The sequence below is a fragment of the Salmo salar genome, chromosome ssa11 (assembly GCF_905237065.1).
Source record: "Salmo salar chromosome ssa11, Ssal_v3.1, whole genome shotgun sequence".
Classification (NCBI taxonomy): domain Eukaryota; kingdom Metazoa; phylum Chordata; class Actinopteri; order Salmoniformes; family Salmonidae; genus Salmo; species Salmo salar.
The window spans coordinates 6,955,474-7,027,562 of record NC_059452.1 but is presented as its reverse complement, the minus strand read 5'-3'; the positions used below and the strand labels follow the sequence as shown (position 1 = coordinate 7,027,562).

General features: G+C 43.1%; 1 protein-coding gene across 2 annotated transcripts; it reads left to right on the top strand.

Moving 5' to 3' along the window:
* The first annotated feature begins 33,773 nt into the window (after positions 1 to 33,773).
* Positions 33,774 to 71,762, top strand: LOC106561910 (USP6 N-terminal-like protein). 2 transcript variants are annotated; one of them, XM_014126253.2, is made up of 15 exons: positions 33,811 to 34,039; positions 39,037 to 39,110; positions 39,708 to 39,795; positions 53,727 to 53,812; positions 53,901 to 53,940; positions 56,184 to 56,264; positions 56,445 to 56,552; positions 61,614 to 61,723; positions 67,564 to 67,612; positions 67,834 to 67,954; positions 68,223 to 68,317; positions 69,077 to 69,142; positions 69,947 to 70,046; positions 70,237 to 70,389; positions 70,651 to 71,762. In XM_014126253.2, exons 2-15 carry the CDS (start codon positions 39,103 to 39,105, stop codon positions 71,241 to 71,243), a joined length of 1,698 nt encoding a protein of 565 aa, XP_013981728.1. In that variant the 5' UTR covers positions 33,811 to 34,039; positions 39,037 to 39,102; the 3' UTR covers positions 71,244 to 71,762. The 2 variants fall into 2 exon arrangements, with proteins under 2 accessions (XP_013981729.1, XP_013981728.1); XM_014126254.2 differs by lacking the exon at positions 39,708 to 39,795 and having other exon boundaries at positions 33,774 to 34,039.
* The last annotated feature ends 327 nt before the right edge of the window (positions 71,763 to 72,089 follow it).

Sequence of the window (72,089 nt, the reverse complement as noted above, 5' to 3'; positions counted from 1 at the left end):
CAGTTTGTTCGGAATAACTTCCCTGGGGACACACAGGTTAAATAGATTTCTTCTGACAGCACTGAATCCTCTGAATTGAAAATGCTATGCATCTCCTATGCACGTTTCATTCACAAGACAACACACACACACACACACACACACACACACACACACACACACACACACACACACACACACACACACACACACACACACACACACACACACACACACACACACACACACACACACACACACACACACACACACACCACCCATATCAGCACAGGCCGACCTCCATGGCTCAGACATTACTTTTCAAATTACAGGGCATCAAAAACATGGCAGAATCAAGTTATTTCCCCCGAATGAACAAATGTCATACACCACTCTGGTTAAATAAACACACATACAGACACACACACACACACACACACACACACAGGGAGGGAAGGAAGGATGGTTGGAGAGGGATGGCAGGGCGGGATGGAGCACGCAAGAAAGGGATGGAATACAGGAGTGAAGGTGAGAAAGAGAAAACGAGTTAGAGTACGAGAGAGAATGAGAAAGAGAGAAACACAGAGATACAGAGGGAGAGAAAGAAAGAGAGAGAGAGAGAGAGAGAGAGAGAGAGAGAGAGAGAGAATGTGAGGGGAGTTAAACACAGCATTCTGAAAATGTACTTGAAATTGTCTCCCTGAGTCTTTGGGCTAGATGTGAATAAAGTAGTGTGATTTGGGCTTTGCCAGAAGAGATGACTATTTGAACATCCTGGCAGACATGCATTATAATGGAGCAGTTAGACCTCAGATCTGTCACAGACAGCAACACACCCTGTATGTCCTGATAAACACACATCAAAATGCATTTTCAACACACACTATGCATCTGCAACAAAACCTGTGATGGCTCAGTGGGTTGAATATTGCACTTATGGGTTTTATTCCCGCAAGGGCCACAAACTGAATGCTTTGTATAAAAGTGTTGGAATAAATTGCCTGCTGGATGAGCATATGAATGTGCAATACAACTAAATATCTAGAAAAAAAATATCTGAAGGTCAAAATCTACATATAGCCATAGAGATGATTTAACTAATGCACAACTTAATATCCAACTAGCATGGTATTTCACCTATTCAATCTCTCTACAGCACAAGCGGCCGGTGGCACCTTAATTGGGGAGGACGGGCTCATATTAATGGTTGGAATGGAATTAATGGAATGGTATCAAACACATGGTTTAAATGTGAATGATACCATTCCATTCACTCCCTTCCAACCATTAATATGATCAGTCCTCCCCACCCACTGGGGAGCCAGACCCAGCCAGGCCCACCCAATCAGATTGAGCAACATGGGCTAGCCCAGCACAAGCTAGCCCACACCAAGCCAACAACAGCCCAACATGGGCTAGACTACACCAGCCCGAACACAGGCTAACCCCCCCCAGCATGGGCATCATTCGTTTAGCAAAGGTGCTTCTGCACAATATTTTTGCCCACATTGAGCCCAAATCGTGTCATTGTGGGCATATTTGCTGGGAAAAGATGGGCTTATTCCAGGCAATGTGAGGGCTGCCCGCTCCAGATATACTCTACCCACAATGGGGCACACTGGGCAAATGCCTTTGGGGTCAACGTGGAGACGAATAGCAAAAGCGCATTGGCCTAATGTTGGCAGCCTAGATAGGGCCAATATTTTTGCCCGCATTGGGCCCACATCGTGCCAATGTGGGCATGTTTAATGGGTATAGAGCTATGTATGTTTGGTGCCTCATAGACCAGATGGTAGGAGCACGGTACTGGCAACACCATGGTGTAGTAGTACCTTGGTGTAGGACCATATGGAGCTATGGAGTGTTTAGTGCATCATAGATAAGTGCCCATATGGTTCAGTGGTTGGATTCCACTGGCATAACCATGGCAATGGGGAGAAGATATACCCAGCAGAGCAGAATAAGCCCTTGGCCAGGGATGGCGAAGGCAAGAATGGATAAACTGAAACATGTAAAGCTGGTACAGCTGATTAAACCTACATGGAGCTATGGTCTCTACCTGTGAAAGAGACATGGACAAGAGATTTTGTGAGAGACAGGAGCAAAACACTTCACTCAAAATGGCCGCCGGCCATTCACCTGCTAGAGCCGGGGTGGGGTGAGACACAAACACACTACACATAATCTGGATGGAACATTCAACACAGTGCTCACAACACTACACGGTAGTATACACCATCTGGATTGAAAATGTGTCTTAATATGAAAAACCTGGGCAACTGCACATCATCTGGATTTACCAATGATCATATGATTGTATAAAGGACACAAAGCAAGAAAGAACTATCAAATTCGCTAAATACTTTGGACAACTAACAAACAACCAGCTTCTGGATAAACCCCTCACACCGACAGCATAGCTCAGATTAATCTCAGAAACGCAAAACAAAAAATTGCTTAATTGTGTCAGATGCTCGATTAGGTTCTGGGGGGAGATGTATGACACAATATACTAACGAGACCACTCACCTAAACATAAACTCTCAGCCTAAGCATGTGCCAATTTTCCCCTCTCCTTCCGAAATTCTAAAGATGCGAACACCTGCAAAACAGTGATTTGTTCAAATAATAAGAATATTTTGAAGATAAATACACAATGTAGAGGATGAGAGGACTAAAACTAGAGTACTAATGGTCAATAGGGAATTGTAAATAGGAGTTGGGTTTCAGTTCAACAGCTGTTTAGAATCTGTGGAATGTCAGTCCTGAACTCAGAGCTACGTGTACTACGGTCTGTACATTGAGTCTGGAGCAGGATACTTGTTATTTGGCTATTGGCCATTTGTACTGCAAGGACTTCTGATTGATCAACACCAGGCTAGGGTGGGGGGTTATAAATGGCATCTTGTTCCTTTGTTCGGTGGAGAAAACCTCCCAGCATAACATCTTGATTTGTCCTTCTCAAATAAATCTATTTTTCTACCCATGTTTTGCTTTGGAGTTTGTGTTATTGAAGAATAACATGAACTGCTAACAAAATGATCAGTGAAGAAACAAATTGCGATGCATCCCACTGTCTGTTGACAGACGCTACGATGCCATCCTGTTCACGAGAGGTGAATCTCTGAATGATTCACTCCTCCCGATTTATAATTCCCCCATACAGTTTTTATGATTCAAGAACAGCAGAGGAAGGGTAGATCAGCCAATTACAGCAGGCTCATGATGCCTCACACCAGGTCAATCTCAGACCTGTATTTTCACACACACACACACACACACACACACACACACACACACACACACACACACACACACACACACACACACACACACGCACCGGTAAACCACCAAGAGTTGGCTGGCAAAGTCACATTGGCATGGTTAGGTTGGCATAGCCAAGTCTTCATTTTAACACTGGCAGGAGTAGGTTGGCATGGTTGGCTGGCAGCTTGACACCTTTCAGTGTGCTGAGGAGTGAGTGTGTGTGAAGGTAGCAGTGTGGGCTCCTCACAGTGACCATTCATCTGTCACACGGTCACAATAACAGTCTGAGAAACACACACACACACAGACACACACACACAGACACATAGCTTGTGTGCTGGTAGCAGGAAGGGAGTCCTGTTGTTGCTCCAGGTGGCTAGTGGAAAAAGCACAGATGCCCGGCTGACGCCATGCTAACACACAACAGACGTGGTTCATTGCCGTGCTACTGGTCATTTTTAGGTTGGTTAACATTTAGCACATAATGTCTGACTGAATCTGCAAAAGATAAGAGTCCATTTACAGAGCCATGTAGAGCACACATGCACAGACTCATGCACGCGTACACACACACACACGCCCTTATATCATATTGATATTCTTGCTGGAGGGTGGTCAAATTCATCAAATAGCTAAAATAAATATTTTTCATTCTCCTATGTTCAAGTATTATTTATTTGGTCAACATTAGTGGCCTGGCTATTTGGACGGGACAATTATTCAGCAGGCTGTCAGATAAACGCAGCACAGCGAGCATAACCTTTAACGCTGCTGTTGATTAAAAAGCTGTTCCACTGATGGACTGCAGGAGGCCAGGGGGAGACTTTGTTTAGAATGTTTACTCCTTTGTTTACTCCTCATACCTTAGTACTGAAATGTTTGATTATTTCTAATATTTACTACTTCAACATCAAACCTGAAACACTGTTCACTTTAAACTGCTCCAGGAGACTTCTTGGCTGCTCCTCTGAGAGTTGTGTATCGTTAATCTCGGACTATTTCTCTATGAATTTCAGAATTACATTTTAGTTCCTCAAGCGATTGAAATAAATTAAAAAATGTAATTGATCCCAACCCTGAAATATGGTCAGGACACTGCAGCCATGACCTACTAGTTTGTCCCGTCCTACCATTTGGAAAACCCTTTTGGACGCCACTCGCATTACAATAACACAGGGTGTCCACCAGAGTTTGGTGCTGGTCCCTTTACTGTTCATATATTATCGATTACAATGTACAGCACTGATCCTGTGTACATGTCACAGGTCGCTAGATCCTAACAGTGATGTGTGTTTCTCTGTTGCTATGGCTGTCATAGGAAGGAGCGGACCAAAGTGCAGCGTGATTATCGTTCCACATTTTTATTGAACTGTGAAACTATGCAATACATATAAATAAACTGAATAACAAAACAACAAACCGTGACGCAGAGGTGAAACATACACTAACTCAAAGACAATCTCCCACAAACCCAGGTGGAAAAAACGACTTAAGTATGATCTCCAATTAGAGACAACGATGACCAGCTGCCACTAATTGGAGATCATCCCAAAAAAAAAACATAGAAATACAAAAAATAGAACATAACATAGAAAATCTAAACTAGAAAAAAACCTGTCACGCCCTGACGTACACTACCATAGAAAATAACAGCTTTCTATGGTCAGGACGTGACAGTAGCCCCCCCCCCCCAAAGGTACGGACTTCGAAAGCAACCATAAACAAAACAAAAAAACAGAAAAAAGGAAGGGAGGGTTAGTGTGGGTGGCGGCTCTGGTGCAGGACGAAGAACCTTCTCATCCCGCGGATCCTCCAGCAGAGGAGGTGGCTCCAGTTCAGGGCGTAGCCCCCGCTCCGCCTGCTGATCCCTCTGCTTTTGTGTCACCGGACCATGGATCGTCGCCGAAGGACCCGGACCAGGGATCATCACCGGAGGTTCTGGACTGCAGACCGCCGCTGGAGATTCCCGGACTGGAGGATGTCGCTGGAGGCTCCGGACTGGAGGAAGTCGCTGGAGGCTCCGGACTGAAGGAAGTCGCTGGAGGCTCCGGACTGGAGGAAGTCGCTGGAGGCTCCGGACTGTGGGCCCTCTCTGGAGGCCCTGGACTGTGGGCCCTCTCTGGAGACTTCGGACTGTGGGCCGTCTCAGGAGGCTCCGGACTGTGGGCCGTCTCAGCAGGCTCCGGACAGTGGGCCGTCTCAGGAGGCTCCGGACTGTGGGCCGTCTCAGGAGGTGCCGGACTGGGAACTGTTGCCGGAAGCTCCGGACTGGGAACTGTCGCCGGAAGCTCTGGACTGGGAACTGTCGCCGGAAGCTCTGGACTGGGAATGCGCACTGGAGGCCTGATGCGTGGGGCTGGCAAAGGTGGCGCCAGACTGATAACACGCACCTCAGGGCGAGTGCGTGGAGCAGGAACAGGACACACCGGACTGGGCAGGTGCACTGGAGGTCTGATGCGTGGGGCTGGCACAAGTGGCGCCAGACTGGTAACATGCACCTCAGGGCGAGTGCGGGGAGCAGGAATAGGACACACCGGACTGGTGAGACTCACTGAAGGCCTAGTGCGTGGAGCCGGGACAGGTGGCCCCAGACTGATGACACGTACTTCAGGGTGAGTGCGAGGAGCAGGAACAGGGCGTACTGGGCTGTGGAGGCACACTGGAGGTCTGGAGCGTAGGGCTGGCACAATCCGTCCTGGCTGGATGCTCACTTTAGCCGGGCAAGTGCGAGGCGCTGGCACAGGACGCACTGGGCTGTGAATGCGCACTGGAGACACCATGCGTATCAGCGCAAAACATGGTGCCTGACAGGTCACATGCTCCTCACGGTGAGTGCGGAGAGTTGGCATAGGGCGTACTGGGCTGTGAATGCGCACTGAAGACCTGGTGCGTGTAGCCGGCCTCATTTGTACCGGAACTTTAACACACTTCTCGGGATGAGTACGGGGAGCTGACTCAGGTGGCATCTGACGGCTAACCCGCTCCTCAGGGAAAATGCCGTACATACTACGCCAAACCAACAGCTCTCTCTCATCACCCCCCTCCACTATCTCACAGTTCTCCTCGCTCAGTCTCTCCCAATATTCCTCTTCGCTCTCAGACTCACCCCACGGCTTCGCCGACCAACCCGTGAGAGAATTGAAGGAATGATGGATGGCGCTAAATACAGGGAAATTCTTGAGGGAAACCTCTTAAGGGAAAAATATTTTGAGGTTGCTTCTTGGGCTTGCGTTGTTGCCGTGCTAGTTCCTCATATCGTCGCCATTCCTCTCTCACTATCTCCGCCTGCTTCCATGGCAGGGTCTTGTCCCCTGCCATTACTTCCTCCCAGGTCCAGGATGTCCTCCACTCTCTTCTCTCCCGGGCCCAGGATCCCTGCTCCTCCTGGGCACGCTGCTTGGTCTTTTGGTGGTGGGAGATTCTGTCACGGCTGTCTGAAGAATGAGCGGAACAAAGTGCAGCGTGATTATCGTTCCACATTTTTATTGAACTGTGAAACTATGCAATACATATAAATAAACTGAATAACAAAACAACAAACTGTGACGCAGAGGTGAAACATACACTAACTCAAAGACAATCTCCCACAAACCCAGGTGGAAAAAACAACTACTTAACTATGATCTCCAATTAGAGACAACGATGACCAGCTGCCTCTAATTGGAAATCATGCCCCCCAAAAAAACTGAAATACAAAAACTAGAACATAACAACATAGAAAATCTAAACTAGAAAAAACTCCTGTCACGCCCTGACCTACTCTACCATAGAAAATAACAGCTTACTATGGTCAGGACGTGACAATGGCACTGTGTTCAGACTAATGGCACATCTATATGAACAGCAACGGAGGGCTTTCCACAGAATCAGAGAAATGCTAATGTTTTTCTGGGGATTCGGTGAGGGTATAAAGAGTTACATTATTTCTGAGAAAGCCTCTCCCTGTAGGAACAAGAGCGTTCCTGTTCTGCCGCTGGTTCTTAAAATATAAAGTATTCTTCCATAATATGTTTTTCATGCAGGGAGCCTCATTGACAATGCAGATTCTTGTTTCGTCTTCCCTTTTGTCTTCCCTCTGTTAGCAAAAGGCAAATTACTGGTGGACCTCAGAGCATGTGTCCTTACATGACTTTAGGATTTTAGAGGCACATCTGAAAACTTTTTTTTTTCTTAAACCTTTGGACCACCATATATAAAAAGACTGAAATCTTACTTTCCTATAAAGTTATTACCTCAGAGTTTCCTGTGCCTTAGAAACAAAGCATAGCATGTGAAACTAAAGGATCGGAGGATAATGTAATCAGAGAAGGTTAATTTGTCAAGCAGGCTGACAAGCACACCTTACTCAAACAAACTACCAATTTACCATGTTTTCAACAGGCTGCCAGTCAGCTTAATACACTACACTCGTCAAAGTCAGCACTTGGGTGGGGTTTCCAGCTCTATCTACTCAATTAGGAGACACACACATACACTCGACATGGGCATGATTTAAGGCAGGCACACACACACACCATGTTCACAATTTAAGGCGCACACACACAGACCCCAAATCAGGCCTGTCACACACACTCAGCTTCAGCACATCTATTTTGGTCCTAGACCAGGTGCGGAGAGAGGAGAGCAATTCTGTGGAATTGGTTTACGGAGATGCACTACAAACACACACTCTTATACAGAAACACACACTTATACAGAAACACACACGTTGCACAGACACAGAGGCAAACAGATGGGTACACACCCACTCACACAAACAGACAAATGCATGCATTCATACTAACACTATCACACACATACACACAGAAGGAATGAGTAGGAGTGTTGGCCCCAGGCCCTTCCGTATCTATATCCATTTCCATTCTCATTATACTGGACTTGAAAAGAGAACAAGGCGAGTGGAGGCCTCAACGCTGGTACCAGTGAGAATGTGGAGGAGAAACATCCCTCAAGGGAGCCAACCACAGCCATTGTGTAACACAAAGGGAGAGAGAGAGACAGCTTTATATCAGTGAATTTCACCACAGAAACACAACAGCCATGCCAAGCCTACAGCCAAGAGCCAAGATACAAAGAAAAAGCACACCAAGAAAAGACAAAAGATTTCTGTGACATTTCCCCTTTCTCTCAAAGACTGTCGCTTCAATGGCCATACAAACGTACAATTTATAAATAGACATCAAGCGAATGCTTGGCTCGCTCGGTTAATATTTTATCACTCCACTTAGATGAGCATCAATTATTCAGATAGAGGCGTTTACAATTAAAAGCTCTGCCAATCACCGCTGCCTCGTGGGATTCCGGCGTCGAGAGGAACCTCATTTTACACTACCACAGCTAGAGCTGGGACGATAAACCGAAAATGATCGACACGATCACTTATCGCAGGCATTCTGCTGATATCGTTCATTATGATAAGTAGCCTATAATAGAGAAATGTGAAATTTGAAATAAGTTTGCTAATATGGGTGATTCTTAATCAGGGGTCATTCCACAGCAACAGATTTTTCACTTTAAAATGTATGCCAAACAAAAAACATTGATTTCAAAGTTTAACAAACTCTATGCACAAGGACTACTTTGAAAAATGTACACAGATGCTAAATATGGTAACAGAAATACGGTCAGTTTTTTTTATGCGACCACGTTTTCCAAAAACTCTTAAACATCTCTCTGAATTAAGATTCAAAGATGTCTGCAATGGGGTGTCAGCTATGACATGACACATTGAATTAGACATTTTTTATTTTGGTTATTGAACTACAGTCGGTGAAGTGAATTTTCATCCGGTATCGGAATCATGGTCCCTGATCTGTACAGTACTATACAGAAATGCACAATTATGGATATGAATATCATTCTCTTCATGGTGATGTACCCTAAATAGGTACACAAAGGTAGAAATATGCAATATCCTTCTGTTGCATATTTGGCTATTATTCTACATATTGACCATTATTCTAATGATCTCTGCCCCCAAACAAGACCACATTTGGTCCTGACCAGACCAGACCAAATCTGAACCAATCATATGTCTATGTTTCACAAGTTTGGACATCACAGTAGAGCACAGTAGAGTAGAGTTCAGTACAGTACAGTAGATATGTTCAGTACAGTGGAGTGCAGTATTATACATTATGCTGTACTTTACTTTAGGGTGCTCTACTGTACTGAACTCTAGTGTACTGTTCTCTACTGTGCTGTGCTGTCCGAACTTGTGAAACATAGACATCTATGATTAGTTCAGATTCGGTCTGACCAAATTTCAACGTCCATGGACATCAGGTGTCGGTCGGTGGTCAGTGGGTGAGGATGCTTGTTACAGTAAATGGTAAGAGGGTAGGTGGTAGGTGTCATGGTAGATGTCAGTAACATTAACTGGAGAAAAGGAGGAGAGAGAGAGAGTGGCTGAGAGAAGGAGAGTGAGAGGGACGGGTATTCCAGACTGGTTTCACAGTCTTGCTTTGACCACCAGAGGGCAGAAAGAGAAAGAAAACAGTTATAAGCTGAACACTAGTGGAAGGGAGGACAGAAGCAGGCTCTTGACGTCGCTTGTCCACTAACCACTGGTCCTGGCAACCTTCATTGCGCACACCTGCGCCTCATTAGGCACACCTGGACTTCATCACCTCCCTGATTACTTCCCCTTTATATAGCACTCCATTGTTATCACCCACCAGGCAATATTGTTAGTGTTTCCATGTTTAGACGCATGTCTTGTTTTGTATCGTTCATGGTCTTCGTCATTAAACTCACTAATTGCACTTGCTTGCTGACTCCCTGTGTCTACATTACAGCGGATGACCCAACTGTAGTTTCTGACTACTACGAATTCCCATTGTAGCCAATTCAAGTGCAGTAATAACGTTATAGACTTTTGGGTAATTCCATTACCGATTTGGTAACAGAATTACACGTTTTAATCACTTAATAATTCATAAACAAACTTGATATCAGTAAACACAAGTAATGGTTACTGTAAGTCTTCCTTCACTTGTTACTTCTGTGAACTTTCATTATTCTCCCTTCTCATGAAGGAGAGAAATTAGAAAATATCTTAAAGATATGCTGGTTTTTGGTAATGGAATTACAAGGCAATGTTTCTTAAATTTACAGAAGGCAAATCATTTCTTCAACTAAATATGTTTTGATATTAGTTGGCAGGGATGTTCAACATTGTGTTTTGATGAATTTCTAATTCCTTATGCCTTTTTCTGTTTGATCAAAAATCAAAGCCTTTTGTAGGATGGAAAATGGTTAGAAATGTGTATATGCCTTAAAACAAATATAGACTCTTTACAGTAGCTTTCATTTGACACCCAATTTGACATGCTCCTAAGAACTTCCCGTTCGTGCTCATGGGTCCATTTAGATGGAAATGCCCTGGGACAATTGATGGCGACAACAATCAAACTATACACTTTGTACCTTTTTAACTTTCATTCATTATGTTTTATGTTAACTATTATGCTGTTTTCTTGGCCATGGTTCACTTGTAAATCTCAATGTTACTTCTCTGGTTCAAAAAAGTATAAAATCAAAATATAGTCGTTTAAGGGTAATAAAAATACTATGGTGCACATTAATGTTATAAACTTATCGTTCTATTTATCGTTATCGCATCAATTCAGGCAATTTATAGAGATATTGATTTTTGTCCATATCGCCCAACTCTAGCCACAGCAGAGGTCTGGAAAAAAGAGGGGATCTTGGATGAGTTCATTCCTCCATTCATTTAGCACAGGCCTGGGCAATTATTTGCCATGGAGGGCCACATTAGAATATATTTTTGCCATCGCGGGCCAGAGTCATATTATAGGTTTATACATGTGTATGACTGTGTTGACAGATATATCTACTAAATCATGTCCAGATATGCTACTTATTTGACTTTTTTAACATGCACAGAAATAAACCACATCCATGTTCTCCTTTTGGTAGGTATTTTCATTATTAAACATGCAATGAACTACACGGAGGGAAAAGTACACTGTGCATCCAGCACCACGGACAGAACACTTGTTAACGGGCATGCACAAAAACACAAGAAAGAGAGAGAGCTCAACATTACATTTAACCTACTCAATCAGTGTGAGGAGTGAAGTCTGTGATGGGCATTTACTCGAGCGGTGAAGTCAGGTATAGTGTCTGATGTCGCTATGCGCAGGATTGCTGAAAGGTGAGAGTCATTGTTTTGAATAGTTCTCCAATCACTGCATCAGACTGAAGATCGATAAGCTCAAGTTGCAGGTCAGTGGGAGCGTTATCCACATTGAAGGTGAAAGGAGAGGAAACCAACAGCATGTCATTTTCCAACACTTTGAAATCCTCAAAACGACGAGAAAACTCACTGTTCAAAGCATGCAGCAGCGATTTATACTTCTTACTTCTCCCGCTGGTCATCTGATAGGGTACAGACTAGTACTGTCGGAAGGTGGGTGAGATTGTTGGCTTCTACTTGGCGGGTCAGGAGGTGTAATTTTCCCTTGAAGTCTTTGACAAGACTGTACATCTGATGTGCAAAAAGGCCCTTCCCCTGTAGTTTGGAATTCATGAGGGCAATGATGTCTATGGTGAAGGTAAAATCAGTCAACCATTCTTTATCTTGAGGGTTAACCACATGTTCTCCTTTCATTTGCCAAACTCAGTCGCAGCTTTGCCACACACTTATTAACCTCCTCCAATAAATGTTTCCCTGTGGTTGTGCTCTTCATTGACTGCACTGAAGCAAGCACCTCTGTAAATTCAAAGTCCGGGGTTCTGCCTCGTAAGAATATCAACAACTGTGCGGTGTCACATGCGTCACTGCTCTCATCCAGGGCCATGGAGAAATAGGTGAAATCCTTTACTTGATGTTCCATATTCTCTGTGATGTCCTCAACACGCCGTGCCACTGTTCGTCCTGACAGGGAAACATTTTCAAACAGCTCTTTCTTGTCGGGCGAAGTTTTGCTGCGGAGTCAATTAAACATTCTTTAATGAATTCACCCTCAGCGAATGGCTTGCTATGTTTACCAATTTTGTGGGACAGTACATAGCTAGCTCTCGCAATTCCGTCGTTTGCTGAATGCAGTTTTGTGAAAAGTCCTTGCTGCTTTTGCAACTGAGAAAGCAACTCTTTCGATGCACTTAGCCTCTGCTCAGAAGACATATTCCTATATTTCTTTGCATCCCCCGTATGGAAGTGTTGGGACAAGTTGTAGTCTAGCTACTATTTATAACTGACGTGTGTGTCAGCCTGTCAGTCACTGTCTGTCCTCCTGCAGTTGTTATTTACAGTGGTTGCTCAACTAAACGTTTTGAAATGATGCTGCAGGACTTAGAGGTAATTTGTGCTTTAGTACGGTACCCTGAGTCACTGCTTCATTGCTCCAGACCAGCGCAAGGGGGAGTTAGAGCACTGATTATGCTTCTGGGTCCCAAGGCGCTCATGTGTCTCTAACTGACAATGAATGGGTGACATAAACCAAATAGAAACTGATAATTGTACACGACTTCAAAATTGAATTTGAATAAAGTGAATGATGAGGATGTAAAAGGTGATTGAATTTAGAACAATGGTGTAAGAATTGCTATTACTGTGTCCTGCACGCGCACACCCGGAAAAATACACTTATTTTTATGTTACTACTCGTCAGTATTACTTACGAAAACTGTTGTTACACTAAGGTTTTTATTATAAGAGAAATTAAAATGTTCAATTATATTCCATGATATTCTTATATTCTTAAATATAAGCAAGTGATGTCTGCTAAATAATCAAGTTGATGGCGCAGTCATATAGTCTCGGCACCTACATAAAGCTGAGTGACTCACTCATTCATGGCTTTGGATCAAAATAAACAAGTATCAACATTCTTTCTGATAGTCTTTAATAAAGAAATGTTTTGGTTATCCTGACCTGGACACCATGTATTATAGTCTCTAAAAGGAAAAATATTACCACCGTCTCTTCGCATGTCATTTTCCTGATGGATTCATAACGAATTACTATGGGAATAAATATCACTGAATTACAGAAATATTGGAACAAAGTAGGCTAATGAAGGTAAAAAAAAAAATTGTTGCTTACTGGAAAATACTCTTTCAAAACTAATAGAAGAGGCGAGTGGAAGGGGGAACAGACAGCATTCAGAGGTCAAGACAGCGCTGCTCTGAGACAAGCATGGGGACTGGTTTTGATAAATCGATGAGATTTTTATTTTCACTGAATCTTTGTGCGGGGGAGGGTCTTTTAAGCAGAGTCCGGCTAGGCCCCAGCCGAACTGAAGCATGCTGACGCCTTAAGTGTGCATTCGTGCATATAGAGTGGATTCAGAAAGTATTCAGTCCGTTTGACTTTTCCACATTTTGTTACATTACAGCCTTATTCTAAAATGTATTAATTTGTCTTTACCCCTCATCAATTTACACACAATACCCCATAATGACAAAGCTAATTTATTTAAAAATGAAATGGAAATATCACATTTACATAAGTATTCAGACCCTTTACTCAGTGCTTTGTTGAAGCACCTGTGGCAGCAATTACAGCCTCAAGTCTTCTTGGGTATGACGCTACAAGTTTGGTACACCTGTATTTGGGGAGTTCTTCTCTGCAGATCCTCTCAACCTCTGTCAGGTTGGATGGGGGAGCGTCGCTGCACAGCTATTTTCAGGGCTCGCCAGAGATGTTCGATCGGGTTCAAGTCTGGGCTCTGGCTGGGCTACTCAAGGACATTCAAAGACTTGTCTCGAAGACGCTCCTGTGTTTTCTTGGCTGTGTGCTTAGGGCCGTCTGAGGTCCTGAGCGCTCTGGAGCAGGTTTTACTGAACTTTACTCTGTTCATCTTTCCCTTGATCCTGACTAGTCTCCCAGTCCCTGCTGCTGAAAAACTTCCCCACAGCAGGTTTCCTCCAGAGGTGACACTTGGCATTCAGGCCAAAGAGTTCAATCATGGTCTCATCAGACCAGAGAATCTTGCTTCTCATGGTCTGAGTCCTTTAGGTGCCTTTTGGCAAAGTCCAAGCGGGCCGTCATATGCCAGAGTGACCATCGGGTTCTTGGTCACCTCCCTGACCAAGGCTCTTCTCCCTCGATTGCTCAGTTTGGCCAAGCGGCCAGTTCTAGGAAGAGTCTTGGTGGTTCCAAACTTCTTCCACTTAAGAATGATGGAGGCCACTGTGTTCTTGGGGACCTTCAATGCTGCAGACATTTTTTTGTACCCTTCCCCAGATCTGTGTCTCGTCGCAATCCTGCCTCTGAGCTCTACAGACAATTCCTTCGACATCATGGCTTGGTTTTTGCTCTGACATGCACTGTCAACTGTGGAACCTGATATAGACAGGTGTTGTAGAAACATCTCAAGGATGATCAATGGAAACCTGAGCTCAGTTTCAAGTCTCATAGCGAAGGGTCTGACTACTTATTTGAATAAGGTATTTCTGTTTTTTTTAAACCTGTTTTCGCTTGTCATTATGTTTTTTTTTGTGTAGATTGATGAGGAAATTCCCTTTTAGAATAAGGCTGTAACTTAACATTTTTTAAAAGTCAAGGGCTCTGAATACTTTCCGAATGCAGTGCATGTGCATGTATCCTTTGAGGCCCTGGTGGCTGTTCCAATGACAAATCTGTCCCTTTTAATTGTGTTGTAGTGTTGAGAGCTTCATTAAAAAGTGATAATCAATCCTAATGCACATCATACAAAATACATGACATGTCTTATGGGTACAATGTACAGTATATATGAAGGAACTTTCACAGAATTTTCTCTGTGGGCATTTATATTCTTCCTCGAGTTGAATAATACATTAGAATATGCTTGGATTTTATAGTCGGGTTGGCTTACAACGTCACGAAAATGATGTGCGCACATCGATGTGGCAGGAAGCCATGGGTTGTTATGATTCTGAATGGTCAGATAGCTAGCAACAATGACACAAAGCTGCCTTGTGGGGAATCGTAGGTGGCTCGTTTCAGCTCGTTACACTGTATCTTGTTATTGATACCATGTCTTGTTTTGAGGTGTTTTGACTGATGTCATCTCTATGCTAATATGGCAAGAATTCGCTAGCTAACTAACCAACAACTGTAACAATGTATTTGAGAGACAAGTGCTCATTATGCAAATGTATATACACTGCTCAAAAAAATAAAGGGAACCCTTAAACAACACAATGTAACTCCAAGTCAATCACACTTCTGTGGAATCAAACTGTCCACTTAGGAAGCAACACTGATTGACAATAAATTTCACATGCTGTTGTGCAAATGGAATAGACAACAGGTGGAAATTATAGGCAATTAGCAAGACACCCCCAATAAAGGAGTGGTTCTGCAGGTGGTGACCACAGACCACTTCTTAGTTCCTATGCTTCCTGGCTGATGTTTTGGTCACTTTTGAATGCTGGCGGTGCTTTCACTCTAGTGGTAGCATGGAGTCTACAACCCACACAAGTGGCTCAGGTAGTGCAGCTCATCCAGGATGGCACATCAATGCGAGCTGTGGCAAGAAGGTTTGCTGTGTCTGTCAGCGTAGTGTCCAGAGCATGGAGGCGCTACCAGGAGACAGGCCAGTACATCAGGAGACATGGAGGAGGCCGAAGGAGGGCAACAACCCAGCAGCAGGACCGCTACCTCTGCCTTTATGCAAGGAGGAGCAGGAGGAGCACTGCCAGAGCCCTGCAAAATGACCTCCAGCAGGCCACAAATGTGCATGTGTCTGCTCAAACGGTCAGAAACAGACTCCATGAGGGTGGTATGAGGGCCCGACGTCCACAGGTGGGGGTTGTGCTTACAGCCCAACACCGTGCAGGACGTTTGGCATTTGCCAGAGAACACCAAGATTGGCAAATTCGCCACTGGTACCCTGTGCTCTTCACAGATGAAAGCAGGTTCACACTGAGCACATGTGACAGACGTGACAGAGTCTGGAGATGCCGTGGAGAACGTTCTGCTGCCTGCAACATCCTCCAGCATGACCGGTTTGGCGGTGGGTCAGTCATGGTGTGGGGTGGCGTGTCTTTGGGGGGCCGCACAGCCCTCCATGTGCTCGCCAGAGGTAGCCTGACTGCCATTAGGTACCGAGATGAGATCCTCAGACCCCTTGTGAGACCATATGCTGGTGCGGTTGACCCTGGGTTCCTCCTAATGCAAGATAATGCTAGACCTCATGTGGCTGGAGTGTGTCAGCAGTTCCTGCAAGAGGAAGGCATTGACGCTATGGACTGGCCCGCCCGTTCCCCAGACCTGAATCCAATTGAGCACATCTGGGACATCATGTCTCGCTCCATCCACCAACGCCACGTAACACCACAGACTGTCCAGGAGTTGGCGGATGCTTTAGTCCAGGTCTGGGAGGAGATCCCTCAGGAGACCATCCGCCACCTCATCAGGAGCATGCCCAGGCGTTGTAGGGAGGTCATACAGGCACGTGGAGGCCACACACACTACTGAGCCTCATTTTGACTTGTTTTAAGGACATTACATCAAAGTTGGATCAGCCTGTAGTGTGGTTTTCCACTTTAATTTTGAGTGTGACTCCAAATTCAGGCCTCCATGGGTTGATAAATTGGATTTCCATTGATTATTTTTGTGTGATTTTGTTGTCAGCACATTCAACTATGTAAAGAAAAAAGTATTTAATAAGATTATTTCATTCATTCAGATCTAGGATGTGTTATTTTAGTGTTCCCTTTATTTTTTGGAGCAGTGTATATGTTTTCAATAAACATTGAGACAAAATATAGTTTACATGTTGTCAACAATCTAAGCCAACTGTCTGTTTTTCCCCATAGTTGTGCACGCATCGGTTTTGTTGCTAAACAATCAACCTGTCTATACAGTACCACATACAGGTAGCTGCCAAAATAATGGAAACACTTGAGTAAATGAGGGATACAAAGTGTACTGAAAGCAGGTGATTCCACACAGTTGTGGTTCCTGAGTTAATTAAGTAATTCATATCCCATCATGCTTAGGGTCATGTATAAAAACGCTGGGCAGACCATTATTTTGGCTACCATGCCTATGTCCACATAGGATGACAATGCTACCATCCACAGGGCACGAGTTGTCACTGAATAATTTGATTAGCATGAAAACGATATGTCATGGCCGTCTCAGTCAGCAGATCTCGACAAAATTGAACACTTATGGGAGACTCTGGAGCAGCGCCTGAGACGGCGTTTTCCACCACCATCAACAAAACACCAAATGATGGAATTTCTGAAAGAATGGTGTCGTATCCCTCCAATAGAGTTCCAGACACATGTAGAATATATGCTAAGGTGCATTGAAGCTGTTCTGGCTCGTCATGGCCCAACACCCTATTAAGACACTTTATGTTGTTGTTTCCTTTATTTTGGCAGTTACCTGTATTTGTGTGTTCTCCATCTGACAGACAAGCGAGGGAGCTAGGGTTAAGGAAATCAGGGATCATAGTGAGTGATGGCTATGGCAGAGAGAGGGGATACGCTCAGACAAACCGCACACTCAATGTGTGTGTATGTGTGTGTGTGTGTGTGTGTGTGTGTGTGTGTGTGTGTGTGTGTGTGTGTGTGTGTGTGTGTGGTGCATGCTTGCAGTCAGAGACAGAGAAAGTCAATTTGAGACAAGAGCAGAGGGCAGAAAGAGAGATTAAGAGAAAAAAAATAATGAAAAAGGGAGATTCAGCAACTCTTAAAGAAAAGAGAGAGATGAGAAATTCCATTTTCCTCATGTCTGTCAGTAAAGAAGAGTGATGACTAAAGCACACCTCCCTCTGATCATAAGCATGTGTCAGAGAACCCTTGGAGACCGCAGGACTAAAACATCATAAAAACACTGAGGTCCATCAAACCCCCCCCCGATCAAAAAATGATAATCCTTCATCCTTAAACTGACTGCCTTCTCAGACCCACAACCATAGCTCAACTTTAAATCTCCTAACCACCCCATCACAGCCCCCGCCCTTTACAGACACACACACACACACACACACACCTGATATAACTCACAGCCACACAGAAACAGTGTTAAAAATGTAAAAAAATTTAACAAAGTAACAAGATTAGATTTTTCCCAGCATAATCTTTGCCAAAAATATGTTTTATTATATCTGCCTAAACCCTTTCCAGCAAGGCAGTTGGTATTCATTCCAGGAATAACAGTAGAAGTATTGCAGCAGGTATTGACTGCTAAAATGAGCCGAGGCGGTTCATATATGCGATGATGACAAACAAAAGGGTTGACATTGACTCAGCAGGACTCCAAACTAATATCCAATACACACGCACACACATACATCTGCAGACAAATAAAACACACGCACACAGGCGAGCAAACAAGAAAACACACACATACTTCAACACAACAAATAATGACATTTCTGAACCCAGCTCACCTCTCTCTAGCTCTCCTTGTTCACCAGTGTTGAAACGGGTAAAGTATTGGATTTGCCCACAAAAGACTCAAACATTACCAATTCCAACTCTCTGAAGGGCGCAGTAATAATAAGCCTACAGCTGTTCCTTCTTAAGTATGTATTTATATTTCATCACCTTCCCCGGCTCTTCTATATCTACTACATACATTTTTTTATTCTGGTAGATCTGACTCTGCAATCCAATTAAATGCAAATACTGAACAGCACCAATAATATGACCAGCTTCTATACCATAGGTCTATAGAAACACAGAGAAAGCTTCAAACAAGTCACAGCCTACAATTATTTGCACAGTATAAAATAAGTCAATGTCTCTTTTCAATTCCCATGTGCTCCAGCTTTATGGATGGCTCTGGATTAGGCTAGTGTGGTTGATTCTATAGTTGTTGATTCTACCTAAAGTATGAGGTTAATTTGGGTAATGTACGCATCATCTAGTTGTTCATACAAAAGTCGTCTCTCAAAGTTTTCTATGCATGAGTGCAACCATCAGAACATTCTCGTCAATAACACTGCGCTTCATCATTTGCTAGCGAATAGCATACATCAAAATCATATCACTAACCTGCATACCTCTTGCTCTATCCTCAGATGACAGAACTGTTGCAATGGATATCCGTTGATATACAGTATTTTCCAAAATCCGGAGTACGATTATCCCCTTGACATGACTTGATCGATCGCTGTGATCAATGATTGGGTTTATCGAATCAATGCACACTGGGCACGGGAAGACAGCTGTTCACTTTCAACCAGTGACTATCATCGCACCGCGAGCCTTTCACTCACTTACGCCCTGAGAGAGAGGAGGGTATTGGCGAGTACACTACAACCCCTAATGTTCGCTAATTCAACAGACATTATGACCCAATCTCAAATCCCCCCCCCCCCCCCATTCAGCGCGCCGCCCCCACACAACAAAAAAGCACCATTCTGCACTGTAATTTTTATTCAGACATTTGGAACAACATAAATAAATAATCATAACGTTTAAAACTATATAAATATAAAAACATATGCAAAAATAAGACTCATAAATATCAAAAAAGAAGTAACGAAGACAAATAGAAACAAATTTCAATACATAACCCATCCCCCGACACTGTCAACCAAGAGTCAAGACTAAACCAATTCACCTTGGTGGTGTGCATACTGGTTTTATATTATTATTAACGATTTCACACAAACCAGAAAAAAATGCAACTATATATTCACAGTATTATGAAGGAATTGTGGTTTGTTTGGTCGCATTTTGTAGTGTGACTGATATTACTAATTTCATTAGTACTGTACAAAGTTAGAGGTGCGCTATTTTTTAGATTCCCCCGCTCCCCCTACCTCTGGCTTCCAGTGAGGAGACCTGATGTCAACCTACCCCCTTGTAACGGCTCTCGTTAGAAGGAGAAGTGGACGAAAGCGCAGCGTGGTAAGTGTTCATGATAATTTATTACAAGAAACACTCAAACAAGAATACCCAAAAGTAACAAAACGAAAGCGAACAGTTCCGTCAGGCATAGACGCTAAACAGAAAATAACCTCCCACAAACACAGGTGGAAAACAGGCTGCCTAAGTATGATTCCCAATCAGAGACAACGATAGACAGCTGCCTCTGATTGGGAATGACATTGGCCCAAAAACAAAGAAACAAAAAACATAGACTTCCCCACCCGAGTCACACCCTGACCTAACCAAACATAGAGAATAATAAGGATCTCTACGGTCAGAGCGTGACACCCAGGGGCGGAAATGACGGGGGGGACACGACCCCCCCCATCCTGGGAAAAATATGATTTGTCCCCCCCAATATATCACTGAAACATAACTATGTAATTTAAATAATATTAATAATACGCAATGAAAGCAATTGTGCTGATTATAGACACTTAATAGCTCGTTTTTAAGTTTCAAAAGATTGCGACCCCCCCACCCTTTGCCTCACAATGGTTTGATCCACTGCCAGTTGCTTACAAAAGGTTGCAGCATATGTTGTGTAAATGCTGAACTCATACAGCTGTCAACTCTTGTCACTGCAATCCGTTTCACATTTGCTAGCTACCTTTTAGATCGAAGCCCATATAGAATGATAGAAGATAAGATGATAGAAGCCCATCTCCTACTGTAAATAACCTACATACTGTGTGTGTGTAGCCAACCAGGTAGAAAAATGGCAGAAAAATGGCAGAAAAAAGACGGACATCAGAGTATTTTTCAGTACACCAAAACGCAAAGTAAGAACCCTAGTAGGCTAATATCTCAAAGACTAGTTGATAAAATGTTCATAAGAAAGAAATTAAATTCTAATGGAAATGTTTCACAATGATGTCATTAGGTAGAGCAGGCAACAGATGGCACACAGACAGCAGAGTTGGGGACAGATATGCAGGGACAGACTGGCAGAGACAGGGAGTCTCAGGTAAGTTTGTTGAGTCTTTGTTTGGCAACATTATGAAAGGTTCTCAATTTTTTTTACTTGTAAAATAGGAACATAATTGGAAAATGCCATGGATACCCCCACTCTCAACTTAAACTGGTGACTGAACTAAGATTTGTTAAAGGCAATGGTATTGCTGTTGTGATTAGTTGTGTAGTTTTGGGTACCGGTAGTTAGGAGTACAGCAAACACCTTATTTCTTTGGTTCCTCAATATACATTTACCATATTAAACGTAGGCTATGTGTTACAGCACTACTTTTGGTGTCCCCCTCAGGAATTGCTCTTGAGAAAATGTAATGTAATTGTCCCCTCCAAAGTTGATATCAGATTTTCGCCCCTGGTGACACCCCTCCACATCTGTACTTCTGAGTGGGAGACCTTTCCAGGCATTAGCCTGCCTAGCTCACAAACTAGAATCAGGAAGCCCACAACGATAAGGTTATTTTTCCCACAGTCCCACACGGTGACATGATATCATTGATGTGACGTGCAAATGAGTGGTAGAAAACTGATCGCGCAAATGTCACAATTTCAATTTTTTTGGTGCCGTCTCCGGCAAGATGCCGCCCTGGGTGGCTGCCCATGTCGCCTAATGCCACCACTGCCTAAACCACAGGTGTCAAACTCACTCCACCGAGGGCCGAGTGTCTGCGGGTTTTCGCTCCTCCCTTGTCCTTGATTGATAAACTACCCAAACCTGGTTGTCTCCGGCTTTGAACGGAAAAAACTAAAACCTGCAGACACTAGACCCTCCATGGAATGAGTTTGACATCCCTGCCCTACAACCTACACCCTATGCACTTGTGGAGATAAGAAAGGGTTTGAAAGGTGTAAACAATATAGTAGTTAGCACCACTTGCTACTGATGCATCACCATGGGCTATCACCATGAGGCTTATTCAGTACATGTAGTACAAATATATTTCACATCAGTTTAGATAGAACAATGATTCTCTACGCTATACTAGCTTATTTTGTCACATAAACTGAAATTGCTCAAACTATTAGAGTTTTAGCAACCAGGAAATGGCGAAGCAATTTCTGCGTAGTGCAACTTTAAGTCCACCAACCTTACCAGCAGGCATGCCAGCTAAGATAGTTAGACAAGCTAGCTACTCGTAAATTGATTGATAGCTAGTTATGAGGTTGGTAGATTGGAAACCTATCTGGGCTAGCTAAAGCCAACTTCATAAAATTGCTAGGTGGCTAGTAGTATTACAAACAAACAATAACAGGACAAATCTGACGGGGCACGTGCCCCTGTGCCCCCTATGGGTATGATTCCTCTGATCACATATATCTCTGTATTATGCATGGGAATACTTTGGAACAGATTTCCAGAATTAAAATCACACGGAGCTGATTTGCTGGTGTTTTCAAAGTATTTTATGTCCCCCCAACTTAAAAAAAAGAACATAGCAGTTTATATAAAATAGAAATAAAAATCACCTGTGGGGCCTCCAGTTGGGGAACGCTGACGTGGGGTCTAAGGGTCAATTTGGGATTGGGTTTATAAAGCAATTATAGTATGAGGGTATTAGATCAGTGTGGATTGAAAATTAATATAGTGTAATGATCCTTGCTATATGAGCCATGTTGCAATTCCTTCTAAGTGAGTTAACCCTCATGCATAGGGTGATGCGTAAGGTGTTTACCTTTCATGTCAGTGACCTGGTTTCACTTCCCTGCAGTGCTGTTTGCTAGTGGGATGGTGCCCATGAGGCCATCAGACAGATGTCTATATGTGAGGGACTTTGTGTAGAGGAAAGGGAGTAATGTAGTAAACTTAACCCAACACCTAACAACCTCATCAAGAGCTTAAGTTGTTGGCTTGAAAGTCGCTGGACCAGGGTTCGAGTCCCGGTCAGGGCTACCCCTGAATTTGCTACAAATGGAATGTTGGTCGTGGGGCTATCGGAATGCCCTGATGTGTGAGGGAGCTCAGTAGCATGGGGACTTGCCCTCCCGTTCCTTTCAATTTGAGGCTTGTAACAATTTCCAACAAGTAAGTTAACCCTATTGGTGAGATACGTAGGGTGTTTGCATTTCACACCAGAGGCCCAGGTTCGCTTCCCTACCCTGTGTTCGCTACAATATTGTTAGCATCTTCATCTTCTTTTTGTCATTTTGATAGACCACTTTGTAACAAAGTAACGTGTCTCACGGTCACGACAAGTATCTCCTATAACATTGAAAATGGTGGACGGACAGACAGGTAGCTAACTATCAGCAGTCTACCCCTTCCTCTAGCCCTGAAGATCTGCAACAAACGAGCAATGTGCGAGGCGGATACAAAGCCTCATCGTCACACATTCATAGAAAACCTACAGTGAATGAAAAACAAAATGTACTTCACAAAAATAGTACATTTTGGACTGTATATTTATCTAGTGAAACCTACTGCGGAATTCACTGGTATCTCACAAAACCAGAGGGATAAACAGACCATAGTCTCGAGGTAGATAGGCTATCTCTAATCCCAGCAACCTATGTGTAATTTGGTCTGGATGAAGGTAGATTTGAAGAGATTAAGGGTGAAATTGTTTATATAAATGACATCTCAGCTGTGCTGTCTTCCTATCAAATCCTCTTATGGAAGAACAGTGAGATAAAGAGGCTTGCTCTACAACCCTGAACTAAGTCCTGCTGTATAGGAGAGAATAGGTCATATCACAGCAGAGGGCCTGGTATGTCAGTTTAGAAGCACCCTCTGAGGGGGTTGATAACAACCGGATGAATCCGGTTTTCAGGGGAAATGGAAAGGGAGCCTGTGACGCGACTTCCGCTTTTGGATGATAACAAGGTGACACTCAATCTTAACTCCTCCACATTTACTGGATTGGTTAAACAGTGTAGAAGAGAACCTCCCCAACAGTTTTTTTTCTTCTCCTTGACAGGATCAAAAAGAAGTGCTGCTCAGGCATTCAGGAATGTGTCTGTGAGTTGTAAACACGCTCTCGCTTGCAAACAGACACACACACACACACACACACACACACACAAAGAGTGTGGATGATTTGTGATTGTGAGACAGGGATTCTTGTCTCTCCCTACATCCCACCCCCTTCATCCTGTTTCAGACAGCCCACAAATCCACGTGTGTGTGTGTGTGTGCGTGCGTGCTTGCTTGCATAAATGCATTTGTGAGCACACATGCTTGCATGCCTGTGTGTAGGTGTGTACAGCTACCGCCCTCCACAATAACTTCTCAAATATGCCAGGCCTTTTCCACTGGTGGTGAGAGATAACCTTTTACTGTTTTATTTTTGTGGAGATAAATCTCTTTTAATCTTTTTCCTCCTGAGTCCGATTCACCGTCACCTAGCAGTCCCAGAGCTGCAGACAGAGCCGGGCTCTAACATGTTTAGACCACTGTCTGTCTACCTCTTTACTGCAGCAATAAAGTCAGATTGACAGGCTTTGGGGATCAGGAAGACTGAGCTAGCCACAGTTAGCCAACATTAGCCCCAATAGATAGGCCTTTGGTTTCCGTGGAGAGGCTTTAAGAGAATAAACAGAAAGTTCTCTGAATTATTCTGAAGTTGATTTGATTCCATAGGCCACACCTGCTTTCTACTGATCTCACTCTATTGACACACACACAGCCCAGCCTAGGCCTACCTCAAAGCCAAGCATGGGACTTTCCTGATTTTGCTTCCATAACAAGATGGGGGTCACCAGACTGTGGAATAAAGAAGGATGCTGTCAGGTCCTGATAATATTGTATAAGGTACTTTACAAACCAGGTAGCCTTGTCTGCATTCACATCGGTAGTAGATTCACTCACATCACATCAACTCCAGATAGATCTGGCTCAGTTTAAGTTGGCTGATGACTATGCTTGGTTTGCAGCACAACTCAGTTAAACGTGATCAGTTCAATGATTTTAGGTGGACATGCAGAAATGGGTTCTGCTATCCTTGGGCATTCTTAATGCACTTACTCTTGACCCAAACTGCTACAGACCTATATCTATCCTACCCTGTCTTTCTAAGGTTTTCAAAAGCCAAGTCAACAAACAGATTACCGACCATTTCCAATCCCACCGCACCTTCTCCGCTATGCAATCTGGTTTCAGAGCTGGTCATGGGTGCACCTCAGCCACGCTCAAGGTCCTAAACGATATCGTAACCGCCATCGATAAGAAACAATACTGTGCTGCCGTATTCATTGAAATGGCCAAGGCTTTCGACTCTGTCAATCACCACATCCTCATCGGCAGACTCGATAGCCTTGGTTTCTCAAACGATTGCCTCGCCTGGTTCACCAACTACTTCTCTGATAGAGTTCAATGTGTCAAATCGGATTGCCTGTTGTCCGGGCCTCTGGTAGTCTCGATGGGGGTGCCACAGGGTTCAATTCTTGGGCCAAGTCTTTTCTCTGTATACATCAATGATGTTGCTCTTGCTGCTGGTGAGTCTCTGATCCACCTCTATGCAGACGACACCATTCTGTATACTTCTGGCCCTTCTTTGGACACTGTGTTAACAACCCTCCAGACGAGCTTCAATGCCATACTACTCTCCTTCCGTGGCCTTCAACTGCTCTTAAATACAAGCAAAATTAAATAGATGCTCTTCAACCGATCGCTGCCTGCACCTGCCCGCCCGTCCAGCATCACTACTCTGGATGGTTCTGACTTAGAATATGTGGACAACTACAAATACCTAGGTGTCTGGTTAGACTGTAAGCTCTCCTTCCAGATTCACATCAAACATCTCCAATCCAAAGTTAAATCTAGAATTGGCTTCCTATTTCGCAACAAAGCATCCTTCACTCATGCTGCCAAAGATACCCTCGTAAAACTGACCATACTACCGATCCTCGACTTCGGCGATGTCATTTACAAAATAGCCTCCAATACCCTACTCAATAAACTGGATGCAGTCTATCACAGTGCCATCCGTTTTGTCACCAAAGCCCCATATACTACCCATCACTGTGACCTGTACGCTTTCGTTGGCTGGCCCTCGCTTCATACTCGTCACCAAACCCACTGGCTCCAGGTCATCTACAAGACCCTGCTAGGTAAAGTCCCCCCTTATCTCCGCTCACTGGTCACCATAGCAGCACCCACCTGTAGCACGCGCTCCAGCAGGTATATCTCTCTGGTCACCCCCAAAGCCAATTCCTCCTTTGGCCGTCTCTCCTTCCAGTTCTCTGCTGCCAATGACTGGAACGAACTACAAAAATCTCTGAAACTGGAAACACTTATCTCCCTCACTAGCTTTAAGCACCAGCTGTCAGAGCAGCTCACAGATCACTGCACCTGTACATAGCCCATCTATAATTTAGCCCGTACAACTACCTCTTGCCCTACTGTATTTATTTATTTATTTATTTTGCTCCTTTGCACCCCATTCCAGTGTTTTACTTGTTATATTGTATTTACTTTGCCACCATGGCCTTTTTGCCTTTATCTCCCTTATCTCACCTCATTTGCTCACATTGTATATAGACTTATTTTTCTACTGTATTATTGACTGTATGTTTGTTTTACTCCATGTGTAACTCTGTGTTGTTGTATGTGTCGAACTGCTTTGCTTTATCTTGGCCAGGTCGCAATTGTAAATGAGAACTTGTTCTCAACTTGCCTACCTGGTTAAATTATGGTGAAATAAAATAAATAAAAAACTTACTAATGCACTTCAATGCAGTTTTGGGGTTCAGTAAACATTAGAGCAGCTGTGGTACACCTCTGTCCTCCCCCTGACCCTTAACCCCATCCTCACCCCCTCTGTCCCCCACACCCTCAAGACTGATGCCGCTATTGTCCCGTTGGGAGAATAATGTGTGTGAATGATTGTATAAATCCTACACCGCTTTCCACAATTCATCAAAATCCTACTCAAATAATCAACTGTATCCTGGAGTTTATTTAGACAAAAGTTTCACGTAACAATACACACACACACACACACACACACACACACGGGAGTCCCCAGCCGTTCATAAGTCACAGTGTAATTTGGGCCAGCTCTCTCCCTGGTTAAGATGAATGTCTCTGCTCTGAGAGTAAATAACATTCCTGGACTGTGTTAATATTACCCAGCCGGCTGGAACTGAAACCAATGACTTCTGGGCGTTTTTCCTCCTTCTCATTTCTGTTTCATCACTGTGGAGGGTAATGTTATTGCTGTGCTAAATGGATAGTTTGTGAGGAGGCGAAAGAATGCTAAAAATAGAGAATCGACCCCCTGAGAGGGACACTGGCTTTGGGTAGAGAGCAAGGGAGGGAAGGGTGAACGAATGGAGGGAAGGATGGAGGGATAGAGGGAAATAGGCCCACACCTCCGACAAGATACGACTGCTACCCCTAGCTCCTTGCTAGAATACGATTCCCTCCCTCCATGTACCAAAGCATGTGTGTGCAGGAATTCAGCTGTACGGGATTTTCAGTCAATCAATTAACCCAATCAATTAATTAGTGCCCTATAGGTATTGACCTGTATGAATTATTCTAATTCAGGGATGGGCAACTTTGTTTGGGGTGGGGCAACAAAAAATCTGAACTCCTCACACCCCACAGTTTGCCATGGGGAAGATTTATCAATTTTATAGCTAATTTCATGCAATTCTATTCATTTTTTCATGGGGCGGAGAGAAAAATGTCCAGTTTTACAGCACATTTCTTGATATTCTACACATTTTGCTATAGGATGGAAGCTAATGTTTGCAGTTTTTAATATGATACCTGATGATCAAAGGGTCCCACCCCGGTCTGTAATTCAACCATGCTTAGATAGCTGGCCGCTAGACTAATTTATCAATCTAAATAAATGTAGCTGACATGGACTAATTGAGTGACTGCAGATGCACAACCAAATATCGAAATTGCTCCTTGTGTATTCTATTATTCGAACTCTCAACAGTAAGTTGAAACCCCGACTGAGTTCCCCGCCCCCAAAAAATTATGTGGGCCTACAAAAGGGAGTCCGCGGGTCTACAAAAGTTGCCCACCCCTGAGCTAGCTACTAGCTAGTGTTAGTGTGCAAGAAAGACGCTTAAAAAGCCAACCATTCTTTTAATAAAAACAGCATATTATTGATCTGAAAGGTTAGCTGTGTTAGCCCAGTTGATAGCTTATCCAGGGTCAGTGATACATAGACCAACCATGTACTTTCTATCTCTGGAACAACTGCAGTCATTTTGCAAGCAACATTGCCAAAATGAATGAAATAAAATAAAATGAACTTCATAAAATGTTACATGTAATGCTCATCTCCTGTAGCCTAATTGTCATCTCCTTATTTTCATACTGTACCTAAATTACAAAGGTTGGATATGCACTAAACTATTTTATATGTCAGCACTTAAAAGGCATGTACAACATCTGGTATATGGTTTGCCTCATATACATTGTTTACTGGTATCATTTTAAATTGAGAACATACACTGAGTGTACAAAACATTAAGGACACCTCCTCTTTCCATGTCATAGACTGGCCAAGTGAATCCAGGTGGAAGCTATGATCCCTTATTGATGTCACTTATTAAATCCACTTCAATCAGTGTAGATAAAGGGGAGGAGACAGGTTAAATAATGATTTTTTTAAGCCTTGATACAATTGAGACATGACCTGTGTTCAAATACTCATACTATCCACACTAACCATACTATTTGTGACGTAAATTGAGTATGTAGTATGGTATGCTTATTGGTCATAGTATGGTTATAGTTATTAAGCCAAAACTTCCTGGATGGGAACTTGACTACTAATACATTGAACGTGCCAGTAATATTAACTATATTCTATCTAACTAACTACCCAACATGTACTGACTTGATTATTCACATCATTTTTAGCTTAGGTAAGTTATATAGTCGTTGTGCGTTGTCAATGGACATTATTAATTAAGTCGTAAGATGTCTAGCTAGTAATATGTTATGCTAACAATCTAGCAAGAAGTTGCATAGCAACAGAATTAACTTCCGGTAGACAGGCGAAGCGCTAGTTCACTCAACTGAAAGGATACCGTTCGGTTACAGTGTACTAAAAGGAACTAATAGTATGTAGTATGTAGTATATACTCATTAAGTATGTAGTTTACAGTATGTTAGTATGGGTATTCGAACACAGCTATGGATTGTGTATGTGTACCATTCAGAGGGTGAATGGGCAAGACAAAAGATTTAAGTGTCTTTGAACAGGGTATGGTGGTAGGTGCCAGGCACACTGGTTTGTGTCAAGAACTGCAACACTGGTTTGTGTCAAGAACTGCAACACTGCTGGGTTTTTCACGCTCAATAGTTTCCTTTGTGTATCAAGAATGGTCCACCATCCAAAGGACATCCAGCCAACTTGACACAACTGTGGGAAGCATTGGAGTCAACATGGGCCATCATCGCTGTGGAACGCTTTCGACACCTTGTAGAGTCTGTGCCCCAACGAATCAAGGCTGGTTTGAGGGAAATAGGGGGAGGGGGGTGCAACTCAATAGTATGAAGGTATCCTTAATGTTTTGTACACTCAGTGTATAGCTCAACATGTAAACAATGTATGAGTTTAGTTATTCCAAGCTTCAGATGAAAGATGCCCATACGGCCAATAATGTAGGCCTATGGTTGCATTGGTGATGCATGTCATAAGATAAGCTGCTAAATGGATTCAGATAGCTGATATACTGAGACAGTGACAACCAAACAAAACAGATTGGAGATCTTACAACTAGACAAAAAGGAAATGTACATTTGAAAATACAACAGAGAAACACAGACACATTACAGACAGAACCCCTTCCCCTCTTTATTGCAGGATTGTGAAATGTCCTTACAAAAACAAAATAATGGGCAATCCTCACAATATATTTGGTGGTAGAAATGCGCAGCCAGCAGCCATGTGGATGAATGGAGACAAGGAAAAAAGTTTGTCACCAGAGCTGTTAGAACGTGTTGTAACATTTGACTTCATCAGCATAATCCATTTTCAATTTCAATAAATCGCAAACTGTCGGCTACACTTGATAACTTGAAATCTAGCACTTGAAACTAGTATAGGTAACAACTACCCAGATGGAAAACCGTGATGCACATAACACACAGCTCCCCTTCTACGGGTGTGAGGGAGAGGGTTCTTGAAATGTAAAAAAAGCCAATAAGAATCTTGCCTCTGGGAGCCATTGGACCATTAAAAACTTGGCCCAGTCACTGCCCCCTTGTGTAGCGGAGGTTATTACTAATTGTGGTGAGCTCCGGTGTCATGACTTCCGCCGAAGTCGGTTCCTCTCCTTGTTCTGGCGGCGTTCGGCGGTCGACGTCACCGGTCTTCTAGCCATCGTCGATCCACCTTTCATTTTCCAATTGTTTGGTCTTGTTTTCCCACACACTTGCTTTACATTACCTCGTTACTTGTCGTGTATATAACCCTCTGTTCCCCCCATGTCTGTGTGTGAAATTGTTTATTGTCAGGTTGGTACGCTTCCGGCTGGTGTACGCCGGGTTTTGTTTTGTACCCGTGCTTTATGGCAGCCGGTACTTTGTACTTGGTTGTGTGTACTTTGTGCTGCCTCACTTGTTTTGGGCATTTGTTTTTGTGACGCGGTTGCGTCCTGTTTTGCCTGAGAAAGGTGCTTTGTCCACTCATCTCTGCTCTCCTGCGGCTGACTTCCATGCACCAGCTACACCCACCCGTTGACATCCGGGGAGCAACACTTCTTTTGGTATTACTGTATGGCTCAGTTTGTTCAGCATGGTGTTAGCAATGCCTGGGTTGTGGGTTTGATTCCCGGGGCCACCTATAGGATAAAAGTGTCTGCTAAATGGAATATATTATATTTGTACCCTCTGTCACAATCATAATGTTGTCTGTAATATAACATTGTTGAAAAACTCACTTGTATTGTCCAAAATGACAGTGTTTCGGTCAAAGACCTACTCTCCGACATGGGCTTTGTCATAGGCCAGGAGAACTGCCTGTTCCTCTATGTGTGGACCCCCACCCTTAAGCCTGAGGCTGGGCCACCTGTGATGGTGTGGATCCATTGTGGCTACGTCCACATGCTAAGTAGGGAAGAGGAGGGGTACTCCCTGAGAGAGGAGCTGGCAGCCATGACTGAGGTGGTGTACATCAGCTTCAACTACAGGCTCAACTCCCTGGGCTTCCTGACTCTGAAGCTGCTGGGAGAGTGCTCACCCACTAACACGTATAAATTCAGGTAGTTCCCGTTTTGGACCTTTTGCTTCTATTTGATGAACTCTGGTGAAGAAATCAAATGTATAATAACCTACAACAGTATAGCAGAAGATGCCAATCCATAAATTTGTAGTCGCACGTGCCAACGTGCCAAACTGCAAACGTCATCAGCATGAAGGAAAATAGATGCTCTTCTTCTTGGCATTTTGCTGGCAAGTAATGTGCAAATAACCATTGACATTCGGACATTAACAAAGATGATACATTTTGTATTCCTCATAAAATTCCCTCATTCCTGCCCTCGCCACAGTTTAAGGTTATGAGCATGCATAACTGCAAACTCCTGGCCCAAATAATTTAGCACCAACTTAGCATTGCAAGCTCTCAATGTCTACAGCAGTTTTCTACCAGATAGCTCATGGTGTGTTCAAGTATGATAGTGGAGGCGATGTAGCCATTTTACAAACTATTTACCACACTTAACAGAGCTTTAAAATATTCATGGTATTTATATTTGTACTTCCGTCACATTGAATATTTTAAAGTGTGTATACCTATCCATTAAGATGTGAATATTTAATGTTCTTTGTCTTGTCTTGCTACCGATGCTGAGAGAAAAGGTTTTCTTTCTTGCACGCTAACACACATACTGTACACACAACACACACACACACACACACACACACATCTATGTGTGTAGGGCGCATGTAGAGCCTAAATTCTTATAAGACTCACCTCAGCCCCAATATGATATGACCCGTTAAATCAAATTAAGCTTTTTCATGGTGCAACAGTTTTAACTTTTGAGGAAGCCATTCATGCACGCAAGCACACGTACACACACAAAAGAGGTGATCTAAATCCCCTGTCCCATGTCCTATATCTGTATCCTGATCTGAAAGTGTTGGGTATTGGCACAAGCTTTCAGGTACCCTAGGTTAGATGGAGATTCTGAAATAGGAACAAGGATATGGAACATAGAAAACGAGGCCATGTCAGAATGGGATTGAGCCAGGCTTCTCTCATCTCTAATTGGTGTCCCGCCTTTTTGTGTCCCCCAGGAAACTACGGCTTCATGGACCAGATAGCAGCGCTGAAGTGGGTCCAGAGGAACATCCATGTGTTCGGAGGAGACCCCAATCAGGTCACCATGTTTGGGCAGAGCTCAAGTAACGTGGGGTGTTAAAGAATTCTCTTTTGTCTGTGAGACAGACATGGAGAGTTTGGTCGAGTCACTTTAGAGATTTAGATTTTTATGGTTGGTACCAAAAATGTTGTTCATCAAATCACATTTTATTGGTCACATACACGTGTTTAGCAGATGTTATTGCGAGTGTAGCAAAATGCTTGTCTTTCTAGCTCCAACAGCGCAGTAATAACTAACGAGTAATATCTAAGAATTTCACAACAATACACACAATACACCTAAATCTAAGTAAAGGAATGAAATTAAGAATATATAAATATATGGACAAGCAATGTCAGAGCAGCATAGACTACGATACAGTACAATATAATAGAATACAGTATATGCATATGAGATGAGTAATGCAAAATATGTAAACATTATAAAAGTGAGTAGTGTTCCATTATTAAAGTGGCCAGTGATTTCAGTCTATGTATATAGGCAGCAGCCTCTAATGTGCTAGTGATAGCTATTTAACAGTCTGATGGCCTTGAGATAGAAGCTGTTCTGTAGTCTCTCGGTCCCAGCTTTGATGCACCTGTACTGACCCTGCCTTATGGATGATAGCGGGGTGAAATGGCTATGACTCGGGTTGTTGTTGTCCTTGAGGATCTTATTGGCCTTCTTGTGACATTGGGTGCTGTAGGTGTCCTGGAGGGAAGGTAGTTTGCCCCAGTTTCCGTACAAGGCAGTGATACAGCCAGACAGGATGCTCTCATTTGTGCATCTGTAAAAGTTTGTGAGGATTTTAGGTGCCAAGACAAATTTCTTCCTCCATATCATCCAAAATGGGTGATGGACATCCACAAATGAATACATATCATACTTAATGGAGTGACTCAGATTTACATACAGAATAATACGAAATGCTCTGAGACCAGGTTGCCTTATCAGTCATTGATCAATTCTTATGTAATACCACTGCAATGTGTGCAATTTTAATCATTTGTTTTTTTATGTTTAGTTTTCAAAATATAAAATAATTCTCACTTGCTTGTTTTGTGCTCCGGTGGTATGCTGAACATCATGCCATATTATGCCATGGACTAAAATACAAGGTATATTGCAATCAGTGGTCGATGATGCTAATAAACACTCTGGGTGTATGTTTATAGTCTTTATTGACACAAATCTAATATTTTATTTCTTTTGTAGCCCTGAAGAACTTGCTGGAGGCCTCAGTTGTACACCGGAGTACAATACTACACCTTGGCTGGTGTAAAGCAGCAATATAGCCATGAGAGTGCGCCAAAATCCCATAATATACTTCACATCAGCCTCTACTGCAGTGAACATGAGGTGAGTCAGTCCGTAATTTAGGATTGTAATACGGAGGACTGTACCTTTAAGACATCATCATACAGCATATTTCTGTCACACATGCCACGCTGCTGCGCCTGCTCAGTGCACCCACCACAGACTGTTCAGTGACAAATGAACCACTATCCTGTTAGATCTAGGTAGCCCGTGTGCTCCAGTATGGACCCACTGTAGACGTCGCGGCTTTTGTTGCGATTCCGCGATTTGGGTGACAGCTCCCGTGGATCTAAAATTCCAGGAGCGACGGAATAATGAGAAGAGGGAATTATAATATTTATACTGCACGGATAGCGCAGAGAGATATCCACAATAAAAGGTAAATAATAATCGATATATTTCCTTTATTGTTTTCTCGTGTAGAATTCCCTTGCTGGCATAACGCTACATTATAGGCTATGAAAATGCTGATGAATGCCACAACACTCACTCGTGCGGTTTGGTTTAGCTTTTTGTGCGTTGCCTGTATTGCCTTTGAATAGGCTATAGTTTTGCGTCTCCACAACCTTGCAGTTAAGCTCTGACATAGTGATCATATAGCAAGTACATTATAGGTATAGTTACTGTTTTCTTGTCATTTTCCCTATGAATGATGGAAGGTTTTCATTAATCTTCTTTTTCAGAACAGTCTATTTCGTAATTCTGCTGAAAACACCCTATTAATATAATTATAAGCTATGAATGTCATTACATTTGATCCACAACAGGCAAAATCCCCTTGATATCAACGTAGCCTTTCTCTGTAGCATGGCGAATATGGTTATAAACAAACAAACACCACAGTAACTTGATTTCCTGCTTAGGATAAGATTCAGTAGATGGATTTGCATAGGTTGCCCAACGTGAAATACACAGGAACACTTATTTTTGTTTTAAGTTCTGGAACACAGTATCTTTATTGTTTTACAATATTATATATGCGCTATCAATCGTTGTGGTCATGCACAATTAGTTATGTGTTATTTTTCTTTCGTGCATGCGCCTGTGTTCCTGTGCATGCTCATCTGTTCGTAACTCATTCCCTTTGTATCTATGTATGTGTGTGTCTGGGTCAACATCCTCTGGACCAGATGTAAAGTCAATCAGTTGGGGCACGACCGGCTCCTTTAAACCCTCTCTGGTCTCTCTTACGGCCTCTGCCCTGCTAACAGCGACATTCTCAGTAACTCCATATTCCTGCTATGATTTCAGACCACTGACCACATGGCAGTTTCAGCCAGATGCTTTGAATAGTATGCAGCACATGCAGTGCTTTATAATAGCGAGGATCGCCATCGCCTGTGTTCCCTCTCCTGAGTTTGTTGTTCTGAAAGTAAGATCAGAGATAAAGAGACGAAGCTGTTACTGACCATCAGTAGCCTACCTTATTGGTATTGATGTGTCCCGAACTGAGACCTCTGTTCCTTTGGTTAGGAGGGGTGTGTTGTAACCTTTTTTTTCTTTTTTTACCCGTTAAGAAAACCAAGCAAATGTTAGGCTACACCGTGGAGGCCAGGAGGGTCAAATGTCTTTCTCCTTATCGGTATCTGCTGACCATGTAGTTCCAGGTGTACTGTGTAGACTTCAGCCGTAGCCTCAGTCATCTCCCAAGCTGTGTTTTATTTGTGCTAATGAGTGACCACCATCTGTCTGGCAGACATGCGCTACATCTTCTACCGCACTGAATTATTCAGTAGGTCTAGCCTACATTCACATTCTAGACATTCAGTCCCGTCTGTGTTACCCAAAAGCTTCCACGCAGTCTTTGTACTTGTATTTTTAAATCATTACTGCATGTCTAATACATCACTGTGTGTGTTTTATATTAATGAAAATAACTCCAAAATATGTTTTTTATCGTTTATTTCCCTGAGCTTCCTTGAAATGCTCAGTATGATCGTGTGGGCGTTAGGAAATAAATGTCAAGATATTTACATACACAGCCCTGATTGGCTGATAGGATGGTCTTGAGCTCACCCCTTACCCAGATGCACAGTCATTGGTCTATTATAATCAGATCACATTGTGATGTCATGATGTGGTCCAAAAGTTCCATCCCACCTGAACAGGCTGACATTACAGGCATTTAAAAAATATATATCTTACACAAAAAGGACATTATTATCATTTTCACAATTTCAGCGTTATTTCGACCTCATGGAAATATATAAAAGGAAAATCACGTTTTTAACTGCACTGCCCCTTTAAGTTGGCTCCAATTGTCCTGTGTGTGTGTGCAAGGTTTTGTTCCAGCCCAGCATTGACAAACCTGATTGAAACAATTGTGATCCTCAGGTTAGACCACGGTTAGCTCAATCGGATGCTTTAGGACCAGGCTGGAACAAATCAAATGTTATTTGTCACATGCACCGAATAAAACAGGTGTAGACCTTACCGTGAAATGCTTACTTACATCCCTTAGCCAACAATGCAGTTCAAGAAATATAGTTAATAAAATATTTACTAAGTAAACTAAAAGTAAAATAAATAAATATATGTATATAAAATAGCACAATAAATGTACATAACAATAACGAGGCTATATACAGGGGGTACCGAGTCAATGTGCGGGGGTACAGGTTAGTCGAGGTAATTTGTAAAGTGACTATGCATAGATAATAAACAGCAAGTAGCAGCAGTGTAAAAACAAAGGGGGGGGGGGTAATGTAACTAGTCCGGGTGGCCATTTGATGAATTGTTCAGCAGTCTTATGGCTTGGGGGTAGAATCTGTTAAGGAGCCTTTTGGTCCTAGACTTGGCGCTCCATGCGGTAGTAGAGAGAACGGTTTATGACTTGGGTGACTGGAGTCTTCCCTGTCTTCCCTGTGGCTCAGTTGGTAGAGCATGGTGTTTGCAACACCAGAATTGTGGGTTCGATTCCCATGGGGGGCCAGTACACAAAAAAAAAAATGCATGAATGAAATGAAATGTATGCATTCACTACTGTAAGTTGCTCTGGATAAGAGCGTCTGCTAAAATATAAATGGAGTCTTTGACAATTTTTTTGGGCCTTCCTCTGACACCGGCCCCAGTGATGTACTCCCTGTAGCGCCTTATGGTCAGATGCCGAGGAGTTGCCATACCAGGTGGTGATGAAACCGGTCAGGATGCTGTCGATGGTGCAGCTGTATAACGTTTTGAGAATCTGCGGACCCATGCCAAATCGTATCAGTCTCCTGAGGGGGAAAAGGAGTTGTCGTGCCCTCTTCACAACTGTCTTGGTGTGTCTGGACCATGATCGTTTGTTGGTGATGTGGACCCCAAGGAACATGAAACTCTCCACCCGCTCCATTTCAGTCCCGATGTTAATGGGGGGCCTGTTCGGCACTCCATTTCCTATAGTCCACAATCAGCTCCTTTGTCTTGCTCACATTGAGAGGTTGCCTCCCCACACTGTCTCCGACCCTGTTCTAGCTGCCTGTGCCTGACTGCCTGTGCTTGAGGGATGTGTGCAGGGTCTACATATGTCCAATATGTGCCCCCTCAAAATGAATTCCGTAAACAGTTATCTTTCATTAGACTTGTGCCGTGTTCATGTTGCATGTAGTTGTAAACAACGTTATGGAAACGTCTCCACTCAGTGGTTGAACGCCAGTCACATAACTTAAATTAAGAGATACCAGAGTAATGGAGTTACATTTCCTTTTTTTCCGAAGCTGCCTTTCAATCAAGTTGGAAAATAACAACCATTTGTTGTGTAATCCTGGCCTCAAAGATAGTAATAAGATGTGTCCTGCTGTGGTCCAGATTATGACTGATCTGGAGCCAGGGCACTGGTAATGATGCAGTCCATAGAAAGTGTGGATTAACTGGGATTAGGCCTATCTCGCTGTTTTGTTTTGGAGAGTACAGTATTAACATTCTTGTACTGTAGGGATCCCACTGATACGGTCTGTTCATATGATGGATTGGGTGAAAACCTGTGCTTGTGGCCTGTAGCACCACAGAGGCATAGGCATGAACATGCTACACTCTGTCATGTGTGAACAGGTTAACTCAGTGAGGGCAGAAAGCTTTGTAACGGGTTGGAGGGCCGTGAAATCAATATTCACTTCTCAAACCAAAGCAAACGTCTGTAGGCCTACACTGGCTATCTATCTTCTCAAACAGGCCTACACAACGTACAGTTGAGGACCCTTGAAATGATTGCCTTCATACTTTTGGAGGATTAGCGTTACGTAATTTCATTGTGCACAGACTGTGTGTGCGCGCGTGTGTGTGAGGTAGATTCCTGTGTAGGAGGGTGGAGAGAGAGAGGAGGAAGGTGGGGTTAGCGGTGTTAGGTTCTAAATAAACAGAGTAAAAAAACTCACGGATAAAGCTCAATCCAAGTTTATTCATCCATTGGGTCATACAGCTGCATAAGACAAAAAACGTATTCGCACAAGCACTGATATTTAACCCTTTCTCCTGTGCTGAGTCTCCTCCTATACATCTGAACAGCCAATACATCTCTGTTGCTAGACAGAAACTTAGTGATATCTGTCCTTCCTCACTTCATCTAACCTGACCTCTACCCAAATTGCTCACTCCTCCTCAACTCACGGCTGTTGACTTGTACCAGACTGTCTCTTCTCCTCCCATAGGATCCCCGATGGCTAACAATAACATATCCTGACAGAATGTGAACGTTCTACATTCTTCTCTCTCCCTCAGTGACATATTTAATATTTCCAAGTTTAAAAGTCAGTTCCCAACAGCAGGTACTGTCAGCCAAACATTGGCAGGATTCTTGGTTCCCAGGGGGCTTATATTACAGATCCACAGAACAGACAGACCCACTGACATACTCTTCACACACTGCCAACATACTGTACATCCACATAGCGCTCTGCTTCTCAACCCTGTGTTCTATTTACCTTTCACACATTCAAATCTGCAGTTTTACTAGGTTTTTATGATCTTACTCAATAGACACACACAATGGCCCGCCATGTTTTAAACTATCCCACTACGAAAGGTTTGTGAAGTGCATTCAGCCATAGTGTGACACTGTGTCAACACTGAGCTGAGGAGGGGACACATGCTGGTCAGGGCTCTGTAGGCACAGTGGCAGGAGATGGTTACAGGCTTATGATCAACAATAGAGTGAATTAACCAACTGAATGGACAAAAACAACATCACCTCCTCTTTTTACAGACATAACCACCGCTTGTTTTAAATTCATCACCAATGTGTATCCAGTAGTCAGTTAGACCGACATCTAGGGTTGGCTTGCAAGCATGCTGTAAAATGAAGAGCATGTCTGTTATATTTTTGCCAACACATTTGCCCACAACCATGCAAACCAAAGCATCTCGGATTTGACGTTGTTTGTTTTTTATTTTCCTTTTCAGACATTGACATGAAGAAAGACATTGAGACGTTGATAACAGAGGAACGCGCTGATATCATCTTGAAATATGATACGGTGGGTGACGTTCAACAAATACACTGTTCAGAGGGTTTTAGGATGCTGTAAACTGTTTTTAAAAGCGCTAAAATTGCCATGTGCACTTCCACCTTAGTTATTTCTCAATTACCGATGACCAAAATAACCCAAGCGACCTGTCCAACAAAAGCCTCTCCAGTTAGAGAACTAGATAAGGTTTGAAAGTTCACAGACATCAGTTCAGTCATTACAAAGTTCCAGTAATAGTCATTTTAGTCAGCATAGCATAGCATAGCACAGCAATAGTGGTGTTTAGCTCCAGGCCTGCATTGATGTATCCACGAATAACTTAGTCTAAGACTGGTCTTCTTACGTAGGTAGACTGCACCACCTCCATCACCTCCATAAACAAGGGAATAGATCAACCACACCATTCAAAACCAAACAGCGAAGCTGTTGTTATGTCCACGCAAGTGCAGTTTGTAACGCACATCCTTGATGATCAGATGTTGATTCACTTGGCCTGAGTTTGTACTTTAAACAACATGCATTGCATCTTCAGTACACGTCACGGAGTTATCCCATCTGACTGTACGCCATGTCCTCTGTCTGTGTGTTGTCCATCTGTTCACACAGGAGGAAGAGTTCACACTTCTTTGAGCGTGTTGTTAAAAAGAGTGACCGTCGCTCTAAGAGGGATCAGAAAGAGAAACCGAATTTGAATGTGTGTGTGTGTGTTGCTAAGTGTTGTGTGTGTGTGGGTTGTTAAAGAAGCCTAATAGCATGCTTGTGGTTTGTTGTGTAACAGAAAAGTATTATATAATATAATATGATGAGGAGATTTAGACACACATGTGCAGCTAAAATAGTAACAGTTGCCAGGCAAACACAATCATACTGTAAGAGTGATGACGTGGGCCTATCTGTGCTGTATGTTGTTAATTCTATAAAACCTATAGACTTATACATTACAAAATGATAGATTATGCGGTCTGTTTAGTACAAACTAGAGGTCATGAACTTCAAGCGATCCAAATGACCCTAGCAATATCTGTCTGACAGTGTCCCCTCTTCAAATTTGTGTCAGCAGACACACTGACACTGGAAAGTGCAAGAGGGAGGGAGAGCGAGAGAGAGAGAGAACTACAGCCAATGAGATAGAGTTGACACTCGAAATAGCAAGAGAGAGCGAGTAGGAATGAGACAGAGTTAAATTTAGCTCACAGGCAACAAGACATGAGAACATACTGTATATAGGATCTTAATTTGAGCCAGTTTGCTACAGAAGGAAAAAATAGTCCTGCAGCCACAAAACAATTTGAGTTATAAGGACATTTTTGTAGGGTTGATACATTTTTTGTAAGGGAAAATGAAGTCTGATATTTCAAAGTTGAAAGACAAACTTTAGAAGCCTTTTTTAACCCTAAATACACTACAAGTAAACATATGTTGCATTGCAGGAAAGTTATCCTGCAATAGGGTGATCATATTAAGATCCTACATCTGTAGAGGGGACCCTGTCTGGCCTTAGCAACACCTGTGACAACGGCCATAGCTAGACCATAGCAATCAATTACACCATGGTCTCTCTCAGCTACTGAACCATAACAGAAATCAGCTGATTTCTGTCTGTCTGTAGGATTCTACTGTCTATGTGGTATTTGACTTCGGAACAGAAGAAGCCCACACTGTCTCAGACCTCAGGTGGTGACAGTACAGACACCATGTTTTTAGTGCAATTCACCGTGGGTGTTCTGTTTAATGTAAGGTGCAGATGGCTTAGTCAGGGTGCCGTTTCTGTTTGGCAAAGACAACAACTTGGCTGCCCTTTGATGTTGTCTTGTCAAACAAGGTTATGACGTATTATTAACTGGGTGGTTCAAGTCCTGAATGCTGATTGGCTGACAGCCGTGGAATATCAGACCATATACCACGAGTATGACAAAACATTTATTTTTACTGGTCTAATTACGTTGGTAACCATTTTATAATAGCAATAAGGCACCTCCGGGGTTTGTGGTATATGGTCAATATAACACGGCTAATGGCTGTGTCCAGGCACTCCGTGATGCCTAAGAACAACCTTAGCCGTGGTATATTGGCCATATACCACACCCCCTCATGCTTAATTATACAATGGGTGGGTCTAATCCTGAATGCTGATTGGTTAAAACTGCATTCCAGCCGGTGTCTATTCCATAAGGTAAATCTATGACTTTAAAATGCCTATTTACTCTGTTCCATCTGACTGCACAATCCACTGTCTTATCAGCCCAGCCAGGCAATTTATAAACTTTATCTCCACTATAAAAAGCATGTAGAATTTATGTTACATTTCTTTTAGACTAACATTTATTTTTCAACAGCGGAGATTTGTATAAACCTTGCTGTCTGTCTCTCTGACATTTGCAACATTGTTTCAGTATTCAAATTTGATATCCAGCTGTTGCATAGTAATGAATGTGTCAAGAGTTGGAAGTCGGGATGAGACAGACAGGCAGGCAGCTTTTCTCAGCCAGTCGAAATCATGAATCAGCATCAGTTTTATGGATATATACAAATAAATATTAATAAAAAACAGGTCAAATGAAACAATAACAGCTAGTTTGCAGTATTTTGCCAGCTTCAGTTTGAAATGATTGTGTTAGCTGTGTTGTTGGCTAGCTCCTCTAAACAACAGTGTCCTGACAAGAGAGCACATTTTCTAAGCCAGGTGAAATCGCGCATCATTAGCTCATTGTTATGGATGTATCAAATAAATGTCACTAGAAAACAGCTTAAACAAATGTAGATAAAATATAATGTTATTGGTCACATACACATATTTAGCAAATGTTATTGTGAGTGTAACGAAATGCTTGTGTTCCTAGCTCCAACAATGCAGTAGTTTCTAACAATTCACAACATCTGTTCCAAGGGGTTAAGAATGTTAGGGACAATATAGGATGAATCACAATAATTGTTTGCTAAAATAATAATTGCTTGACAAAAATGTAATGTAATGCTATGGCAATCCTGGTTATAGGTAACAATCCTTTGCATAAAATGCTGACATTTTTACGCATATTAATTGTAAATTATGCAAATTAAGATACACAAGATATTTGAATATATATTTTTTTGTAATAGCTATATATAAAGCAAATTGAGATGAGAGCATTGGGAATACTATTAGCTGTTAATCTGCTTCTGTTCTGTGGGTGGCACTGTGTGCTCTTTTCGAAGGATGGGTCCTGGCCTTTCGAGGGCCTAGGGATCCGGGGGGATGGGGGTGGTCTGCCGGTCACTGGGATGACAACCCAACTTGGAGGGGCTTTGGCGGGTGGAGTAGTGGAGAACAATTGGAGGGTTACTTAGTAGCAATGCAAATATCATGGTACAGCTTATATGGACACAATCACTATGGTACTTTTTAATGATAAAAAAAAACTTTATTTAACTAAGCAAGTCAGTTAAGAACAAATTCTTATTTACAATGACGGCCTACCCCGGCAAAACCCGGACAACGCTGGGCCAATTGTGCGCCGCCCTATGGGACTCCCAATCACGGCCGGATGTGATGCAGCCTGGATTCGAACCAGGAACTGCAGTGACGCCTCTTGCACTGAGATGTGTATACTACAAGTGTACACAAAAAGTGTGGATGATGAATAGATTTGAAACTTGTATCTCATTATGGTAAATGGTGAAATAAGTATAGCCAGTTATAATTGTAATGGCTTAGCAGATAATAAGAAAATAACAATATTTACCAGGCTCAAAGAGAGGGAATATAATAATTATTGTTTACAGGAAACTCATTCAAAATTTTAGATGAAGGTGAGTGGAAAATGGACAGGGGGGGTGAAATACAGTTGAAGTCGTAAGTTTACATACACTTACGTTGGAGTCATTAAAAATTGTTTTTCAACCACTCCACAAATGTATTGTTAACAAACTATAGTTTTGGCAAGTCAGTTAGGACATCTACTCTCTGCAGGACACAAGTAATTTATCCAACAACTGTTTACAGACAGATTATTTCACTTATAATTCCCTGTATCACAATTCCAGTGGGTCAGAAGTTTACATACACTATGTTGACTGTGCCTTTAAACAGCTTGAAAAATTCCATAAAATGATGTCATGGCTTTAGAAGCTTCTGATAGGCAAATTGACATAATTTGAGTCAATTGGAGGTGTACCTGTGGATGTATTTCAAGGTCTACCTTTAAACTCAGTGCCTCTTTGCTTGACATCATGGGAAAATCAAAGGAAATCAGCCAAGACCTCAGAAAACAAATTGTAGACCTGGTTCTACCTTGGGAGCAATTTCCAAACGCCTGAAGGTACCACGTTCATCTGCACAAACAATAGTACTCAAGTATAAACACCATGGGACCACTCAGCCGTCATAACGCTCAGGAAGGAGATGCGTTCTGTCTCCTAGAGATGAACATACTTTGGTGCGAAAAGTGCAAATCACTCCCAGAACAACAGCAAAGGACCTTGTGAAGATGCTGGAGGAAACAGATACAAAAGTATCTATATCCATAGTAAAACGAGTCCTATATCAACATAACCTGAAAGGCTGCTCAGCAAGGAAGAAGCTCCAAAACATCCATAAAAAAGCCAAACTACGGTTTGCATCTGCACATGGGTGCAGAGATCATACTTTTTGGAGAAATGTCCTCTGGTATGATGAAACAAAAATAGGACTGTTTGGCCATAATGACCATCGTTATGTTTGGAGGAAAAGGGGGGAGTCTTGCAAGCCGAAGAACACCATCCCAACCGTGAAGAACGGGGCTGGCAGCATCATGTTGTGGGGATGCTTTGCTGCAGGAGGGACTGGTGCACTTCACTAAATAGATGGCATCACGAGGAATGAAAATTATGTGGATATATTGAAGCAACATCTCAAAACATCACTCAGGAAGTTAAAGCTTGGTTGCAAATGGGTCTTCCAAATGAACAATGATCCCAAGCATACAGTGGGGGGAAAAAGTATTTAGTCAGCCACCAATTTTGCAAGTTGTCCCACTTAAAAAGATGAGAGAGGCCTGTAATTTTCATCATAGGTACACGTCAACAATGACAGACAAAATGAGGGAAAAAAATCCAGAAAATCACATTGTAGGATTTTTTATGAATTTATTTGCAAATTATGGTGGAAAATAAGTATTTGGTCACCTACAAACAAGCAAGATTTCTGTCTCTCACAGACCTGTAACTTCTTCTTTAAGAGGCTCCTCTGTCCTCCACTCGTTACCTATATTAATGGAACCTGTTTGAACTTGTTATCAGTATAAAAGACACCTGTCCACAACCTCAAACAGTCACACTCCAAACTCCCCTATGGCCAAGACCAAAGAGCTGTCAAAGGACACCAGAAACAAAATTGTAGACCTGCACCAGGCTGGGAAGACTGAATCTGCAATAGGTAAGCAGCTTGGTTTGAAGGAATCAACTGTGGGAGCAATTATTAGGAAATGGAAGACATACAAGACCACTGATAATCTCCCTCGATCTGGGGCTCCACGCAAGATCTCACCCCATGGGGTCAAAATGATCACAAGAACGGTGAGCAAAAATCCCAGAACCACACGGGGGGACCTAGTGAATGACCTGCAGAGAGCTGGGACAAAGTAACAAAGCCTACCATCAGTAACACACTATGCCGCCAGGGACTCAAATCCTGCAGTGCCAGACGTGTCCCCCTGCTTAAGCCAGTACATGTCCAGGCCCATCTGAAGTTTGCTAGAGAGCATTTGGATGATCCAGAAGAGGATTGGGAGAATGCCATATGGTCAGATGAAACCAAAATATAAATTTTTGGTAAAAACTCAACTCGTTGTGTTTGGAGGACAAAGAATGCTGAGTTGCATCCAAAGAACACCATGCCTACTGTGAAGTATGGGGGTGGAAACATCATGCTTTGGGGCTGTTTTTCTGCAAAGGGACCAGGACGACTGATCCGTGTAAAGGAAAGAATGAATGGGGCCATGTATCATGAGATTTTGAGTGAAAACCTCCTTCCATCAGCAAGGGCATTGAAGATGAAACATGGCTGGGTCTTTCAGCATGACAATGATCCCAAACACACCGCCCGGGCAATGAAGGAGTGGCTTCGTAAGAAGCATTTCAAGGTCCTGGAGTGGCCTAGCCAGTCTCCAGATCTCAACCCCATAGAAAATCTTTGGAGGGAGTTGAAAGTCCGTGTTGCCCAGCGACAGCCCCAAAACCTCACTGCTCTAGAGGAGATCTGCATGGAGGAATGGGCCAAAATACCAGAAACAGTGTGTGAAAACCTTGTGAAGACTTACAGAAAACCTTTGACCTGTGTCATTGCCAACAAAGGGTATATAACAAAGTATTGAGAAACTTTTGTTATTGACCAAATACTTATTTTCCACCATAATTTGCAAATAAATTCATGAAAAATCCTACAATGTGATTTTCTGGATTTTTTTTCTCATTTTGTCTGTCATTGTTGACGTGTACCTATGATGAAAATTACAGGCCTCTCTCATCTTTTTAAGTGGGAGAACTTGCACAATTGGTGGCTGTAATTCAAAAGTTGGCTTAAGGACAACAAAGTCAAGGTATTGGAGTGGCCATCACAAAGCCCTGATCTCAATCTTATAAAACATTTGTGGGCAGAACTGAAAAGCGTGTGTGAGCAAGGAAGCTTACACACCTGACTCAGTTACACCAGCTCTGTCAGGAGGAATGGACCAAAATTCACCCAACTTATTTTGGGAAGCTTGTGCAAGGCTACCCGAAACGTTTGACCCAAGTTAAACAATTTGAAGGCAATGCTACCAAATACTAATTGAGTGTAAGTAAACTTCTGACCCACTGGGAATGTGATGAAAGAAATAAAAGCTGAAATAAATAATTCTCTCTGATATTATTCTGACATTTCACATTCTTAAAATAAAGTGGTGATCCCAACTTACCTAAGACAGGGAGTTTTTACTAGGATTAAATGTCGTTGTGAAAAACTGAGTTTAAATGTATTTGGCTTAGGTGTATGTAAACTTCCGACTTCAACTGTATACTTCTCCCATGGGCAAAGAAACTCAGAAGGGGTAATGATATTAATTAACAGTTATTTTGATACGAATGTGCAAATTGTCCAAATACATCTGCATGGTAGAGGGATGATCTAAAATATACTGCTCAAAAAAATAAAGGGAACACTTAAACAACACAATGTAACTCCAAGTCAATCACACTTCTGTGAAATCAAACTGTCCACTTAGGAAGCAACATTGATTGACAATACATTTCACATGCTGTTGTGCAAATGGAATAGACAACAGTAGAAATTATAGGCAATTAGCAAGACACCCCCAATAAAGGAGTGGTTCTGCAGGTGGTGACCACAGACCACTTCTCAGTTCCTATGCTTCCTTGCTGATGTTTTGGTCACTTTTGAATGCTGGCAGTGCTTTCACTCTAGTGGTAGCATGAGACGGAGTCTACAAACCACACAAGTGGCTCAGGTAGTGCAGCTCATCCAGGATGGCACATCAATGCGAGATGTGGCAAGAAGGTTTGCTGTGTCTGTCAGCGTAGTGTCCAGAGCATGGAGGCGCTACCAGGAGACAGGCCAGTACATCAGGAGACGTGGAGGAGGCCGTAGGAGGGCAACAACCCAGCAGCAGGACCGCTACCTCCGCCTTTGTGCAAGGAGGAGCAGGAGGAGCACTGCCAGAGCCCTGCAAAATGACCTCCAGCAGGCCACAAATGTGCATGTGTCTGCTCAAACGGTCAGAAACAGACTCCATGAGGGTGGTATGAGGGCCCGACGTCCACAGGTGGGGGTTGTGCTTACAGCCCAACACCGTGCAGGACGTTTGGCATTTGCCAGAGAACACCAAGATTGGCAAATTCGCCACTGGCGCCCTGTGCTCTTCACAGATGAAAGCAGGTTCACACTGAGCACATGTGACAGACGTGACAGAGTCTGGAGACGCCGTGGAGAACGTTCTGCTGCCTGCAACATCCTCCAGCATGACCGGTTTGGCGATGGGTCAGTCATGGTGTGGGGTGGCATTTCTTTGGGGGGCCGCACAGCCCTCCATGTGCTCGCCAGAGGTAGCCTGACTGCCATTAGGTACTGAGATGAGATCCTCAGACCCCTTGTGAGACCATATGCTGGTGCGGTTGGCCCTGGGTTCCTCCTAATGCAAGACAATGCTAGACCTCATGTGGCTGGAGTGTGTCAGCAGTTCCTGCAAGAGGAAGGCATTGATGCTATGGACTGGCCCGCCCGTCCCCCAGACCTGAATCCAATTGAGCACATCTGGGACATCATGTCTCGCTCCATCCACCAACGCCATGTTGCACCACAGACTGTCCAGGAGTTGGCGGATGCTTTAGTCCAGGTCTGGGAGGAGATCCCTCAGGAGACCATCCGCCACCTCATCAGGAGCATGCCCAGGCATTGTAGGGAGGTCATACAGGCACGTGGAGGCCACACACACTACTGAGCCTCATTTTGACTTGTTTTAAGGACATTACATCAAAGTTGGATCAGCCTGTAGTGTGGTTTTCCACTTTAATTTTGAGTGTGACTCCAAATCCAGACCTCCATGGGTTGTTAATTGGATTTCCATTGATTATTTTTGTGTGATTTTGTTGTCAGCACATTCAACTATGTAAAGAAAAAAGTATTTAATAAGATTATTTCATTCATTCAGATCTAGGATGTGTTATTTTAGTGTTCCCTTTTTTTTTTGAGCAGTGTATGTTATTGGACCATAAACAGATATGGCTCATTAACCCATACGGACCAAATAATGATGGTCCATGCTTCTTTGAAAATATATAAACTCAGCAACAAAAAAAAACATCCTCTGACTGTCAACTGCATTTATTTTCAGCAAACTTAACGTGTAAATATTTGTATGAACATAAGATTCAACAACTGAGACATAAACTGAACAAGTTCCACAGACATGTGACTAACAGACATGGAATAATATGTCCATGAACAAAAGGGGGGGTCAAAATCTAAAGTAACAGTCAGTATCTGGTGTGGCCACCTGCTGCATTAAGTACTGCAGTGCATCTCCTCCTCATGGACTGCACCAAATTTGCCAGTTCTTGCTGTGAGATGTTACCCTACTCTTCCACCAAGGCACCTGCAATAATTTTTTACTGAATTTTTTTCAACATAACATAGGTACAGCAAATCCGCTTATTGTATGGGACACATTTAAATGTGCCGTTAGAGGCCATGCAATTCAGTACTCATCTCTAAAACAAAAGCAATTTAGGTCAAAGGAGTCCATACTAACAAAGGACATGGAAGGTCTAACAGAACAGATAGCAATAAAAATTGTACCATATAGGCTCAGATTAAGTTAGAGGAAAAACAAAAAGAAATGGAGGAACTTATTCAAGAAAGTTCAAGTGGAATATATTATAATAATAAAGCAAACTGGATGGAATATGTGGAAAAATGCACCAAATTATTTTTAAATCTTCAACATAGAATTGCTACCAGAAATAATTTACTGAAGCCTGTTTCAAATGACGGAGTCACCTATGATTCACTCAATTATATTTTGAAAGAGGAAGCAAAGTACTTTAAGCATATGTTTTCATTTCAGTTTCCTCCATCTCCTCTAACCGAAGCTAATTGTATGGATTTTTTCTATTAATAATGTAACATTAACAGCCATACAGAAAGACTTGTGACGGTGAAATTAAAGAGGAGGAACTTCTTGATGCAATTAAAGCCTTTAAGTCCGGGAAAACTCCAGGGCTGGATGGCATACCAGTGGAGGTAAACCAAACATTTGTTGATATACTCAGAGGGCCATTATTAGCATGTTGTAATCACTCCTATATAAATGGTAGATTATCAGACACTCACCAAGAATGTCTGATTTCATTATTACTGAAACAGGATACAAGTGTGAAATATAAAGATCCAGTGCATTTAAACAAATTGGAGGCCCCTTACACTTCAGTGTGTGATGCAAAAATTCTAGCAAAATGTATAGCGCATAGAATTAAAAAGGTATTGTCGGACATTATTCATTCTAATTAGACAGGTTGTTTACATGGAGATAATATAAGGCAAGTACTGGAAACAATAGAACACTATGAAAAATCGGGGAAACCAGGCCAGGACTTTGAAAAGTCTTTTGATAAAGTACAACTGGAGTTTATATATAAATGCCTGGAACATTTACATTTTGGAGAATCTCTTATAAAATGGGTTAAAATGATGTATAGAAAATATTTACCAAATAAACTAAAGTAAAAAATTTGAAAAAGTAACACAATAAAATAACAATAACGAGGCTATATCAGGGGGTACCGGTACCGAGTCAGTGTGCGGGGGTACAGGTTAGTTGAGGTAATTTGTACATGTAGGTAGGGTTGAAGTGACTATGCATAGATAATAAACAGCGAGTAGCAGCAGTGTACAAAACAAATGGAGGGGAGGGTGGGGGCAGTCAATGTAAATAGTCCAGTGGCCATTTGATTAATTATTCAGCAGTCTTATGGCTTGGGGGAGCCTTTTGGTCCTAGACTTGGTGCTCCGGTCCCACATGCCATGCGGTAGCAGAGAAAACAGTTTATGACTTGGGTGACTGGAGTCTCTGACAATTTTATATATATGACCTGGATGGCAGGAAGCTTGGCCCCAGTGATGTACTGGGCCATACGCACTACCCTCTGTAGCGCCTTATGGTCAGATGCCTAGCAGTTGCCATACCCGGCGGTGATGCAACCGGTCAGGATGCTCTCGATGGTGCAGCTGTTGAACCTTTTCAGGATCTGGGGACCCATGCCATATCTTTTCAGTCTCCTGAGGTGGAAAATGTTTTGTTGTGCCCTCTTCACAACTGTCTTGGTGTGTTTGGACCATGATAGTTCGTTGATGATGTGGACACCAAGGAACTTGAAACTCTCGACCCGCTCCACTACAGCCCCGTCGATGGTAATGGGGGGCTGTTCGGCCTGCCTTTTCCTGTCATCCACGATCAGCTCCTTTGTCTTGCTCACATTGAGGGAGAGGTTGTTGTCCTGGTACCACACTGCCAGTTCTCTGACCTCCTCCCTATAGGCTGTCTCATCGTTGTCGGTGATCTGGCCTACCACTGTTGTGTTGTCAACAAGCTTAATGATGGTGTTGGAGTCGTGTTTGGCCACACTGTCGTGGGTGAACAGGGAGTACAGGAGGGGACTAAGTACACACGCCTGAGGGCCCCCAGTTTTGAGGATCAGCGTGGCAGACGTGTTGTTGCCTATCCTTACCACCTGGGGGCGGCCCGTCAGAAAGTCCAGGATCCAGTTGCAGAGGGAGGTGTTTAGTCACAGGGTTTAGTCTCCTGATGTTATTTGACCCCACATGGACTATGACAGTATCAGCTCACGGCATCTGTTGTAGAATGGTCGGAAGCTGCCTTGTAATGTTCTGTACTCGTGCTCCAGGATTGCCCTGGGAACCAAGATGCTTCTTACAATAGAACTGCCGATGATGACAGCTGGTACAATGGCTGAGGAAGTTCGGCCTTTCTTTCGCCTCGGGGGTTTTGCCAACCCCTCGAGGACTGAAGGGCGGTGGGGCCCGATGGACCCGTTTCAGTTGTAGTATCCATTGTGGATAATGAATGGGCCGGAGTCTCAGACAGCCTCACGGTCTGATGAGGGTGGGAGCTCTGAGGATCTGAACCCGAGGTAGAAGCCACCGGAGAGGTAGACAGAACAGAAGACAAAAACGCAAGTACATCCGGATCCAATCTCAAACCGGAAGTCCCAAGGGAAGACAGCGCCGGAACCTCTGGATCCAGGGTGGCGAAGATGTTTCTGGTCTGTCTCCGGTCTGGGCTTAACATCTCCAAGGAGGCCCCCGTTGCCAGAGAATGCTGTTTTCGACTTCCACGGCGAGTGACATATCTCCATGGCTGGTTGGTAGGATCAAGAACAGGAACATCCCCCAAGTCATCCAGGAGCATCCAACTAGCTTCATTCTCCAGGGAAGGGGGAGACCCCTTCAAGCAGGGATCCCTGCAGAGTACCGGCCAGTCGGCTGTGGAGAGCCGACACGGCGGCGACACTTCCACCAGGCCAGAGCGGCGTCCTGCTTTCTCCTAGAAGAGAAAGAAAAGTAAACGGGCGTGGATTCCCCAGTAGCTTGTCTAGTTTCGCTACTAGTTTGCTAAGAGTAGCCACTTCGCTCCTGTAGTCCTCTGCAAGCAAACAGTTGTCTGGGTGGTCCACCTTATCCCTTAAAAAATCGTCCGACTGGCCGGTACTCTGATGGTGTTGTTGATTGCAGAAACAATCAGGTGTCCACCAGGCCAAACTTAGGTACACTGGCGTTCAAAAGTTTGGGGTCACTTAGAAATGTTCTTGTTTTCCATGAAAACATACATGAAATAAGATGCAAAATGAATAGGAAATTTAGTCAAGACGTTGACAGGGTTAAAAATAATGATTTTTAATTAAATAATAATTGTGTCCTTCAAACTTTGCTTTCATCAAATAATCCTCCATTTGCAGCAGTTACAGCCTTGCAGACATTTGGCATTCTAGTTGTCAATTTGTTGAGGTGCTTCCTGAAGCACCTCCCGCAGGTTGGATTGGCTTGATGGGCACTTCTTACGTACCATACGGTCAAGCTGCTCCCACAATAGCTCAATATGGTTGAGATCCGGTGACTGTGCAGGCCACTCCATTATAGACAGAATACCAGCTGACTGCTTCTTCCCTAAATAGTTATTGCATAGTTTGGAGCTGTGCTTTGGGTCATTGTCCTGTTGTAGGAGGAAATTGGCTCCAATTAAGCGCCATCCACAGGGTATGGCATGGCGTTGCAAAATGGAGTGATAGCCTTCCTTCTTTAAGATCCCTTTTACCCTGTACAAATCTCCCAATTTGCTGCCACCAAAGCACCCCAGACTCACATTGCCTCCACCATGCTTGACAGATGGCGTCAAGCATTCCTCCAGCATCTTTTAATTTTTTCTGCGTCTCACGAATGTTCTTCTTTGTGATCCTCAAACTTAGATTTGTCTGTCCATAACACTTTTTTCCAATCTTCCTCTGTCCAGTGTCTGTGTTCTTTTGCCCATCTTAGTCTTTTTATTGGCCAGTCTGAGATATGGCTTTTTCTTTGCAACTCTGCCTAGAAGGCCAGCATCCCGGAGTCGCCTCTTCACTGTTGACGTTGAGACTGATGTTTTGCGGGTACTATTTAATGAAGCTGCCAGTTGAGGACTTGTGAGACATCTGTTTCTCAAACTAGACACTCTAATGTACTTGTCCTCTTGCTCTGTGCACTGGGGCCTCCCACTCCTCTTTCTTTTCTGGTTAGAGCCAGTTTGCGCTGTTCTGTGAAGGGAGTAGTACACAGCGTTGTACAAGATCTTCAGTTTCTTGGCAATTTCTTGCATGGAATAGCCTTAATTTCTCAGAATAAGAATAGACTGACAAGTTTCAGAAGAAATGTCTTTGTTTCTGACCATTTTGAGTCTGTAATCGAACCCACAAATGCTGATGCTCCAGGTATTCAACTAGTCTATAGAAGGCCAGTTGTAATTGCTTCTTTAATCAGTACAACAGTTTTCAGCTGTGCTAACATAATTGCTAAAGGGTTTTCTAATGATCAATTAGCCTTTTAAAATGATGAACTTGGATTAGCTAACACAACATGCCATTGGAACAAAGAAGTGATGGTTGATGAAAATGAGCCTCTGCACGCCTATGTAGATATTCCATTAAAAATCTGCCGTTTCCAGGTACAATAGTCATTTACAACATTAGCAATGTCTACACTGTATTTCTGATCAATTTGATGTTATTTTAATGGACAAAAAATGTGCTTTTCTTTCAAAAACAAGAACATTTCTAAGTAACCCCAAACTTTTGAACGGTAGTATATGCATGGAGGAACATTGGAAAGTCCAAGCATGTTCTCTGAGCATGTGTCTCTCACTCTCTCCCCCTCTCTCTTGCTTTCCACATATTCCTTCTCATCTCCCTGTCACTGTTTAATTATACCCATCTCCCCCTTTCCTTTCTCTGCGTTCTCCCCCCAAATGACATCCGCTAGGACCTATTTTTAGCCCTCTCACTTTCTCACACTTGACACCATTTGCAGTGTACCCTCAGGGCGTCATCGCTGTGATCGTTTGTCTGTGGTGGCATGGTTTGGTTTCTGTGGTTTCTGTAGGCTGTATGTATCGACCCTCTCTCTCTTTGCCCGCAACCTGCTTTCTGATTGTTTTCTATGCTTTCTAATAGTTAGCCACATCTATGTAGTCCATTGACTAGTCCTGAGAGAAAATTGTCTACCCCTTGGGCAATATCTGCGCCCCAATGTACATATGGCAATGGTATTTTCTGTTCTAATGGCCACGATTTAACACAGCATAGATAGACACAATGCATCCATTTGTATCATCTTTGAGACAGGCACAGCGATGTGATGCGCTTGTACTAAAAATCAAATGTATTGTTCTCTAGAGAACAGCATTTGTTGTGTTTTCCCCAGTGGCTACAATTCAAAGGCCCAAAGTCTGACTTGAATTAACTATTTTAAAGCAACAGGCCAACTTACGGCATGTTGTCCCTTGGCTGTGTGCTGTTTCTGATTTGTCTATGTCTGTGTGTCTGTGTGTCTATGTCTGTGTGTTATTCCAGGGCAGACAGGAGGGGATAGCGATTGACTCCTGGGAGGATGCAGACTACAGTATTTACAGAGTCACTGACCGTTTCGGATTTCTGCAGTAAGTCAAACTGGGTTTGTGTGTACAGTATTGTACACATTACTTGACTGGCAGAATCTGACTGATGTTGTCCATTTCTTTCCCACAGTGACAAGGAGCTGCCAACCCCTAGTGCACACGAGGAGAAGGTAAGAAGAGGAAATGCAACATATGCATCAAAAGGGTCAAAGAGACACACTGCAGTTTCCATTAGGTGGTGTACTAAAGCCACTAACTAACCTTTCAAACATATAGAGGTGTAATGTTCCTTGTGCGTGTGTGTGTGTGTGTGTGTGTGTGTGTGTGTGTGTGTGTGTGTGTGTGTGTGTGTGTATTAGCCAATCCATGCCGCCCTCCCGCTAACTTAGGGCCACATGCCCCAGGCATCCATCTAAGCCGATCCTTAGGCATCTCACTCACTCCTGGAATGGGAGCTAGGCTTCCTCTCGCCTTAGAACCGGTCATGTGGTCGTGATTGATTCAATTAATACCACATTTAACCTTGGGCAGAATTTGAGCTCTCCTCAATTTTAAATGTCAATTCAGTACAAACCAGCACATGCCACTCATAGCAGTAGGGGCAGGACACCGGGTTTTCAAGTCAAGTGATATTTTATATGATCCTACGAAGGGAGTTCGTTTGGTTGTAGTTTTAGAAGAAACATTGTAAGTACTGTGTTCTATACTGTACTATACTGTATAGCTTAGATGCGTCTTCAAATCAAATTGTATTTGTCACATACACATGGTTGCAGATGTTAATGCGAGTGTAGAGAAATGCTTGTGCTTCTAGTTCCGACCATGCAGTAATATCTAACAAGTAATCGAACAACTTCACAACAACTACCTTATACACACAAGTGTAAAGGAATGAATGAGAATACATGCATAAACATATATGAATGAGCGATGGCCGAACGGCATAGACAAGATGCAGTAGATGTTTTTTTTTTTTTACCTTTATTTAACTAGGCAAGTCAGTTAAGAACAAATTCTTATTTTCAATGACGGCCTAGAATGCACTGTAAGTGGGTGTAGCAAAGCATCAGGGCCAGTATTCATAAATCGTCTCAGAAGGACACTAAGTGTACTGATACAAGATCAGTTCTGCGTTTTTGATCATAATGAATAAGATTACATTGGCAGGGAGGACCTGATCCTAAATCAGCACTGCTACTTTGAGATGCTTTATGAACACAGGCCCAGCTTTGTTTGCATTAAGAGTGACTGCATTACAAATCTGCTTGTTTCCCCATTTTAAATGGTTAAAGATAAAATCCTTAATTGAAACCTTGGTTTCTCAAATGATTGCCTCGCCTGGTTCACTAACTACTTCTCAGATAGAGTTCAGTGTCAAATCGGAGGGCCTGTTGTCCGGGACTCTGGCAGTCTCGATGGGGGTGCCACAGGGTTCAATTCTTGGGCCGACTCTCTTCTCTGTATACATCAATGATGTCGCTCTTGCTGCTGGTGATTCTCTGATCCACCTCTACGCAGACGACACCATTCTGTATACTTCTGGCCCTTCTTTGGACACTGTTAACAACCCTCCGGTATAGAGTACAGTATATACATATGAGATGAGTAATGTAGGGTATGTAAACATTATATAAAGTGGCATTGTTTAAAGTGGCTAGTGATACATTTATTACATCAATTTTTCATTATTAAAGTGGCTAGAGATGAGTCAGTATGTTGGCAGCAGCCACTCAATGTTAGTGATGGCTGTTTAACAGTCTGATGGCCTTGAGATAGAAGCTGTTTTTCAGTCTCTCGGTCCCCGCTTTGATGCACCTGTACTGACCTCGCCTTCTGAATGATAGCGGGGTGAACAGGCAGTGGCTTGGGTGGTTGTTGTCCTTGATGATCTTTTTGGCCTTCCTGTGACATCGGGTGGTGTAGGTGTCCTGGAGGGCAGGCAGTTTGCCCCCGGTGATGCGTTGTGCAGACCTCACTACCCTCTGGAGAGCCTAGCGGTTGTGGGCGGAGCAGTTGCCGTACCAGGCAGTGATACAGCCCTACAGGATGCTCTCGATTGTGCATCTGTAAAAGTTTGTGAGTGTTTTTGGTGACAAGCTGAATTTCTTCAGCCTCCTGAGGTTGAAGAGGCGCTGCTGCGCCTTCTTCACCACGCTGTCTGTGTGGGTGGACCATTTCAGTTTGTCCGTGATGTGTACGCCGAGGAACTTAAAACTTTCCACCTTCTCCACTACTGTCCCGTCGATGTGCATAGGGGGCTGCTCCCTCTGCTGTTTCCTGAAGTCCACGATCATCTCCTTTGTTTTGTTGACATTGAGTGTGAGGCTATTTTCTTGTTAATGTAAATGTGTTTTCATTTTGCATACATAACATTTTACCTAGTTTAAAATGTATTTCTGTTTCGCCCTGACAGAAAAATAACCTGGAAATTGAAAGGGTGGAGAAATGGCTGAAGATGGTGAAGAAATGGGATAAATACAGGAACAGTGACAGGGTGAGAATATCTCTCTCTCTCTCTCTCACCACACCCTTCACTTGTGTTTATAAATGTTTATATTAGCCTGAAATGCTCACTCAACATTTACACTCCTGCCTCAACCCCCCATTTGTTCATCCTCTGACTCCCCCTGTCTAACCCATGTCTCCCTTGTGTGTACCACTGCTCTCCTCTCAGATGGTAAAGCGTGTGTATAAGGGTATCCCGCTGCAGCTGAGAGGCCAGGCCTGGGCCCTGATGCTGGATGTGGAGAAGGTGAAGAATGAGAACGAGGGGAAGTATGAGGTAAGAGAGTACCCAGTATCTAACACGCACGCACACATACACACACTGTTAGTTCATCAAACATCTACTCTAAACAGTGGGATTTGATACCGTGCTCCAACCAGCACGTTGCAGTCTAAAGCCAGTGGTCACTCAGGGCCACTAAACCATGTTGTTATGATTTGAAGGCGACTGCTACTTCAGGTCTCAGGAAAGTGATGTCATTGTACTAGGCTACGCTATCAGTAACCAGGTTCACTACATGGTAAGAGTACATGAAAATAAGGGAAAGCCGCACACTCTAAGAGCTCAGATGCAAACATTTTATAACCAACGTTTCGACAGCAAAGCTGTCTTCATCAGGGTATCATCACAAACACTGCGAGATGAGTCATTTATATAGTGTCAAGAGACACACAGGTGTTTGTAATCATGGCCAAGTGTGGCCTAATATCATTGGTTAACTCAAATATAAAAAAAAATGGCATACAAAGAACATACAAAAAGACAAACAAATGGATAGCATTCGATCATAGCATTTGTAGTCTAAAATGTATCTAACAAACAATTACAATGGCAAAATCACAATAATCACAAGAATGGCTTCAGATCAAAGTCTATGTTGAGACCGAAGGGAGCAAGGGTCTTTAAATTAAAGATCCAGGCAGCCTCTCGTTTCAACAATAAATTATCAAGGTCACCCCCTCTCCTCGGGAGGGTGACATGTTCGATGCCAATATAACGCAGAGACGAAATCGAATGGTTTGCTTCCAAAAAGTGGGCCGCAACTGGGTAAGTCAAGTTTTTGCACCTAATGGTGCTACGATGCTCTGAGATACGTACTTTTAATTCACGCTTTGTTTTACCCACATAATTTTTACCACAAGGACAAGTTATAAGATAAATAACTGCCTTAGTGGAACACGTAATAACACCTTTAATTGGGATAGATTTCCCTGTTTGTGGGTGTTTGAAGGATCTACATTTATAAGTGCCATTGCATTGAGCACAGCCATTACACTTGTAATTTCCATCCAGTATGGGCGTAAATAGACGTTGTTCAGGAATATCTTGGGGTGGTAAATCAGAGTTTACCAGTTGGTCTCTGAGATTTCTGCCCCGCGAGAATACGACCAGGGGAAGGTCAGAAAACACATTACCGAGACTATCATCATATTTCAGAATGTGCCAATGTACATGAACAAAAAAACTTTTCAACATTACTGAATACCATATACCTGGCCAGAGATAAATACCCTGTGATTCAACAATGGTGTTAAGGTAATGTCCCTTTCCTCCCCCTCCATTGGTACAATGTCTTCAGAAAGTATTCACACCCCTTGACTTTTTCCACATTTTGTTCTGTTACAAAGTGGGATTAAAATGTATTTAATTGTCATTTTTTGTCAGTGATGTACACACAATTCTCTGTAATGTCAAAGTATTAATGGAACATAAAACACTGATATATTTTGATTAGATAAGTATTCAGCCCCCTGATCAATACATGTTAGTATCGCCTTTTGGCAGTGATTACAGCTGTGAGTCTCTGTACAATATTTGCCCATTCATTATTTTTTTCTTCATTCTTCAAGCTCTGTGAGGTTGGTTGTTGATCATTGGTGTACAGTACAGCTATTCTGAAGTCTCGCCATAGATTTTCAAACCAATTCAAGTATAAACTGTAACTAGGCCACTCAGGAACATTCAATGCTGTCTTGGTAAGTATCTCCAGTGTATATTTGGCCTTGCGATTTAGGTTATTGTCCTGCTCAAAAGTGGATTTGTCTGCCAGTGTCTGTTGAAAAGGGGCTTTGCCTGTGCTTAGCTCTATTCCTTTTGTTTTTATCCAAAACAAAAAAATCCCTAGCCCTTGCCAATGACAAGCATACCCATAACATGATGCAGCCACCACCATGTTTGGAAATATGAAGAGCGGTACTCAGTGATGTGTTGTGTTGGATTGCCCCAAACATAATGCTTTGTATTCAGGAACAAAAGTTAATTTCTTTGCCATATTTTTTTGCAGTATTACTTTAGTGCCTTATTGCAAACAGGATGCATGTTTTGGAATATTTTTTACTATGTACAGGCTTCCTTCTTTTCACTCTGTCATTTAGGTTAATATTGTGGAGTAACTCCAATGTTGTTTATCTATCCTCAGTTTTCTCCTATCACAGCCATTTAACTCTGTAACTGGTTGAAAATCACTATTGGCCTCATGGTGAAATCCCTGATCGGGTGTATTGATACACCATACAAAGTGTAATGAATCATTTCAACATGTTCAAAGGGATAGTCAATGGCTGCTTCTTTTTGCTTTACCCATCTACCAGTAGGTGCCTTTCTTTGCGAGGCATTGGAAAACATCCCTGGTCATTGTGGTTGAATCTGTGTTTGAAATTCACTGCTCGACTGAGATGATTGTATGTGTGGGGTACAGAGGTGGGGTAGTCATGAAAAAATGTTAAACACCATTATTGCACACAGAGGTAGTCCATGCAATTTATTATCTAGCTTGTTAAGCTAATCTTTAGTCCCGAAGGTATTTAGGCTTGACAAAGGTGTTGAATACTTATTGACTCAAGACATTTCAGCTTTTTATTTTTTATAAATGTGTAAAAATCTATAAAATCTTAATTCCACTTTGACATTATGGGGTATTGTGTGTAGATCAGTGACACAAAATAAAACTGGAATCCATTTAACTTCAGGCTGTAACACAGCAAAATGTGTAAAAAGTCAAGGGGTGTGAATACTTTCTGGTGGCACTTAGACAGTACATGAACATACATAGAAGTGTGCTAATCTTCCCCCACATATTGCAGCCTGAAGCCAGCGTACTGAACACAAAATATTGTAATGTTATACACCAAGACCATTTCATGTTTACAGGACCATTACTTTTCACAACTACCCCCACTCCCATCCACCCGTTGCTACATTCAGCAGGATCAATAATAGTGACTGGCAGGTGTCTTCACTGACATTTTCAACATGTCCCTGATTGAGTCTGTAATACCAACATGTTTCAAGCAGACCACCATAGTCCCTGTGCCCAAGAACATGAAGGCAACCTGCCTAAATGACTATAGAACCGTAGCACTCACGTCCGTAGCCATGAAGTGCTTTGAAAGGCTGGCAATGGCTCACATCAACACCATTATCCCAGAAACCATAGACCCACTCAAATTTGCATACCGCCCAAATAGAACCACAGATGATGCCATCTCTATTGCACTCCACACTGCCCTTTCCCACCTGGACAAAAGGAACACCTACATGAGAATGCTATTCATTGACTACAGCTCAGCGTTCAATACCATAGTACCCTCAAAGTTCATCACTAAGCTAAGGATCCTGGGACTAAAAACCTCCCTCTGCAACTGGATCCTGGACTTCCTGACGTGCCCCCCCCCCCAGGTGGTGAGGGTAGGGAGCAACACATCTGCCACGCTGATCCTCAACACTTGAGCCCCTCGGGGGTGTGTGCTCAGTCCCCTCCTGTACTCCCTGTTCACCCACGACTGCATGGCCAGGCACGACTCCAACACCATCATTAAGTTTGCAGACAACACAACAGTGGTAGGCCTGATCACCGACAATGACGAGACAGCCTATAGGGAGGAGGTCAGAGACCTGGACGGGTGGTGCAAGAATAAGAACCTATCCCTCAACATAACCAGGACTAAGGAGATGATTGTGGACTACAGGAAAAGGAGGACCGAGCACGCCCCCATTCTCATCGACGGGTCTGTAGTGGAACAGGTTGAGAGCTTCAAGTTCCTTGGTGTCCACATCACCAACAAACTAGAATGGTCCAAACACACCAAGACGGTGATGAAGAGGGCACGACAAAACCTATTCCCCCTCAGGAAACTAAAAAGATTTGGCATGGGTCCTCAGATCCTCAAAAGGTTCTACAGCTGCAACATCAAAAGCATCCTGACTGGTTGCATCACTGCCTGGTATGGCAATTACTCGGCCTCCGACCGCAAGGCACTACAGAGGGTAGTGTGTACAGCCCAGTACATCACTGGGGCTAAGCTGCCTGCCATCCAGGACTTCTATACCAGGTGGTGTCAGAGGAAGGCCCTAAAAATTGTCAAAGACCCCAGCCACCCCAGTCATAGACTGTTCTCTCTATTACCGCATGGCAAAAGTACCGGAGTGCCAAGTCTAGGACAAAAAGGCTTCTCAACAGTTTTTACCCTCAAGTCATAAGACTCCTGAACAGGTAATCGAATGGCTACCCGGACTATTTGCATTGTGTCCCCCCCTACCCCTCTTTTAGTAGCTGCTGCTACTCTCTGTTTATCTTATATGCATAGTCACTTTATCTATACATTCATGTACATACTATCTCAATTGGCCCGACCAACCAGTGCTAACCGGGCTATCTGCATTGTGTCCCGCCACCCGCCAACCCCTCTTTTACACTACTGCTACTCTCTGTTTATCATATATTTATAGTCACTTTAACCATATCTACATGCACATACTACCTCAATCAGCCCGACTAATCGGTTTCTGTATATTGCCTCGCTACTGTTATAGCCTCGCTACTGTATATAGCCTCACTACTGTTATTTTTCACTGTCTTTTTATTGTTGTTTTTATTTCTTTACTTACCTATTGTTCACCTAATACCTTTTTTGCACTGTTGGTTAGAGCCTGTAAGTAAGCATTTCACTGTAAAGTTTACACCTGTTGTATTTGGCGCACGTGACAAATAAACTTGATTTGATTTGACATTGTTTTTGATTGATTGTTGGGTGCGGTTCCAAAAAGAGAGAGGATTATGTAACGGTATGTAGGATGAAAACAAGCAAATGGCATTGACATGGAGATACAAAGATCACACGCACATCACACAATAAGAGAGGTTTACTGACAGGGGATTATGGCTTTTGATATAAAGTTAATATAATAATATATTGCCTATATACTGTAGAATCTATGATTTTGAAGAAGAAAAAAAATTGGGGGACAGTGTGCTGTTGCTGTTTATTTATCTCTAATATGTTTGAAGTGTGCAAGGGATTTAGAAAATGAATATGTTGTTTTAATTGACATTTTCAGAGGATGAAGGAACAAGCCAGAATCTTCTCCCAGGAAATCAAACAGATAGATCTGGACGTGAACAGGACATTTAGAAACCACATCATGTTCATGGATCGATTCGGAGTCAAGTAAGTCAGCAGTTGTATTCTACCGTAAGGGTGGCTGTTTATGTACAGTGGCAAGAAAAAGTATGTGAACACCCTTTGGAATTATCTGGATTTCTGCATAAATTGGTCAAAAAATCTGATCTGATCTTCATCTAAGTCACAACAACAGACAAACACAGTGTGCTTAAACTAATAACGCACAAATTATTGTATTTTTCTTGTCTATATTGAATACATCATTTAAACATTCACAGTGTAGGCTGGAAAAAGTATGTAAACCCCTAGAGTCTGCTAACCTGGAGTACAATCATTGAGACGAGATTGGAGATGTTGGTTAGAGCTGCCTTGCCCTATAAAACCACTCACAAAATGTTTGTTTGCTATTCACAACAAGCATTGCCTGATGTGAACCATGCCTCAAACAAAAGAGATCTCAGAAGACCCAAGATTAAGAATTGTTGACTTGCATAAAGCTGGAAAGGGTTACAAAAGTATCTCTAAATGCCTTGACGATCATCAGTCCAAGGTAAGACAAATTGTCTATAAATGAAGAAAGTTCAGCACTGTTGCTACTCTCCCTAGGAGTAGCCGTCCTGCAAAGATGACTGCAAGAGCACAGCACAGAATGCTCAATGAGGTTAAGAAGAATCTTCAAGTGTCAGCTAAAGGCTTAAAGAAATCTCTGTAACATGCTAACATCTCCGTTGACGAGTCTACGATATGTAAAAAATTAAACAAGAATGGTGTTCATGGGAGAACACCACAGAAGAAGCCACTGCTGTCCAAAAAAAACATTGCTGCATGTCTAAAGTTCGTAAAAGAGCATCTGGATGTTCCACAGCACTACTGGCAAAATATTCTGTGGACAGATGAAACTACAGTTGAGTTGTGTTGAGGAAAAAGGCACAGCACACCAACATCAAAACCTCATCCCAACTGTAAAGTATGGTGAAGGGAGCATCATGGTTTGGAGCTGCTTTGCTGCCTCAGGGCCTGGACAGCTTGCTATCATCAATGGAAAAATACATTTTGCAGGAGAATGTAAGGCTATCTGTCCGCCATTTGAAGCTCAACAGAAATTGGGTGATGCAACAGGACAACGACCCAAAACACAGAAGTAAATCAACAACAGACTGGCTTCAACAGAAGAAAATATGCCTTCTGGAGTGGCCCAGTCATAGTCCTGACCTCAACCCGATTGAGATGCTGTGGCATGACCTCAAGAGTGCGGTTCACACCAGACATCCCAAGAATATTGCTGAACTGAAACAGTTTTGAAAAGAGGAATGGTCCAAAATTCCTCCTGACCGTCTGATCTGCAACTACAGAAAATGTTTAGTTGAGGTTATTGCTGCCAAAGGAGGCTCAACCAGTTGTTAAATCCAAGGGTTCACATACTTTTTCCACCGTGCACTTGAATGTTTACACGGTGTGTTCAATAATTTTTTGTGTTATTAGTTTAAGCAGACTGTGTTTGTCTATTGTTGTGATTTAGATGAAGATCAGATCAAATTTTAAGACCAATTTATGCAGAAATCCAAGTATTTCCAAAGGGTTTACATACTTTTCCTTGCCACTGAATGTCTCAGTGCTGATCTAAGATCAGATCCCCCAGTCTATTTAATATTAGAGTGGCTGAGGTTTCAGATATTCTCGAACTCGTGGTGCTATTTATACATTTTTTCGTAGCTGCTGCCCGCTCTGCTGCCTACGTAGCTCCCACTGTTAGCGCTGCTGCTTCCCCCTCATTGACATGGAGGGGGAAACTTCATGTTGTACACAAAAGACATGATCAACATGTTCGTACGAACTTTGTTGTCTGTTGTAACAGTATTGCAAACATAAGCACAACACAAAGGCAGTCTATTTCATGTAATTAGGCAAATACGCTACGTGACCAAACGTATGTGGACACCTGCTCGTCGAACATCTCATTCCAAAATCATGGGCATTAATATGGAGTTGGTCACCCCTTTGCTGCTATAACAGCCTCCACTCTTCTGGGAAGGCTTTCCACTCCGCCAAACCCAGATTATTTTGTCGGACTGCCAGATGGTGAAGCGTGATTCATCACTCCAGAGAATGTGTTTCCACTGCTCCAGAGTCCAATGGTGGCGAGCTTTACACTACTCCAGCCGATGCTTGGCGATCTTAGGCTTGTGTGCGGCTGTTCGGCCATGGAAACCCATTTCATGAAGCTCTTGACATTGCTTTCAGAGGCAGTTTGGAACTCGGTAGTGAGTGCTACAACCGAGGACAGACTATTTTTTACATGCTACACTCTTCAACACTCGGCGGTCCCATTCTGTGAGCTTGTGTGGCTTACCACTTTGCAGCTGAGCCGTTGTTGCTCCTAGACGTTTCCACTTCACAATAACAGCACTTACAGTTGACCGGGGCAGCTCTTGCAGGGCAGAAATTTGACGAACTGACTTGTTGGATAGGTGGCATCCTATGACGGTGACACGTTGAAAGTCACTGAGCTCTTCAGTAAGGCCATTCTATTGCCAATGTTTGTCTATGGAGATTACATGGCTGTGTGCTCGATTTTATACATCCGTTGGCAACGGGTGTGGCTGAAAAAGCCAAATCCACTAATTTGAAGGGGTGTCTACATACTTTGGATACATAATGTATATACACTGCTCAAAAAAATAAAGGGAACACTAAAATAACACATCCTAGATCTGAATGAATGAAATAATGTTATTAAATACTTTTTTCTTTACATAGTTGAATGTGCTGACAACAAAATCACACAAAAATAATCAATGGAAATCCAATTTATCAACCCATGGAGGTCTGGATTTGGAGTCACACTCAAAATTAAAGTGGAAAACCACACTACAGGCTGATCCAATTTTGATGTAATGTCCTTAAAACAAGTCAAAATGAGGCTCAGTAGTGTGTGTGGCCTCCACGTGCCTGTATGACCTCCCTACAACGCCTGGGCATGCTCCTGATGAGGTGGCGGATGGTCTCCTGAGGGATCTCCTCCCAGACCTGGACTAAAGCATCCGCCAACTCCTGGACAGTCTGTGGTGCAACAGACTGTCCATTGGTGGATGGAGCGAGACATGATGTCCCAGATGTGCTCAATTGGATTCAGGTCTGGGGAACGGGCGGGCCAGTCCATAGCATCAATGCCTTCCTTTTGCAGGAACTGCTGACACACTCCAGCCACATGAGGTCTAGCATTGTCTTGCATTAAGAGGAACCCAGGGCCAACCGCACCAGCATATGGTCTCACAAGGGGTCTGAGGATCTCATCTCGGTAGCTAATGGCAGTCAGGATACCTCTGGCGAGCACATGGAGGGATGTGCGGCCCCCCAAAGAAATGCCACCCCACACCATGACTGACCCATCGCCAAACCGGTCATTCTGGAGGATGTTGCAGGCAGCAGAACGTTCTCCACGGCGTCTCCAGACTCTGTCACGTCTGTCACATGTGCTCAGTGTGAACCTGCTTTCATCTGTGAAGAGCACAGGGCGCCAGTGGCGAATTTGCCAATCTTGGTGTTCTCTGGCAAATGCCAAACGTCCTGGGCACGGTGTTGGGCTGTAAGCACAACCCCCACCTGTGGACGTCGGGCCCTCATACCACCCTCATGGAGTCTGTTTCTGACCGCTTGAGCAGACACATACACATTTGTAGCCTGCTGGAGGTCATTTTGCAGGGCTCTGGCAGTGCTCCTCCTGCTCCTCCTTGCACAAAGGCGGAGGTAGCGGTCCTGCTGCTGGGTTGTTGCCCTCCTACGGCCTCCTCCACGTCTCCTGATGTACTGGCCTGTCTCCTGGTAGCGCCTCCATGCTCTGGACACTACGCTGAAAGACACAGCAAACCTTCTTGCCACAGCTCGCATTGATGTGCCATCCTGGGTGAGCTGCACTACCTGAGCCAGTTGTGTGGGTTGTAGATTCCGTCTCATGCTACCACTAGAGTGAAAGCACCGCCAGCATTCAAAAGTGACCAAAACATCAGCCAGGAAGCATAGGAACTGAGAAGTGGTCTGTGGTCACCACCTGCAGAACCACTCCTTTATTGGGGGTGTCTTGCTAATTGCCTATAATTTCCACCTGTTGTCTATTCCATTTGCACAACAGCATGTGAAATGTATTGTCAATCAGTGTTGCTTCCTAAGTGGACAGTTTGATTTCACAGAAGTGTGATTGACTTGGAGTTACATTGTGTTGTTTAAGTGTTCCCTTTATTTTTTTTTAGCAGTATATATCACAAGCAAGACAGACAGGCAGTCAAAAAAGCGATTATTTTCTCATTATTGCAAACATTGGCTAGTTTTTTTACATCTACTCTCACTACGATAACTATGAAGATTAGCATCACAAATAGTAGGCAGTCTAAAGCACTAGTTAAGTGCAATACCATGGAAATAAATGTTGAAAGTTACATTTATATTCCTAAAACTTAAACTAACACTACGCAAATGCCACACGGAAGCTTGAAGTAACCTATACATGCCGTCACACTATATTGATTTCGGGGGGCTGCAAAAGGGAACAAACCACTTTTTCTGTTAGTTAAGTTCAACGAATCACAACCCGGCATAGGTTATCAACAGTGACAACAGTTGGCTGCTATTTATGTGAAAGTTTGACTGTCAAGTCCGTGTATTGGTGTGTGGCCAGTGACTTTTATTAAGAGACTTTTATCGAGAAAGTAAATGACAGCTGCGTTCTAAGTCCTGCGACCCCCAGCGTGTTTGACAAAATCAACAGTACAAAACCAAAGATATTGATCTGTTTTAAGCAATTGTGTCATCGTGTTGAAGATAAACTTATATACTAACATCACCAATCTGAGGTAAAAAGGATGTGTAATTCCCCCCAATTCAATGCGGTCAAAACGTCAGCTTGTGTAATGTAGTCCACACAACATATTGAAACACATCATGGAAAGTAGTGAAATTAACCAAATTTCTATTTGGCGAAATATTCCAAAACACAAACGGATTAATAGTCTCAATCGGTTTACTGACAATAATGCAATATTAAAATAACTCAGATGTTCCAATCTACAAATGTTTGATATATAACATTAGTTACAGAGGGTAGTCGTTGAAAGTCCAGCATAGATGAACAGCCGACATGTTGATGACGCAATTTAGCTACTCTAAAAGGTCAAAGGTAATGCAGTAGCACGGGAGTGCGCAGTCTTCTCAAATGTAAAATGTATGTGTTCTCCACACTCTCGTCCTAATAAGAACCCACTCGAGAATTCCCTCGAAGAACTCACTCAGAGCATGGGAGTATGCATGTTGAGAAACACCCATAGACACGCAGTCTAATTAGAAATGTAATGTTATTTTTTCATCATCATTCCCGAACAAATAAAATGAAATGTTATTTGCCACGGGCTTCATAAACAACAGGTGTAGACTAACAGCGAAATGCTTACTTACAGGCCCTTCCCAACAAACAAAGATAAAAAATATTATATAAAATAATTATAACACAAGGAATAAATACACAACTTAGTAAATAGACAGCTATGAAAAATATAGATGAAAACTGCATTGGTAAAGAGTATGGTCTGCAGCTTATCATGAAGTATTCTAACTCAGGTGAGCAAAAACTTGGGACTTAGCATTGGAGATCGTGCACCAGCTGTTGTTAACAAAGAGACACACCCCTCCCCCTCATCTTTTCAGTTAGTTTATTTAAATCACGAAGCTTATCTGCCTTTACTGTGGTGCAGGAAAATTCTCAGCAACAAAAGAGTGATCAAATTCAGATCCTACATATGTACAGTATATAAAGGGAAAGTTGCCTGAACCATGGCAATTACCCTTCTCTGTCTCTGAATGACTGACCTCCCTTTCTCCTCTCTGCGTCTACACAGACAGCAGTCTTTATTTCATGTCCTGTCTGCCTATTCAGTCTACAACACGGTGAGTTTGTTTTAGTCTTCCCTCAGTCATAAATAATGTCAATATTTACATAATGTTTGCATTAGGATTCAGCCCAATGTTCAGCAATTAACTGCTTTGTAACACTAAAACTAGTGGCAACTGAGCTGCCTCCAACTTTAAGGAGAGGAAACCTACATCAGGACAAATGTAGCCTGGTGATCAATGTGACATTGTTTGACCTCTAACCTCTGACCCTATAGGAGGTGAGCTACTGCCAGGGCATGAGCCAGGTCGCCGCCTTGCTGCTGATGTACATGAACGAGGAAGACGCCTTCTGGGCCCTGTCACAGCTACTGACCAATCAGAAGCATGCCATGCACGGTGAGCTGACCAATAAGATAGCCCGTAAACATTGATTCATCCAATCAGATATGTCATGCATGGTGGTCCGACCAATCAATAATAGGAATCAGCTACATTACCAGTGGAATAATATATGAATATGTAATCAAATCTTAATAAAGATATGGAATTACAGTTATTGACTAGTAAGTACATTCTGTTATGGAGTTCTAGCCACAAGATGTACTTGTGTGTTTACACAAGTTAATAAAGCAGTCTAATCATACACTTTCCCTCTCCCTCTAAGGTTTCTTTATTCCTGGGTTTCCCAAGCTGCAGCGCTTCCAGGCACACCACGATCAAATTCTCTCCAAACTCATCCCCAAACTGAAGAAACATCTGGTTAGATCAGTTTTTTACATTTTTTATTAACCCATCAACTACCCCCGCCTCTTCGGAGGACACATATCTTGTTTGTTTTTTACAGCTTTTCTGCTACATATACATACATACATTTTACATACACATTTTTCATACATTATTTGACATAGATCACTGTTTAGGTTGCCTTCACACACACAACCACATACATGCATACACACACACATTTACATTTTAGTCATTTAGCAGACGCTCTTATCCAGAGCGACTTACAGTAGTGAATGCATACATTTCATACATATATATATTTTTTTTCCCCGTACTGGTCCCCCATGGGAATCGAACCCACAACCCTGGCGTTGCAAACACCATGCTCTACCAACTTAGCCACACGACACACGCACGCACGCACGCACGCACAAACACAAACACACACACCACACACACACACACACACACACACACACACACACACACACACACACACACACACACACACACACACACACACACACACACACACACACACACACACACACACACACACACACACACACACACACACACACACACACACACACACACACACACACACACACGTTACGTAATGGCATTATGTTTCATAATAGTGAGGTTATTACAGTAATTGCATATAGTTACATTGAAATGCGTGTTACTGTGTAGAACTGACCATCGTTCTTTCTACCCGTCTTCCATCTCTTTCTCCTCTCTCTCTCTTTTTCTCTCTCCCTCCATCCCTCTCTCCCTCTGTCTCTCTAGGACAGGGAACAGATGTCCTGTGGGATCTACAGCACTAAATGGTTCCTGCAGTGTTTCATTGACAGGGTGAGAGAAAGTGTGTTTTAAAGGACCGTTGCCATTTTTAGCCGATTTTAAATAATTCTTCGTTTTTATTGGCCCGTGACAACTAAGAGCTCTTCTCCTTAAAGGTACGATCTGGGATTGCCGACAAACGATTGGCATATTATAACTTTTAGCAGAGGAGAAAGTAGTCAAAGAATTGATGTCGTGAGCCCGTATTCACCAACAATAATAACTTAAAATAGCAGAATTGCAAATGTATTCATGGACGTTCATTCATTTCACATGATTACAACTCTAAGCAGGATGCACTTACAAAGTAAAACTTATTTCAGCATTTATTAGCGTTGTTAACTGCGTATAAAGGGAACATCGAGGCTTAATAACTACTCAGTGTGTCCTCGACTCTGTTCATACACACAATCCTATGGCTTTGGTGGTTTGGAGAGAGACATGCTGCTGTCAGCGCTTCTCAGTCCCGCTGGGGCCCACCACAGAGATGGGCCTATGGGCTGGGGCTGTGGGTTAGGAGGGACGCCACCAATCCCCCCTCACTACCACTGGACTGGAGGCAGGAGGGGAGGAAGAGAGAGGGAGGGAGAGAAAGAGAAAGACAAACAAAGACTTAGCCTATTAATCAATGATTATGTAATGGATCGATAATGGTAATTTTGGGGATGATAAACCTATGAGTTTACAGATAGGAAAACAATGTTATTAATGTATAGTATGTGAACTCATGACTTGTGGTATTTTTGGACCGCTGATTTTAAGAATAGTTTTACCGCTTTGTGAATGGGAAATTATATTTTTCCCCTCTCCTCATAGACCCCGTTCACCCTGACTCTACGTCTGTGGGACATCTACATTCTGGAAGGAGAGACAATTCTTACCGCCATGTCCTACACAATCCTTCGAATATTTAAGAGTAAGGAGTGCATCTACCTTTAACAAGTAGCCTTTTAGCTACTTTAGCCTATTAGCTATTAGCTACTCATTACATAACTCTTTGCTAATACAATATTGCTCTCAGCTATGCATATTGTGTCTCTGTTAGAGCTGCTATAATTCCAATGATGTTGACTCCTGTCCTGTTTGCTGTATCTGTGTGTCATCAGAACGTCTCCTGAAGATGAATTTGGAGGACCTGAGAGAGTTCCTTCAGGACAAGATCGGCCTGTCTTTCCTCTACAGCGATGATGTCATCATCGATCAGCTGCAGGCCTCCATGGCGGAACTACGCAAGATGAAGCTGGACCTTCCACCCGCAGGTAACACACTGCTTAGCTGATTTATGTGCTGTTTGACAAGGATAACAATTTTAAATCAGTAGAAAATGCAGAGGCCAAACATCTCACAAGGGCTTGTGAATGAGCTCTCCCTTGTGGAAAGAAATTAGGTAATATAATGACCATTTGATGTTTAAGCATAAACCAGATAAGCACTTACTTTCCAACTGAAACAGAACTGTAAAGCAAAGCATAGTTCCTATAATTTACCTCAGTTTTAATGTTTCTGTGTTTTATTTCTAGCCAAGCCAGAGGAACTGCCACAGAAGGCCCTGGGTTTGGAGCTACCTGTTCTGCTCACCCCTCTCAAGCCCCCCAGGGGAGTCACCCATGACCCAGGTACCAAACGACCAGGAGCAAGGGGTCTGGGTCTCCACATCATCACCCACCAGCCAGACGTCATCTCCCAAGACAACAGCCCCTCTAAGGAAGAAAGGAAGGACAAGGAAGCTCTAAATAGGCAGGAAGAGGAAGATGAGGAAGTCCCTCTTCCATCTCCAGACCCCATTCTCATCCACACCATCCAAGCTCAAGTGACCCCCAATGGGCCTCCCCAGGCTGGGGCTGGGCCACCACCTTATGAGCCACCAGGGGGCAATGAGCACAATGTTATAGGACAGCCTGCCATTCTTATGCCACTCCACAAAGAAAAAAGTGTTCAGAGCTCCTCTGGTCCAGTGGCTTTACCAGAGACACAGGCCGTAGTTCAAAAGGGTACAAACACACCTCCACAAAGCCCCATGGAGGAGCTGACCCTGACTGCCCCAGTTGCCCCTTCATCCCTTAGCCCTCCCCAGCCACCCTGCAGGGTCCCCGGACTCAGTCAGCACCCTTAGCCCAGGCTTCCCAGCGGCCTATGGGCTTTGCCCAGAGTGAGAGCCATTCGGTGGGGGTGGAGGAGAGGGCGGAGGATGGGTACCTGGCCTGGCTTCTGGAGCAGGCCTTGGCTCTGCCTAAACACAGGGCCCAGACAGGAGACAAAGGAGAGCCAGGAGACCCAGAAGGGCCAGTTTGATTCTAGAGCATTGCAAAGCATTCTAAGTTCCCCCCTGTTGTCTACAAACCAGACATTGCAGAAAAATGGTGTTATGTTGTAGGAGAAGCTGCCACAGTGGAGTTCCAAGGGACAGTGCCACATTCTCTCCCATCTTAGTGAAAGCATTACAGCTTACTTCATTTGAGTAGTTTTGTAATATTTTAACAATGGACATTATGTTTGCTTAGATAGCCTCTGTAAAATATTTGCTAATATAGTCTTATTTTAGTATCGTTTTATTTTTGTATGTGGACACCTGCTCATCGAACATCTCATTCCAAAATCATGGGCATTAAATAAATATGGAGTTGGTCCCCCCTTTGCTGCTGAAACAGCCTCCACTCTTCTGGGAAGGCTTTCCAATACATTCAGCCATAAGAGCACTGATGTTTGGCGGTTTTGCCTGGCTCGCAGTCAGCGTTCCAATTCATCCCAAAGGTGTTTGATGGGGTTGAGGTCAGGGCTCTGTGCAGGTCAGTCAAATTCTTCCACACTGATCTTGACAAACCATTTCTGTGTGGACCTCACTTTGTTCACAGGGTTATTGTCATGCTGAAACAGGAAAGGGTCTTCCCCAAACTGTTGCCACAAAGTTGGAAGCACAGAATCATCTAGAATGGCATTGTATGCTGTAGTGTTAAGATTT

Excerpts from the sequence above, each read along its gene's own strand:
- LOC106561910 (XM_014126253.2), top strand. Across the intron at positions 53,941-56,183 it reads CTAGTGCACACGAGGAGAAG|AAAAATAACCTGGAAATTGA; the intron begins GTAAGAAGAGGA and ends TCGCCCTGACAG. Across the intron at positions 67,955-68,222 it reads TCAGAAGCATGCCATGCACG|GTTTCTTTATTCCTGGGTTT; the intron begins GTGAGCTGACCA and ends TCTCCCTCTAAG.